Genomic DNA, 72,089 nt, shown 5'->3' with positions numbered 1-72,089 from the left:
CTCCTGGCCAGCCTGGCTGCATTGTGGTGGTGGGGCAGGGATCCTGGGTGTCTCCTGGGATGTGGCAGGAGTGGGGGTGGTGGTTGGCCCAGTTGTACCTGACGCAGGTGCTGCAGGTGGTTGGACACCAGAGGGGCCAGGTTGGTCGGGGTCGGGTTCGTCCACAGAGTGGTGAGAGTCGTCGCTGCCGGTGGGTCCGTCATCCCGCAGAGCCGGGTCCTGTGAGTCTTCCCCCCCAGTGTTGGGGGGTGATCCACGACATTGACCTGTGTGTGAGAGAGACAATGTTAATTTTTTTCCATGCAACATCCATGTTTCATTCGTTTCTAAGTTGGCACATTTCCTCTGGGAATTTGGATAGTCTTGCATTCCACTCTGTTAGACGGACCGGGAGGGTCGGCCGAGGACAGGGGGAGAGGTCTCCGGGGAGAGCCGTCTCCAGCGATCGTACAGACAAATAACTTCCCCCCCACAGACAGATACCACACAAGGAGAAGATTTAGCGTTCTTTATAAGCACTTCTTAAGGTACGATGGAATGGTACAAGGAGGTCTGGACTCAGGGGTCCCCTCGATTCAAGTCTCTCAAGGTAGGGAAAGGGGGTAGCGGGACAGTCTGGTTACCAGTCTGGTAGTTGAGATGGTCTGGTGGATAGCTCACAATCCTGGAGCTTGGTGGTTTAGCTGGTACGGGCCGCGGCAGCGCCAGCAGGTCCCGGTAGAGATGGTCGATACACGGTCCGCGGCAGCGCCAGCAGGTCCCGGTGAAGATGGTCGATGTACGGTCCGCGGCAGCGCCAGCAGGTCCCGGTGAAGATGGTAGTTGCAACGGGCCGCGGCAGCGCCAGCAGGTCCCGACGAGGATGGATGTTGCAGAAGGCCGCGGCAGCGCCAGCAGGCAGGACGATAGTTCACAAGATAGGGCTACGGCAGCGCCAGTAGTCCGTCAAGGCTGAGTTCTCTCGGTGTCTCTCGACTCCAGGATACAACTGCCTTCCTGCTCCGGAGCTGCTCCAGTTATAGGGCAGGCGCCCTTTGATGTCCGGACCCTCGCACTTGGAGGTCGGAGGGTCCGGGATGAAGGTGTCCAGACACCCAGCAGGGGGTGGAGCCAGCGCCTGGGGGAGCTGGAGGCGATCGGCACCTGGCGGGGGAGAGCCCTTGACGCTTCGTTCCCCCATTGACCTGCCAAGTGGTCCGCTCACCTCCTGGGTGGATGGTGGTGCCGGGATGTCGGGGCCGGCCAGGCCCAGGGTTAGGGTTGGGTGAAGGCCACGCGGCCTCGTGGCGCAGGGCCCAAGATGGCGGCTTGATCCGGCCGGGGGAGCCGGAGGTGGCTGGGGCCCGTGATACATGGAGGTCCGAGGGCCGGAGTTCCGTCGGGAGACGGGGTGCGGGTGATCTTCGTGGGTCACGCCTTGCGGGCCGGGGCTGGGGCCCTGTCATGCGGGGAGGGAGCAAGCCCTTCGTGTGGCCTGTCCAACATGCGTCCCCCCCAGCTGAAGGCGGGGAGAGTCACCCATCTTCTTGGGGACTCTCCTCGCCGAGGCGGAAAAAGCGTGACAGGCCATCTGCGTTGGCGTGGTCTTGGCCCGGTCGGTGCTCCACGGTGAAGTCCATTCCCTGCAGGGAAATGGACCAGCGCAATAGTTTTGGGTTCTCCCCCCGCATCTGCATCAGCCACTGCAGGGGTCGATGGTCGGTTTGTACCCGGAAGTGGGTACCGAAGAGATAGGGCCGGAGCTTTTTGAGGGCCCACACCACTGCGAAGGCCTCCCTCTCAATTGTGCTCCAGCGCTGTTCTCGGGCCAGGAGACGTCGGCTGATGAAGGCCACTGGCTGGTCATGACCTTCGGGGTTCAATTGGGAAAGAACCGCTCCGATGCCGTGGTCGGAGGCGTCTGTCTGTACCACGAATTCCCGACTGTAATCGGGGGCCTGGAGCACAGGGGCGGTGCACAGGGCGGCCTTCAGCTTCTCGAAGGCCGCTTGACAATCGGGGGTCCAGTTAATCCGCTTTGGTTGGTTTTTGGACATGAGACCCGTGAGGGGCCCCACGATGCTGCCGTAGTCCTTCACGAACCGCCGGTAGTAGCCGGTGAGCCCCAAGAAGGCTCGGACCTCGGTCTGGGTGACGGGGGGCTGCCAGGACTGGATGGCAGCAATCTTAAGTTGCAGCGGGGCCACCAGCCCGCTTCCCACCTGGTGCCCAAGGTAGGTCACGGACCCTTGACCAATTTGGCATTTGCCGGCCTTAATCGTGAGGCCGGCCCGCTGGAGGGCCTGTAGGACCTCTTGGAGGTGGAGGAGGTGGTCGGACCAGTGGCGGCTGTATACAGCGATATCGTCCAGGTAGGCAGCGCTGAACTCTTCGAGCCCCGCCAAGACCTGGTTCACAAGGCGTTGAAACGTGGCGGGGGCGTTCTTCATGCCGAAGGGCATGACCTTGAATTGGTAGTGGCCATCGGGGGTAGAGAAGGCTGACCGTTCCTGAGCCCGGGGTGTGAGACCGATCTGCCAGTAGCCCGCTGTTAGGTCGAAGATACTGAGGTAGCGGGCGGCCCCCAGCCGGTCGATCAATTCGTCCGCTCGGGGGATAGGATGGGCGTCGGTCCGGGTGACAGCGTTCAAGCCCCGGTAGTCGACGCAGAATCTCAGTTCCGGTGTGGTGCCGGGAGCAGCGGCTATGGGGACTAATACAACCGGGCTGGCCCAGGGACTGTCCGAGGGCTCGATGACCCCGATCGTGAGCATTCTGGCCACTTCCTCTTGTATGCAGGCCCGTACCCGATCTGGTACGCGGTAGGCCCGGTGTCGGATAGGGGGACTGTCCCCGGTGTCCACGTCGTGCAAACACCAGGGGGTGACCCCGGGGGTGAGGGAGAACAGTGTAGCGAACCGCAGCAGGAGGTCCCGGCAGCCCTGGCGTTGCTCCGGGGTGAGGGCATCAGAGAGCCGGACCCCGTCCACGGAACCGTCCTTCTCCTGAGTCTTCAGGAGATCCGGGAGGGGTTCGGAGTCTTCCTCTGCGCCACTGTCCGTAGCCATCAGGAGGCTGAGTTCTGAGCGCACAAAGTGTGGTTTGAGTCTGTTGGTGTGGAGGACCCGAAGGGGGTTCCGGGGGGTCCCCATGTCGATGAGGTAAGTGACGGGGCTTTTGCGCTCGACCACTTTGAAGGGCCCTGTCCACTTATCTTGCAAGGCACATGGTTCGGTGGGGGACATCACCCACACTTGCTGACCAGGCTCGAACTCGACAGAGGAGGCATTGTGATCATACCACCTCTTCATGTCTTCCTGGCTGGCCTCGAGGTTCGCCTTGGCCATCTCCCTGAAGCGCCGGGTCTGATTGCGTAGGGCCAGGAGGTACTTGAAGACGTCTGGAGGGGTCTTTAGGGGGGCCATCTCCCAACCTTCTTTGACTAGGCTGAGGGGCCCTCGCACAGGGTGCCCGTACAGGAGTTCGAAAGGGCTAAAACCGAGGGACTTCTGGGGAACTTCTCGGTAGGCGAAGAGGAGGCACGGGAGTAGTACATCCCACTGGCGACGGAGGGGCTCTTCCAATCCCCCAATCATCCCCTTGAGAGTGCGGTTGAATCGCTCCACTAGTCCGTTCCCTTGGGGGTGATAGGGGGTCGTGAATCTGTAGGTGACCCCGCATTGTTGCCAGAGGGACTTCATGTATTTGGAGATGAAGTTCGTGCCTCGGTCGCTGACGACTTCTCGGGGGAAGCCCACCCGGGAGAAGATCCCCATCAGGGCCCGGCCAACCACCGGAGCTGTCACAGTTCGTAGGGGCACCGCCTCGGGGTAGCGGGTGGCGTGGTCCACCAGTACCAGGATGAACCTGTGTCCTTGTGCCGTGCGGGGGTCCAGGGGCCCCACAATGTCTATTCCTACCCTCTCGAACGGGGTGGTGACCACTGGGAAGGGTTGCAGAGGGGCTTTCAGCTTACGGCCACTCTTCCCGCTGGCTTGGCACGTGGGGCAGGACCGGCAGTGGTTCAGGACGTCGTTCCTCATCTTCGGCCAGAAAAAGTGGGTCACTAGGCGACTGTAAGTTTTGTCCTGGCCCAGATGTCCAGCCAGGGGGACATCGTGGGCCAGGTTGAGCAGGAAGTCTCTGAAGCGGAGAGGTACCACCAGCACTCGACCGGCCCCTAGCTCCGCGATTCTTTGTTCGCTGTATAGCAGGTCGTTATCCCAGTAGACCCAGTGAGATCCGGTGGAGTCCCCTGCGCTCTGGGCGCTGGCTTGTTGGCGGAGTCCCTCGAGGGAGGGGCAGGTCTTTTGTTCCTGGCGGAACTGTTCTTGGGTGGGCCCCCCTTCTTGACGCCACTGAGCCAGGCCGGGAAAGTCCGGGGGTGGCGCGTCCCCTTCGGTCGTCGGTTCCGTGGGGTTGGCCTCGTCGTTGTCTCCTACTGGGGCGACCGGGGGTGGAGGTGCTGGCCATTCCGGTTCTTCTGATCGGGGGACGGCCCGGGCGGCCATGGACCGGGTGGTTATGCAGGCCCAGTCCGGGAGGCCCAGCATCCCCAGGTGCTCTCTTCTCTCTACGGTGGCCCACGGGGAACTCTCGAGGTCATTCCCCAGGAGGCAGTCCACGGGGGCATCATCCCGGACCGTCACTTTCAACAGGCCGGAGACCCCTCCCCATTCGAATGGGACGCAGGCCATTTGACACAGACTTTCAGAATTGTCGGCTGAGCGGACGGGGCAGAGAATGTTCGGCAGGATCTGCTCGGGCTTCACCAGGTGACAGCGGACGGCCGTCACACTGGCGCCTGTGTCACGCAAGGCCTCGGCCCGATGTCCATTAATGGTCACCCACTGACCGTATTTCCTGGTGTTAGCGGGTAGGGGAGCCCGCGGGACCATGTCTTTTCCCCCTAGGCACGCCAGAACCATGGCGGCCGGTTCCCACTCTTGCTGGGCCGGCTCATACTCTTCCTGTTCCTCTGATAGTCGCTCTTCCCCCAGGGCGGCGGCAGCTACCTGGCGGGGCTTGGGCGTTTGGTTCTGCGGGCAGCTCGGGTCATTGGCGTAATGGGCGACTCGCTGGCATCGGTGGCACGTGACGTTGGCTCGGTACCCAGGACGCATCGGGGGGTCGCCCCGGCCGGCCGGAGGCGGGGTGCTGGCCACGGGTGCTGCCGGTAGGGCGTCTCTCCCTCGCCCCTGGCCTCCTCCTCCTCCCCGAGGACGGTGCTGGCCTTGGTTGCTTCGGTTTTGCTCGTGTGGCCCTCTCCGGCCCACTCGGGTGCTTTCCCATCGGTCAGCTTCGGCGGCGAGCTGCCGGGGGTCAGTCAATTTACTGTCGAGGAGGTGCTGCCTGAGCTCGACGAAACAGTTGTTCGACAGGTGTTCCCATACCATAAGGTTAAAGAGTTGTTCGTAGGTCGTGACATGGCTCCCCTTGATCCAACCCTCGAAGGCTCGGCTGAAATAGTTAACGTACTCCACCCAAGTTGTACCCGGGATCCGGGTGCAATCTCTGAACCTCTGGCGGTACATCTCGGGTGTGAGGCCGTAGCGGGTGAGGAGGGCAGCCTTCATGTGGTCGTAGGACGACATTTGGTGATCGGGGAGCTGCAACAGGGCATCGCGACCTTCGTTGACGAACCTCCCCCATAGTCCGGCTCCCCAATCACTCCGGTCGATCCGGTGGGAGGTCATGGCGATCTCGTAGGCTTTGAACCACTGTTGTATGTCGTCTTCTCGGACATACTCTCGGACAACATCCTTGGGGATGTGGACTTTTTTCTCGGTTGGCCCCGGGGTGTGCGGTCGCTCAGGCACCCCCGGGTCTTTATTCTGTTTCCGAAGTTCTATTTCCGCCACTTTGCGCTCGTGTTCGAGTGTTATTCTTTTTTCCTCAAGCTCTCTCTGTCTCTGCTTTTCTTCTCGTTCTTCTCGGAGCCGCATATGCTCTAGATTTAGTTTCTGCTCGGCTAACTTTAGTTCACCGTCCATCTTGAGTCGTGCCATTTCCAACTCGTGCAATCTGGTTCTTTCTCTTTCTTGGATCTCCTCCTGCGAGAGGCCCGTTCCCCGCTCCTCGGGAGCCGTGGCGTTCCCCTCTGGTGCGACACTGTTTTGGTCGGAGGATCCGGTGATCCCAGTTTCTGCCCACGACTCAAGGGCGCGCTTCAAATCGTCTTTGGTACTCAGGCCGGTGGTAGCAATGCCTAGTTCCATACAGAATTGTTTAAGTTCGCGGTGGCTATATTCTTCCAACTTATCCATTTGGAACTTTTCAGTGGAACCGCTATCTTTGGCTGACATCGTGGTTATGTTGTGGGGTGAGCTACTCTCTGTACGATTACGCGTTGATTCGGATCGCGCCGCTGGCCACCAATGTTAGACGGACCGGGAGGGTCGGCCGAGGAAAGGGGGAGAGGTCTCCGGGGAGAGCCGTCTCCAGCGATCGTACAGACAAATAACTTCCCCCCCACAGACAGATACCACACAAGGAGAAGATTTAGCGTTCTTTATAAGCACTTCTTAAGGTACGATGGAATGGTACAAGGAGGTCTGGACTCAGGGGTCCCCTCGATTCAAGTCTCTCAAGGTAGGGAAAGGGGGTAGCGGGACAGTCTGGTTACCAGTCTGGTAGTTGAGATGGTCTGGTGGATAGCTCACAATCCTCGAGCTTGGTGGTTTAGCTGGTACGGGCCGCGGCAGCGCCAGCAGGTCCCGGTAGAGATGGTCGATACACGGTCCGCGGCAGCGCCAGCAGGTCCCGGTGAAGATGGTCGATGTACGGTCCGCGGCAGCGCCAGCAGGTCCCGGTGAAGATGGTAGTTGCAACGGGCCGCGGCAGCGCCAGCAGGTCCCGACGAGGATGGATGTTGCAGAAGGCCGCGGCAGCGCCAGCAGGCAGGACGATAGTTCACAAGATAGGGCTATGGCAGCGCCAGTAGTCCGTCAAGGCTGAGTTCTCTCGGTGTCTCTCGACTCCAGGATACAACTGCCTTCCTGCTCCGGAGCTGCTCCAGTTATAGGGCAGGCGCCCTTTGATGTCCGGACCCTCGCACTTGGAGGTCGGAGGGTCCGGGATGAAGGTGTCCAGACACCCAGCAGGGGGTGGAGCCAGCGCCTGGGGGAGCTGGAGGCGATCGGCACCTGGCGGGGGAGAGCCCTTGACGCTTCGTTCCCCCATTGACCTGCCAAGTGGTCCGCTCACCTCCTGGGTGGATGGTGGTGCCGGGATGTCGGGGCCGGCCAGGCCCAGGGTTAGGGTCAGGTGAAGGCCACGCGGCCTCGTGGCGCAGGGCCCAAGATGGCGGCTTGATCCGGCCGGGGGAGCCGAAGGTGGCTGGGGCCCGTGATACATGGAGGTCCGAGGGCCGGAGTTCCGTCGGGAGACGGGGTGCGGGTGATCTTCGTGGGTCACGCCTTGCGGGCCGGGGCTGGGGCCCTGTCATGCAGGGAGGGAGCAAGCCCTTCGTGTGGCCTGTCCAACACACTCACAGTGCACTTGTGCATGGGTATGTCCCTTGGCCACAGCTTTTGCGACTTTACCTATGTGTGGCACAGTCTTACTTGCTGCGTCAATTGTGACTGCAGTCAGCAGTGGAGTGAGCAGGTGTGGCGAGCCATGCATTGGCGCCTTCCGCGTTGCACTGTATGTGGGCACATGGAGTTGTTCCACACACTTAGATAATGCAGGTAGCTGGCGTTGTGCTCGTGCACAGGTTGAGACATGGCCCTGTGTTTTGCCATGGAGAAGAGAGGGGGATTCAGGCACTGGCCACCCTTGTCTACATGCACGCAGTCCACCTGCTGACGAGCAGACATTCCCACGCCCCCCAAGGCTGAATTGGTCTCCTTGTGTGTCCCTTTCTCACTCCCTCTCTGTCCCCCTCTCCCTCCCTCTGTGTGTGTCAGCCTCCTCCCTCTGTCCGTCTCCCTGTGTCTCCCTCCCTCTCTCTCCCCCTCTCCCTCCCTCTGTGTGTCACCCTCTGTCACCTCAGCCCAGCTTCCTAGGCACACACTTTTGGCAGATCTTTGAATGGCCCTTGGCTTGTTGATGTGAGTTTGTGTCTGATCTCCAGGCACCCATTGGGTGTAGTGTCTGCGCTGCTGCAGTGGTGGTGTGTGCTGCCACTCTTTCACAGTGTTGGCTGTTCATTAGCTGCTGTCATGTGCAAAAACGTGCCGTCACCCCCATGTGTTGATGCAAGGCGTGCGCCATTTGCTGGCAAGTCTTTCCTGTGTGGAGACACACTGTCTGCCTGTGACCTAGGCCAAATGGGCAGGGGGCATTGTTGTCTGCTTCTGAGTTGCACTATGTGATTTTTGGGGCCCACACTCCCGCCATCCGGCTTACCGTGTCTTGTGTTGGTGTATTCTGTGGCCTGTGACTTTGCATTGTCCAGCTGGGAGCATGGGGCATGGTGGCGCCAGTGGCATGTGCATGTTCATGGAGTGTGGTTGAGTCATGCGATAGCTTGGGGTGGTTGTGTGCCTGTTTGTGAGTTTGGTTGTGGATGGCGTTCCCCCCATGTGAGGTGAGTTGTTTGTGTACTCACCCGGGTCTCGGAGTCCTTCTAATCCGTCCACTGACACCACCGGCAGTATGGCCATCACCCTCTCCTCCCAGGGATGGTAGTGTACGGGTCTGCGGGGCGGCCCTCCTCCAGTGACGTTGGCCTGGTTGTGGTCGTCGGTCATTTTGGCTCGGACCCTCCTCCGCAGATCGTACCACCTGGCTTGGCATTCATGCCTGGTCCTTCTGGTGGCCGCAACAGCATTGACAGCATCGACAATCCTCTGCCACATGGCTGTTTTATCGGAAATGCTGGTCTGTCTGACCAATGTTCCAAAGAGGTGTGGCTCGACTCTGAGGATTTCGTCGACAAGGACCTCCAACTCTTGGCTAGTGAACTTTGGATTCTTGTTAGTGGGCATGGTGAGGGGCGTGGGTGTGGATGGTTGTGGGGGGTGTGGGTGTGGATGGTTGTGGGTGTGTGGGTGTGGGTGTGCAGGTGTGTGTGTGAATGTGATGAGGGGGTGTTTGTGAAGGTGTATGTGTGAAGGTCTGCAAGTGTAAGGTGTAGTAAAGGTTCAAGTTTTTATTGGTCCATTGGTGGGTGTGGCTGTGTTTAATCTTTGGGTGGGTGTGTTATAAGGAGTGATTGTGTTTTGGGCCTCTGTTTTGGATTTTGGCAGTTGCAGGTCAGTGAATGTGTTGTTTTTGTGCTTGTTGGACATGTTTTGTGGCTTTGTGCCATTCGAATGGTGTATTCTTGTGTTGTTTTGCTTTGTCCTGGTTGTGTACGTGCGTTTTTAGCGTGTGTACGGTGTGTACTTGGGGAATTTTGTTGTACAGTGCTGTCCTTGTGTCTGGCTTGGTACGACTCGTACATGCGCGATAATGGGTGAAGGTGCTGGTGTTGGGGCCTGGGGTGCGCTCCGTACTTGGAATGTTGGGGTGGGGGTACGCTCCATTCGTATGCGGGTGAGGGTACGTGTCGTACATACACGGTTGGGGTGGGGGTACGGTCCGTACATACACGGTTGGGGTGGGGGTGCGCTCCATACGTACGCGGGTGAGGGTACATGTCATACATACACGGTTGGGGTGGGGGTACGGTCCGTACATACACGGTTGGGGTGGGGGTGCGCTCCATACGTACGCGGGTGAGGGTACGTGTCGCACATACACGGTTGGGATGGGGGTACAGTCCGTACATACACAGTTGGGGCAGGGGTACGCTCCATTCGTACGCGGGTGAGGGTACGGGTCGTACATACACGGTTGGGGTGGGGGTGCGCTCCATACGTACGCAGGTGAGGGTACGTGTCGTACATACACGGTTGGGGTGGGGGTACGGTCCGTACATACACGGTTGGGGTGGGGGTGCGCTCCATACGTACGCGGGTGAGGGTACGGGTCGTACATACACGGTTGGGGTGGGGGTGCGCTCCATACGTACGCGGGTGAGGGTACGGGTCGTACATACACGGTTGGGGTGGGGGTACGGTCCGTACATACACGGTTGGGGTGGGGGTGCGCTCCATACGTATGCGGGTGAGGGTACGGGTCGTACATACACGGTTGGGGTGGGGGTACGGTCCGTACATACACGGTTGGGGTGGGGGTGCGCTCCATACGTACGCGGGTGAGGGTACGGGTCGTACATACACAATTGGGGTGGGGGTACGGTCCGTACATACACGGTTGGGGTGGGGGTGCGCTCCATACGTACGTGGGTGAGGGTACGGGTTGTACATACACGGTTGGGGTGGGGGTACGGTCTGTACATACACGGTTGGGGTGGGGGTGCACTCCATACATACGCGGGTGAGGGTACGGGTTGTACATACACGGTCGGGGTGGGGGTACGGTCCGTACATACACGGTTGGGGTGGGGGTGCGCTCCATACATACGCGGGTGAGGGTACGGGTCGTACATACACGGTTGGGGTGGGGGTACGGTCCGTACATACACGGTTGGGGTGGGGGTGCGCTCCATACGTACGCGGGTGAGGGTACGGTCTGTACATACACGGTTGGGGTGGGGGTGCCCTCAAAACGTACGCGGGTGAGGGTATGGGTCGTACTTACACTGTTGGGGTGGGGGTATGCTCCATACATTCACGGTTGGGGTGGGGGTACGCTCCATGCATACGCGGGTGAGGGTACATGTCATACATACACAGTTGGGGTGGGGGTACGCTCCATACATTCACGGGTGGGGGTACGTCTCGTACATACAAGGGTGTACATACACAGGTGGGGTGGGGGTACGGTCCGTACATACACGGTTGGGGTGGGGGTGCGCTCCATACGTACGCGGGTGTTAGACGGACCGGGAGGGTCGGCCAAGGACAGGGGGAGAGGTCTCCGGGGAGAGCCATCTCCAGCGATCGTACAGACAAATAACTTCCCCCCCACAGACAGATACCACACAAGGAGAAGATTTAGCGTTCTTTATAAGCACTTCTTAAGGTACGATGGAATGGTACAATGAGGTCTGGACTCAGGGGTCCCCTCGGTTCAAGTCTCTCAAGGTAGGGAAAGGGGGTAGCGGGACAGTCTGTTTACCAGTCTGGTAGTTGAGATGGTCTGGTGGATAGCTCACAATCCTCGAGCTTGGTGGTTTAGCTGGTACGGGCCGCGGCAGCGCCAGCAGGTCCCGGTAGAGTTGGTCGATACACGGTCCGCGGCAGCGCCAGCAGGTCCCGGTGAAGATGGTCGATGTACGGTCCGCGGCAGCGCCAGCAGGTCCCGGTGAAGATGGTCGATGTACGGTCCGCGGCAGCGCCAGCAGGTCCCGGTGAAGATGGTCGTTGCAACGGGCCGCGGCAGCGCCAGCAGGTCCCGACGAGGATGGATGTTGCAGAAGGCCGCGGCAGCGCCAGCAGGCAGGACGATGGTTCGCAAGATAGGGCTACGGCAGCGCCAGTAGTCCGTCAAGGCTGAGTTCTCTCGGTGTCTCTCGACTCCAGGATACAACTGCCTTCCTGCTCCGGAGCTGCTCCAGTTATAGGGCAGGTGCCCTTTGATGTCCGGACCCTCGCACTTGGAGGTCGGAGGGTCCGGGATGAAGGTGTCCAGACACCCAGCAGGGGGTGGAGCCAGCGCCTGGGGGAGCTGGAGGCGATCGGCACCTGGCGGGGGAGAGCCCTTGACGCTTCGTTCTCCCATTGACCTGCCAAGTGGTCCGCTCACCTCCTGGGTGGATGGTGGTGCCGGGATGTCGGGGCCGGTCAGGCCCAGGGTTAGGGTCGGGTGAAGGCCACGCGGCCTCGTGGCGCAGGGTCCAAGATGGCGGCTTGATCCGGCCGGGGGAGCCGGAGGTGGCTGGGGCCCGTGATACATGGAGGTCCGAGGGCAGGAGTTCCGTCGGGAGACGGGGTGCGGGTGATCTTCGTGGGTCACGCCTGGCGGGCCGGGGCTTGGGCCCTGTCATGCGGGGAGGGAGCAAGCCCTTCGTGTGGCCTGTCCAACAGCGGGTGAGGGTACGGGTCGTACATACACAATTGGGGTGGGGGTACGGTCCGTGCATACACGGTTGGGGTGGGGGTGCGCTCCATACGTACGCGGGTGAGGGTACGGGTTGTACATACACGGTTGGGGTGGGGGTACGGTCTGTACATACACGGTTGGGGTGGGGGTGCGCTCCATACATACGCGGGTGAGGGTACGGGTCGTACATACACGGTCGGGGTGGGGGTACGGTCTGTACATACACGGTTGGGGTGGGGGTGCGCTCCATACATACGCGGGTGAGGGTACGGGTCGTACATACACGGTTGGGGTGGGGGTACGGTCCGTACATACACGGTTGGGGTGGGGGTGCACTCCATACGTACGCGGGTGAGGGTACGGGTCGTACATACACGGTTGGGGTGGGGTTACGGTCCGTACATATACGGTTGGGGTGGGGGTGCACTCCATACGTACGCGGGTGAGGGTACGGGTCGTACTTACACTGTTGGGGTGGGGGTATGCTCCATACATTCACGGTTGGGGTGGGGGTACGCTCCATGTATACGCGGGTGAGGGTACATGTCGTACATACACGGTTGGGGTGGGGGTACGCTCCATACATTCACGGGTGGGGGTACGTCTCGTACATACAAGGGTGTACATACACGGGTGGGGATTCGACTCGTACATGCGGGGGCTGGGGGGTGTGTTGGGCTCGTATGCGGGCACATGTCTCCAAGGTTGCTATGGGAGTTCGGTGCGGACGGTGTTTTTTCCATACGGTTGTGACATCGGACGCACGGGATGGATCGTACTTCCGCGGTCGGACTTCACTATTCACATTTGTACGGTAAATCGTCCGAGGACGTGTCGACGCCTTTTCCGACCCGAGGACGTGTGGGGAATAATTTCCAATGCGATTCGTATGGACTTTTTCCCATGCGAATCGTACTTGGCAGTTTGTACGGCACTTGTACGATTCGTACGGTAAAAAGACCGGATACGAGTCGGACGGGGAAATTTTTTACCGGATCGTAAGTGGCACCTATGTCTTTAATCTGAGTTGTTCTTCCTGCGGTGTTTAGATTTTCAATATCCTTTTCAGAAAAATCGACTCTGTATGGTTTTTGTAAAGCTTTTACTCTTTCGAAGTCTATACTCATTTCATTTGCTACTTCTTCTAGTCTCTCATGTAGATTTCTTGCTCTTCAGGTTATACTTTTGCATAAAAATAGTAATTCTTCATCCTGATAGGCTTTTAACTTCTCCGTGGGGATAGTCCTTACTATTAATTCTTCCAAAACAATCTTCAGCTTGGCCACATCTATAGATTGGGATTCTTTATCTTTCTGCTGTAAACTCCTTAGCCATTCACTTAATTCTTCTGAAGTAGGCCCTACACTATCTTTCTCAGTATTTTGTTGTGCCAATCTCTCTGGTGATCCTGGAACTGATTCTGTCGTCATTATTATTCTATCCACTAAACTTTGATTTACTGTAAAAAATTTAGGTGTACTTTGTTCTGAAATACTTGTTGTTTGTCTCCATGGGTTCTTGTCTATATTCTTTTCTGGCTTCTCAGTTTGTTTATTACTGTTATAAGGAATCGTCAGACAATGCTCACTATCCTTCTGTTTATCAAAAATAGGCATTACAGGTCCTATGGTTACAGGAACAGTTACGGCTTCCAAATTTTTAGTTAATTCCCTAATCTTTTCAGTTAATTCTAAAGTGGTTTTCGCTAGTTCAGCTGAATTTTCATTACCCGTTTTACCATGCTGTGTTTGCTCTATTTCTCTAAAAGGATAGTTTCTTCCTGTTTCTTGTGATACTGATTCAAATTTTATATTTCGTGGAGTCTCTCTCATTGGGGCACTTGGTGTCAATAATGTGGAATCTGACTGATAAGGGGGTGGATTTTTATAAAACATGTCGTCAAGAACATCATCCTCCGATTCATGCACACCATACCCTTTTGACTCGATATTATTTCTCTTTTCCATACATTTTCTATTGCTAATTTCTCCAGCATTTCTCACAGGAAACAAACCCTCAGTCATATTTGCGCTTCGCCATCTCCTCATTCTATCATCATGATTCTCCTGTCCACATGATCTACCAAACATATATTTGTACCTTCCGCCACTCCTCTGTCGTTCTCTGTCATGCATCTCATCTTCCCATTCTGTCAATGCCTCAAACTGTGTTGGTCTAGGTCTCGGTTCTAGATTCATCATTCTCTCTCTCAAATTTCTCAAAACCGCTAAATTAAATGAACCATGTTCCGGAAATGCTAAAACTCCATCATCTTTTGTATACTTTGCCCAATTGTCCAACCAAATACATGTATGATATCCGTATTTCGCAACCATAAAGGATGCGGGCGATTTTGGTGGGGGAAGCAACTGTCCCTCTCTACTCACAATCAGTTTGTCCTTTTTTAATAAACTCTTGATCTTTCCAAACCAGGTATTTTTCTCTTTTTCTGGTGGATCGTAATACATAATTTTGTCTTCCGTGTTTCGCTAGATTTTTCCTACGACTATTCGGTTGTTTCAACCAATTGTAGCGCGACTCACACTAACGCACCAATCAGGAATGTCTACGTCACCCTGTAATTCTCCACTCTCAGTGCGGTATACACTAACGCACCAATCAGGAGCATCTATGTTTCTTACTGACTGGCCTATCCCAGCGCGGTCTTTCTGACGTCTGCTTTTCTCGCTACTCCTGCTTCTGCTGACCCCTCCTTTACAAAATTCATTGGCAAACTTTCTTACGTTCTTTCTGACACAAATCTGTTAGTAACGACATAAAAACGCCACCATTATCTGTTTCGCTAACAAAAGAATAGTTAATTACTTTTTTTACAAGAATTCCGTCTTTCCCGAGAGCAGAGCTTACCTCTGCCCTACTACGGAATCGTTACTTCCGTTGATAAAATAGCACATCCCTCTACCTTACCCTTCTAACAAGCATCAGCTAACCGTTGCTCCAGAATTAAGACACCTAGTTGGAGACGCTCTGCTCCTGAGAAATAAAACCAGAGTTTCACAATTAACCTGAATGCTATTTCATTCACGCACTTTCATACAGAAAATGTAGTTCATGCACACAGAATTCTGTCTTTCCCGAGAACATCGAACAGTCTGTCCTACTACAGAATTATGACACACGTCAATAAAGTAGCACTTCTCTCTACTTTATCCTTCTAGCAAGCTTAGGGAACACCTATTACCTTTCCAGTGATAAGCATAATCAGAGTGCCTTTTGGACTCCTGGTACCTAAGACCAAAATTTCACAGGTGACCTTCGCTACCATACATTTCTCACATACAGAAAATGTCCCTAGCAGTAACACACGACGATGTGACCAAATCGAACCCAGACAATGCGTCGTGCAACTCCAGTCGTCACACGTTTTCCCGGTGTATCTACAGGGCAACAACAATTCCGTCTTTCCCGAGAGCAGCACTTACCTCTGTTCTACTACGGAACCGTTACAAACTTCCGACTTCCTACATCCCAGAAGCCGTCAAACAACATAAAACTCGACGCAACTCAACATAGAGGTGCCGATTACGATCCTGTAAAAACCGGGTACGAGCCGTCGGATGGAGCATATTCTCCGTCCGACGCGTACCCGGTCGTAACAATATACAAACATGGAAGTACGATTCGCACGGAAACACTATTTCCGTACGAATCGTACAAAACCCCGACTGACGAAAATAAACATACAAATGTGATCCGGGAAAGCGCCGACGTGACGTCGGGACGCACGCAGCCTGCCATTCACGAACCAGGAAGTACGATTCGCACCGACGTCATCCCGCACGGAGAATATTTTCCGGCAGCCAAAAACTGCCGGGAAATCAGGACGACGCGAACAAGGAGTACCTGCACGCGACGGACAGACATGGACCCGAACCTACGTGTCATCCCGGCCCTCATAGCAGTCGACCTCCTCTACAGGTTACGACGCAGACGCCGCAGAAGGTCAGAACAACAAAGGGAGGGGGGAAAGTGGGGGGGGCAGGAGCAGGGGCAGGCCACAAAACCCCCACCAAAGTCACACAGCACACATGCCCTGGACATACCTGACCCCCAGGCCCTGGTCACTACGAGGGGGTGGGAGCGTGTCCAGCAAAGCCAGCGTCCGCCACAGCGGAAGTAGTTGACGACGCGAACCGGCAACACAACAATACAGGTATGTCCCGTACCCACGCCTTAAGAGCGTGGGTACGAGTAGTACCACACCCACACCTACGTCACCCCAACAATGGCGGGACGGCTATACCCACGTGGCAAAGGCCTGGGTACGGCCCGCACAAGCATTCCACAGCGTGGGTACGGATATGTACGGACCGTACCCCCACCCCGTATGCATGGAGCGTACCCCCACCTAAACCGTGTATGTACGACCCGTACCCCCACCCCGTATGCATGGAGCGTACCCCCACCCCAACCATGTATGTACGACCCGTACCCTCACCCGCGTATGCATGGAGCGTACCCCCACCTCAACCGTGTATGTACGACCCGTACCCTCACCCGCGTATGCATGGAGCGTACCCCCACCTCAACCGTGTATGTACGAACCGGACCCTCACCCGCGTATGCATGGAGCGTACCCCCACCTCAACCGTGTATGTACGACCCGTACCCTCACCCGCGTACGTATGGAGCGTACCCCCCACCCCAACCGTGTATGTACGACCCGTACCCTCACCCGCGTATGTATGGAGCGTACCCCCATGCCAACAGTGTATGTACGGACCATACCCCCACCCCAACCGTGTATGTACGACCCGTACCCTCACCCGCGTATGCATGGAGCGTACCCCCACCTCAACCGTGTATGTACGACCCGTACCCTCACCCGCGTATGCATGGAGCGTACCCCCACCTCAACCGTGTATGTACGAACCGGACCCTCACCCGCGTATGCATGGAGCGTACCCCCACCTCAACCGTGTATGTACGACCCGTACCCTCACCCGCGTACGTATGGAGCGTACCCCACACCCCAACCGTGTATGTACGACCCGTACCCTCACCCGCGTATGTATGGAGCGTACCCCCCATGCCAACAGTGTATGTACGGACCATACCCCCACCCCAACCGTGTATGTACGACCCATACCCTCACCCGCGTATGCATGGAGCGTACCCCCACCCCAACCGTGTATGTATGACCCATACTCTCACCCGCGTATGCATGGAGCGTACCCCCACCCCAACCGTGTATGTACGGACCGTACCCCCACCCCAACGTGTATGTACGACCCGTACCCTCACCCGCGTATGCATGGAGCGTAACCCCACCTCAACCGTGTATGTACGACCCGTACCCTCACCCGCGTATGCATCGAGCGTACCCCCACCTCAACCGTGTATGTACGACCCGTACCCCCACCCGCGTATGCATGGAGCGAACCCACACACGTGTATGTTCTAAGCGTACATATCATGAAATAGGAGGGTTGGATGCAGAGTCCTCCCAGCAGTGCCCAGTCATAAGAGGGGTGTGTGCAGAGTCCTCCCAGCAGTGCCCAGACACAGGAGGGGTGGGTGCCTAACACTCCCAGCAGTGCCCAGACACAGGAGGGGTGTGTGCAGAGGCCTCCCAGCAGTGCCCAATCACAAGAGGGGTGTGTGCAGAGTCCTCCCAGCAGTGCCCAGACACAGGAGGGGTGGGTGCCTAACACTCCCAGCAGTGCCCAGACACAAGAGGGGTGGGTGCAGAGTCCTCCCAGCAGTGCCCAGACACAGGAGGGGTGGGTGCCTAACACTCCCAGCAGTGCCCAGACACAGGAGGGGTGTGTGCAGAGTCCTCCCAGCAGTGCCCAGACACAGGAGGGGTGGGTGCCTAACACTCCCAGCAGTGCCCAGACACAAGAGGGGTGGGTGCAGAGTCCTCCCAGCAGTGCCCAGACACAATGGCGGGACGGCTGTACCCACGTGGCAAAGGCCTGGGTACGGCCCGCACAAGCATTCCACAGCATGGGTACGGATATGTACGGACCGTACCCCCACCCCGTATGCATGGAGCGTACCCCCACCTCAACCGTGTATGTATGACCCGTACCCCCACCCCGTATGCATGGAGCGTACCCCCACCCCAACCATGTATGTACGACCCGTACCCTCACCCGCGTATGCATGGAGCGTACCCCCACCTCAACCGTGTATGTACGACCCGTACCCTCACCCGCGTATGCATGGAGCGTACCCCCACCTCAACCGTGTATGGGGTGGGTGCCTAACACTCCCAGCAGTGCCCAGACACAGGAGGGGTGGGTGCAGAGTCCTCCCAGGAGTGCCCAGACACAGGAGGGGTGGGTGCAGAGGCCTCCCAGCAGTGCCCAGTCACAAGAGGGGTGTGTGCAGAGTCCTCCCAGCAGTGCCCAGACACAGGAGGGGTGGGTGCCTAACACTCCCAGCAGTGCCCAGACACAGGAGGGGTGTGTGCAGAGTCCTCCCAGCAGTGCCCAGACACAGGAGGGGTGGGTGCCTAACACTCCCAATAGTGCCCAGACACAGGAGGGGTGGGTGCAGAGTCCTCCCAGCAGTGCCCAGACACAGGAGGGGTGGGTGCCTAACACTCCCAGCAGTGCCTAGACACAGGAGGGGTGTGTGCAGAGTCCTCCCAGCAGTGCCCAGACACAGGAGGGGTGGGTGCCTAACACTCCCAGCAGTGCCCAGACACAAGAGGGGTGGGTGCAGAGTCCTCCCAGCAGTGCCCAGACACAGGAGGGGTGGGTGCCTAACACTCCCAGCAGTGCCCAGACACAGGAGGGGTGTGTGCAGAGGCCTCCCAGCAGTGCCCAGTCACAAGAGGGGTGTGTGCAGAGTCCTCCCAGCAGTGCCCAGACACAGGAGGGGTGGGTGCCTAACACTCCAAGCAGTGCCCAGTCACAAGAGGGGTGTGTGCAGAGTCCTCCCAGCAGTGCCCAGACACAGGAGGGGTGGGTGCCTAACACTCCCAGCAGTGCCCAGACACAGGAGGGGTGGGTGCAGAGTCCTCCCAGCAGTGCCCAGACACAGGAGGGGTGGGTGCCTTACACTCCCAGCAGTGCCCAGACACAGGAGGGGTGGGTGCAGAGTCCTCCCAGGAGTGCCCAGACACAGGAGGGGTGGGTGCAGAGGCCTCCCAGCAGTGCCCCGTCACAAGAGGGGTGTGTGCAGAGTCCTCCCAGCAGTGCCCAGACACAGGAGGGGTGGGTGCCTAACACTCCCAGCAGTGCCCAGACACAGGAGGGGTGTGTGCAGAGTCCCCCCAGCAGTGCCCAGACACAGGAGGGGTGGGTGCCTAACACTCCCAGTAGTGCCCAGACACAGGAGGGGTGGGTGCAGAGTCCTCCCAGCAGTGCCCAGACACAGGAGGGGTGGGTGCCTAACACTCCCAGCAGTGCCCAGACACAGGAGGGGTGGGTGCAGAGTCCTCCCAGGAGTGCCCAGACACAGGAGGGGTGGGTGCCTAACACTCCCAGCAGTGCCCAGACACAGGAGGGGTGGGTGCAGAGTCCTCCCAGCAGTGCCCAGACACAGGAGGGGTGGGTGCCTTACACTCCCAGCAGTGCCCAGACACAGGAGGGGTGGGTGCAGAGTCCTCCCAGGAGTGCCCAGACACAGGAGGGGTGGGTGCAGAGGCCTCCCAGCAGTGCCCCGTCACAAGAGGGGTGTGTGCAGAGTCCTCCCAGCAGTGCCCAGACACAGGAGGGGTGGGTGCCTAACACTCCCAGCAGTGCCCAGACACAGGAGGGGTGTGTGCAGAGTCCTCCCAGCAGTGCCCAGACACAGGAGGGGTGGGTGCCTAACACTCCCAGCAGTGCCCAGACACAGGAGGGGTGGGTGCCTAACACTCCCAGCAGTGCCCAGACACAAGAGGGGTGGGTGCAGAGTCCTCCCAGCAGTGCCCAGACACAGGAGGGGTGGGTGCCTAACACTCCCAGCAGTGCCCAGACACAGGAGGGGTGTGTGCAGAGTCCTCCCAGCAGTGCCCAGACACAGGAGGGGTGGGTGCCTAACACTCCCAGCAGTGCCCAGACACAAGAGGGGTGGGTGCAGAGTCCTCCCAGCAGTGCCCAGACACAGGAGGGGTGGGTGCCTAACACTCCCAGCAGTGCCCAGTCACAAGAGGGGTGTGTGCAGAGTCCTCCCAGCAGTGCCCAGACACAGGAGGGGTGGGTGCCTAACACTCCCAGCAGTGCCCAGTCACAAGAGGGGCGTGTGCAGAGTCCTCCCAGCAGTGCACAGACACAGGAGGGGTGGGTGCCTAACACTCCCAGCAGTGCCCAGACACACGAGGGGTGGGTGCAGAGTCCTCCCAGCAGTGCCCAGACATAGGAGGGGTGGGTGCCTAACACTCCCAGCAGTGCCCAGACACAGGAGGGGTGGGTGCAGAGTCCTCCCAGCAGTGCCCAGACACAGGAGGGGTGGGTGCAGAGGCCTCCCAGCAGTGCCCAGTCACAAGAGGAGTGTGTGCAGAGTCCTCCCTGCAGTGCCCAGACACAGGAGGGGTGGGTGCCTAACACTCCCAGCAGTGCCCAGACACAGGAGAGGTGTGTGCAGAGTCCTCCCAGCAGTGCCCAGATACAGGAGGGGTGGGTGCCTAACACTCACAGCAGTGCCCAGACACAGGAGGGGTGTGTGCAGAGTCCTCCCAGCAGTGCCCAGACACAGAAGGGGTGGGTGCCTAACACTCACAGCAGTGCCCCTGCAAAGAAAAGGGTGGAGTACCCACAGATCCAATGCCCACAAATGTCAGTCAGGTGCACAAAGATCCTGCAGTACATGTACCACATGTGTGCGAGGCTGGGAGTATACACATGCATTGCGCCGAAAAGAAAACATGTCCACATGAAGTCATGACAACAGTCTACATACACAAGTACAGTGACTACCAAGGACGCTACGAATGATGCAGGTGGAGACATCGCTCAGCATACCAGGATCCACCCTATGACCAGCACAAGACTACAATTCCCACACACCCAACACATAATCACCACATAAAACAATGGGGCAGGTCCACCAACAGCAATACCAGGCAGACAGTAGTGTACTAAGGAAAAATAAATTGCTTTATTCAGCATCCAAAAATCTGTTTGTCCCTTGAAAGTTCAAAATGTACAATGCCCATAGGGCAATCCAAAGTTCAAATCCAGGTGGGGGACACAGTGGGACGCGTGTCCCCTAGCTTGCCTGCACAGTCAGACTCCTTCGTCTTCCAGAGGTGGGAGGGCATCATGTGGGGGGGAACGACCAGGCACCGCTGGGACATGAGGGCAAAGGGTAGGCGTCATGGGTGCAGGGATGGAGGACTCCACCGCAGGGGGTGGGTCAGGGCCAAAGGTGGAGGCCAGGATGGCGCTGCACACCTTTGCAAGGTCCTCCTGCACCCGAAGGAACCACAGGCCCCAAGGGGGGGGGGGTCAGAGGGATGGGTCGCAGCGCCACTGGGGGAGGGTGTGGACAGGGGGGGACTCAACCACCCTGACCGGGCACTCCCTTGACCGCTTGCGGGGTGGTGTCACTGTGGGGCTCAGGGACAGAGCAGCCATGAAGGAGTCTTTGCCGGATATGTGGCCAGGAGAGCTGAGGGGAGGGGATTTGGAGGGAGAGGATTTGGTGGAATGCGGACTCCCACTCTGGCTGCGTGTCTTACGTTTGCTCCCCGACCCAGTGGGTGTGCCTACTTCACCCTGTGTGTGCGTGCCAGGAGGTGTGCGTTTGACCTTCCCTGCTGGTGTGGTGCCTGTGTCTGTTGTGGTGGGTGCATGCTGACGTCTGGGTGTACGTGGGACAGGCATGGGAGTGGGAAGTGTGGATGGGTCAGGGGTAGGGGGTTGGATGAAGCGCTGCAGGAGACCCACTGCTGCAGTCAGTGTCGAGTCAATGGACATCAGCAAGTTGCGTTGGTCAGCCTGCGATGAGAAAATGCCCTCCAAGTGGCCATGGAGGACATTAAGCATCGCAGCCTGACCAACCTGCAACTGCCGCTGGATGTCCACAGACTCGGCATTGGCGGCAGCAGTGGAGACAGGGGCAGGGGGTGCGGTGCCTGGCAGGAAGGAGACATGTGGTGACTGGGCATGCTGGGAAGGGACACGAGCAAGTGGGAGGCGGCTGATGGCAATGGAGGGGGCGGGGAGTGATGTTGTGCCGCTGTCAGCTGCTGGTGCAGCCTCCGCCCACTCGGAGAGATCATCCTCGGACCCGTCAGCTTCATATTCTGTCGTGCCAGTGGACAGGTCCTCGGCCTCACTCTCCTCCGCCTCAGTTCCACTCGATGTGCCAGCCACGATGTCACCGCTGGCACTGGTGCTCGGTCCCTCCGCTCCGTCTGTGCTGATGTCTCCCTCCGTGTCCCCCGACGATGCTGTGGGCAAGGTGAAGAGACAGCAATTAATCATACACCTGTATACATATGTCACATGAGTCCAATCTACATCGGTTACAGTGCATAGCCTGAAAAGAAAGATGAGTAACATCTACAAAACAAGGTACAGATGTAGGGCATGCAACACACAGTTGGTTGACCCACCATCCCACTGAAAAACTATGGAGAGCATGACACAATAGCAAATGACATGAAATGGATTTTGACAGAGGAGCCAGGCCCTGGGGACAATCCAGCACTGCATCTGCACCACACAGCGTTGCCGAAAATAGGGATGAGCAGGGACCATATCCATGAACTTGAGGCACATGCTGCATAGGTAATACTGAAAACATGCCCACCATGACTGGCTCACTGCACCTTGAGTGTATGTCCAAACAAACATCACACACTGGCCAGACCTAGCAAGGAGATATTAGGTTTTGACATGTAGGCTTTGCCCGCACCAACCACCCCCTACATGAGACAATTTGTTGAGACACAGGAAGCACTTACATCTCTTAGTCTGGGTGAAATACACATGGGCTGGATAAATGCAAGATTGGACACAAAATACCCAAGGTGCGCCTGTCCAAATAATCATGTACAAATGGTCATCATCAGATGATTGTAACAAGACACACAGGCACTGGCCACCGTGAGTATGAACAAGGAAAATCAGGTCAGGCTGTACAGTGGACACTTGTACTACATTTTACGTCAATATACATGGTGCCAGGGGACAATGGCACAGAGCACAGCATATGCTGTAGACACTGAGAGTGGCCACATTTTGTGATGACACACATGACACCTCGGAAAATATGCCCCAGGGGACAGTAGAGGCCACACAACTCCATGGTCCTGAATGGGAATGACTGCAACACACGCCACCATCCCTGCACTATGCGTATCGCACACTCATGCACATCATGTCACAGGCCACAACATAGGACATGCGTGCTGTAAGGCATGACACTTGAGAGACTAACTCTCATGTCTGGACTCAGCATCAGTGCCAACTGACATGGAACCCACAAGTACTGAACTGGACAGGGCACAGGCAAGGTCCCAAAACCTGTTACACACCACCCCCACACATGATGCTACAGGCATTGTTCACGTGGATAAAGTGCCAGCCTACATAACCTTGTGAAGGAGTGACTACACACAGACCAGGGAACACATTGCAAGGAGGGGAAGGGAGGCAGGAGAGCACCGCTATACTGTGGGTAACAGGATCTGCACAGCACCTTTAAACCCTGGCAGTGTATCCATGCAACTGCGCACTTACAAATGCTGGTGACACACAACAAACACACATGTACCTACCCCCTTCCTGCTGCTGCTTCTCCTGTAAGCGCCTGTCCAAGTCTGGAAAGACCACCGCCAGCACACGCTTGTGGATGTGGGTCAGACGGCGGCGCCCACGGTTCTTATGGGTCTCAGGTGAGTCCCCCAGCAGGACCCGTGCGATCCTCCGCGTCCAGCACCGGATATCCTGCCAGCGTTTTCTCACCTGGGCCAGGTGCCGCTTGCGGCCCTCCGTCCTCCTCACGGCACTGACGGCGTTCATCCAGATCTGCTTCTTGGCAGAGGCGCCTACCTGTGAGGATGAACAAGTGACACCACATCAATACACCTGGCACATGTCACAGAGACACATATTAGAACAAATTTGCTGTTTACGACAAGGCATAGTATGCATCCAACGCATTGCACCTTTGTCATAGGGACATGATCCTCTGGGGAAGGGCAAAAGCAGTACGTGCCATTGAAAGTGCACAGGTGGAATGAGGGCAACGACACAATCAATGATCCAGGCTCACACTGTGCATCACAAGCTACACCAGGATCATGTGCAGCACCTCAAAGCAGTCACATGCCACAGGCCACTGACGCTACCTCAGCAGAGTACACAGACACACACAGGCACAGGACATTCACCTGCCATTGCCAAATGCAGCTACAAACCTCACTCTGCACATGTGCCACTAGACGGGGGGGGGCTCACAGGTGTGGGGCTGGCTCTGCACGTCAGACACACAGCACTGCTCCCTGCTCACATCACATGGGCAGGGTATATCCATCCCTCATGCAGCTTGGGTGCTACACTCCACATATGCACCCACCCACATGACAGGGGACTTACACACACACCGATGTCCCGGGTACGAACACATCATGTGGACACTCTCAGCACAGGTACACAGAACTAACACACATCTGTGGGTACAGTCACCTGTCACACTGGGCTGACCACATAATCAGATGAGGACTGTAGAGGCTACATTCCCAGGAGGATAAGACAGGCAGAATGTGGCATGCACCATGCAGTGATTGTCACAGTAAACACAATGCAAGTGAGGACGGCAGACATGCACCACAGCATGCTCTGGCTGGGAGACATCAGGCATTCCCCCCCCTGGGACCCCCCTACAGTACATTGCATGTTTGTCACACCTGGACACAATGGCAGAAGTCACAGTCACAAAAAAGGGACTCAGTCTGTGCTAGTGGACTCTGCACTCACCTGATACCCTGGTCGCCCATACAGAAGGGGGTACTGTGGGAGGATCACATCCAGCAATGCCAGGTTCTCCTCCAGGGTGAAAGGCTGTGCCCTCTCCACAGACCTTGACATGGTTCCAGGGAATCAGGAGCAGCAGCTGGGTCGTAGAATCCAAAGATGTGCAGGCAAGTGCTCTCTCATGGGACCTGGCTGCCTTATATCTGCCTTGCTGGCCTGTTTCATGCACAGGAGTACAGAGTGATTGGTCACTCACATTTGCATCCTATGTGTCCTCCAATCCCTTCAAACCTAGCACAGTCAGTGGGTTTTAATTGTTTTTTGTCTTGAGCATGATGTCAACTCCAGAACCACATTGCAACAAAGTAGATTCATTCAAACTGTCTTTTGCTCTGCACCTGCAGAAAAAAATTCATACTTTAAACTTGGTCTCCATGACAACCAGCATGCATGTAGGCCTTTATACTTGTCCCTCATGTGTCCCCTATGTAATTTGGAGATTCACACACAGGTACGGTGCGTTCCGGGGCCCTAGGGCACCCCAAATGCATAGCAACGGCCCGTACAGGCTTGTGTACGGTCCGTATCACTATGGGTACGCATACGCGAGCACACCCATAGTGATAGTGAGCGTACGCGCGTGTGTACGGTCCGTATCACTATGGGTGTGCTGGCGTATGCGTACCCATAGTGATACGGACCGTACAGGCGCCTGTATGCTCACTATCACTATGGGTGTGCTGGCGTATGCATACCCATAGTGATACGGACCGTACAGGCGCCTGTACGCTCACTATCACTATGGGTGTGCTCGCGCATGCGTACCCATAGTGATACGGACCGTACAGGCGCCTGTACGCTCACTATCACTATGGGTGTGCTCGCGTATGCGTACCCATAGTGATACGGACCTACACGCGCCTGTACGCTCACTATCACTATGCGTGTGCTCGCGTATGCGTACCCATAGTGATACGGACCGTACACGCGCCTGTACGCTCACTATCACTATGGGTGTGCTCGCGTATGCCATGGCTGATCACACCGCTCCGCAACCCCATCACGCGTATGGGTGTGCTCCCAACATGCCATGGCTGATCACACCGCTCCGCAACCCCATCACGCCGGCCCAGCTCTGCTACAACACCGCCCATGGCCGGAGAAGGCGAGTGTTAGAGAGGACATTTGGCCTCCTGAAGAGCCGATTCAGATGCCTCCTCAAGACCGGCGGCGCCCTCCCATATGCCCCGGCGAAGGTCTACAAAATCTTCATGGTCTGCTGCATGCTGCACAACATTGCAGTTGAGAAAGCTGTGCCACTCATCCTGGATCAAGATGATCAGGACCATCCACCCGTGGAGGACGAAGGGCTTGGCAATGGGGCTAGTGATGTGGAGGATGTGGTTCCGCAAGAGGACATCCGGAGTCGGCTCATACGCGACTTCTTTGCTTAGTGGTGAGTACCAGTGTCTGAGAGTGCACGCATTGGTCCCCGTATGGCATGTGTTGCGATGTGTGCGTCCATCTGCATGTATGCCACGTGAGTCAGAGGTGTGTGTGGATGTGTCACTGGAGTGATGGTGCCAGTGATGAGTGTATTTCCGCAGTCATAATTGTGACCTAGCATGTTGTCATCCTTACATGTGTCGAGTACATGCACATGCAAGTGGCTGTGTTTTTTGTGGCTGACTTCTTGTGTGTCTCTCATCCCCAGGTACCAGCGCATGCCGTATGCTGGTTGCATTGTTGTGGCACTGCTATTCCTCATGGACACGTCATCGTGTGCTGACTCAGCGTTACACGCACGGACAAGTTTGGAAGTCTCCTTAGGGTTAGGGATGCATTAGGGGTGTATTGGGTGTGGCTGTTGTTTCCGATGTGTGCACACTGCCCCTGTCGATGTTTGGTTCCTCTGCAGACATGTCGCATCACCATGGGACACATGACATGTAGCTGGGTACACCTGAATAGATGGGCAGACTTGTTGACTGTCATCTGTAATGGGATAGTGGATTGTGATGATGGCATCAATGTGTGTAACACTGCCCTCGGACACATACGGTTTGCATTGGCTTGACATGGTGTGGGACTTCCACATTAGAGGATCAATGGTGTATGGCAGCCTCTCCGTGAGCAGCAGGGGGTGTTTAGCTGTTAGCCGACACTTGTGTGCCAGTTCCATGGCTATCACGCATTTGTGCTGCAGAAGGGGGGTTCCAGTGTTGGACCCACATGTTACTCCACATGCCCTGTTTATGTGTACTCCGAGTTGCCTCTGCATTCCCGAATACATGAATAATAAAGGTGTCCCTATGCCTCCAAGGTGCCTATTCTCAGTCAATGCTGGTGTGTTGCCACGGTGCATACGGCATGTCTGGCATGGTTTTCCGTGATAGTGGCTATGTGTCTATGTGTCGAGTAGCAAGATGCAAGCTGTTTGTGTGGGATTAGACTGTGTATTGTGCATGATGTCCATGACTGTGTGGGTATTGTGACATGTGCCATCCCCATGCATCCAACGTTGGCCAGGCCACCATTCTCTGCATCCACCTGACTCAAGCTTGCAGGACATGGTTCTGCCACCTGTCCACACATACCTGGGTGCCCCCCAGGACACTCCACATGATCCCTGACCTCTGCGCATGGCTGTCGCTGTACTCAATATGTCTGTCGGCACGGTTGTGCGGCCACCCCCTCAGCTGGTTGGGCCCATCATGGGTGTGTATGGTGCTCCATGTCTGTCTTGCCTAATACATTGTGACCCATGTGTGTCCTGTGCCAGACTCAGGCCCCAGGGTTTGGATGGTTGAAGTCATATGAGAACTCAGGCATGGTTAGACTTAACAAGACACATGTAAGGTAATAATGCAAAATGTAGGCATCATCTCTTTATCGTGTAACTTTTCATTTTTGTTGGGGTACGTGGGGGGGGGGGGTATGACATGAGGGGCTTTCCGGGTGTGTGGAATTCAAAGTTCACTAGGGGAGTTGGTGTCTTTGCCATTGGAAATCCTCAGAGTCTATGCCACAGTCTTTGTCAACATTGGTCAGACAGTGACCAGCAAGTCCATGTGGCAGAGAATGACTTTTGCTAATGTGCTGCTGTTGGTCCAGTGGGCCAGGTGCCAGGCCAGGTGTCCTGGGAGATGGTGCTGTTGCGCCGACCCTCACGGTCTTTTCCGTGGACGACCCGCCCTCCTGCGGGAACCCTCAGAAGCAGGCCGTGACGATGTTTGGGATGCTCCGTCGGATGTCTCCTCCTCCTCCTGATCCCTCCCTGTGGGTGGTGATGTTCTACGCCTGGTGGCTCAGGGAGGGTTGCCCATGTTGTCGGCTATCCAACGGAGTGTACTGTGAATTCCCGTGAACACCGTCACGAGCTCAGCCTGTCTGTCCTCCATCCGCCCTTGGTGTCGCAGTAGACAGGCATGTTGCTCCGCATGTTGCTGGGCCTGCTGGGTCTTGATCTCCTCGAGGATGGACACAACCTGGGCCATGCCCGTGGTGTCCTGCCGGTATGTGTCCAGGATGTTTCTGACATGGGAATATAGCGGTTCCGCAGCCAACTGGTCAGGCTCGCACCTCCGCCGTCCTCCACTCCCACCACCCCTGCCCACTTGCACCTGGCCTGCCCTTGTGGGCACATCGGGTCTCCGGGACCCCTGAGGGGTGGCATTAGTGTTGTTGCCTGCCTCCTCCTGAGTGCCCGGTACACCGTGTCCCTCCTGGTGAGCCTGGCTGCATTGTGGTGGTGGGGCAGGGATCCTGGGTGTCTCCTGGGATGTGGCAGGAGTGGGGGTGGTGGTTGGCCCAGTTGTACCTGATGCAGGTGCTGTAGATGGTTGGACACCAGAGGGGCCAGGTCGGTCGGGGTCGTCCACAGAGTGGTGAGAGTCATCGCTGCCGGTGGGATCGGCATCCCGCAGAGCCGGGTCCTGTGAGTCTTCCCCCCCAGTGTTGGGGGGTGATCCACGACGTTGACCTGTGTGTGAGAGAGACAATGTTATTTATGTTCCATGCAACATCCATGTTTCATTCGTTTCAAAGTTGGCACATTTCCTCTGGGAATTTGGATATGTCTTGCATTCCACTCACAGTGCACTTGTGCATGTCCCTTGGCCACAGCTTTTGAGACTTTACCTATGTGTGGCACAGTCTTACTTGCTGCGTCAATTGGGACTGCAGTCAGCAATGGAGTGAGCAGGTGTGGCGAGCCATGCATTGGCGCCTTCCGTGTTGCACTGTACGTGGGCACATGGAGTTGTTCCACACACTTATATAATGCAGGTAGCTGGCGTTGTGCTCGTGCACAGGTTGAGACATGGCCCTGTGTTTTGCCATGGAGAATAGAGGGGTATTCAGGCACTGGCCACCCTTGTCTACATGCACGCAGTCCACCTGCTGACGAGCAGACATTCCCACACCCCACAAGGCTGAATTGGTCTCCCTGTGTGTCCCTTTCTCACTCCCTCTCTGTCCCCCTCTCCCTCCCTCCCTGTGTCAGCCTCCTCCCTCTGTCCGTCTCCCTGTGTCTCCCTCCCTCTCTCTCCCCCTCTCACACACTTTTAGCAGATCTTTGAATGTCCCTTGGCTTGTTGATGTGAGTTTGTTTCTGATCTCCAGGCACCCATTGGGTGTAGTGTCTGTGTCTGCGCTGCTGCTGTGGTGGTGTATGCTGCCACTCTTTCACAGTGTTGGCTGTTCATTAGCTGCTGTCATGTGCAAAAACGTGCCTTCACCCCCATGTCTTAATGCAAGGCGTCCGCCATTTGCTGGCAAGTCTTTCCTGTGTGGGGATACACTGTTTGTCTGGCTGTGACCTAGGCCATATGGGCAGAGGGCATTGTTGTCTGCTTCTGAGTTGCATTATGTGATTTTTGGGGCCCACACTCCCGCCATCCGGCTTACCGTGTCTTGTGTTGGTGTTTTCTGTGGCCTGTGACTTGGCATTGTCCAGCTGGGTGCATGGGGCATGGTGGCGCTAGTGGCATGTGCGTGTTCATGGAGTGTGGTTGAGTCATGCGATAGCTTGGGGTGGTTGCGTGACTGATTGTGAGTTTGGTTGTGGATGACGTTCCCTCCATGTGAGGTGAGTTGTTTGTGTACTCACCCGGGTCTCGGAGTCCTTCTAATCCGTCCACTGCCACCACCGGCAGTATGGCCCTCACCCTCTCCTCCCAGGGATGGTATTGTACGGGTCTGCGGGGCGGCCCTCCTCCAGTGATGTTGGCCTGGTTGTGGTCGTCGGTCATTTTGGCTCGGACCCTCCTCCGCAGATCGTACCACCTGGCTTGGCATTCATGCCTGGTCCTTCTGGTGGACGCAACAGCATTCACAGCATCGACAATCCTCTGCCACATGGCTGTTTTTTCGGAAATGCTGGTCTGCCTGACCAATGTTCCAAAGAGGTGTGGCTCGACTCTGAGGATTTCGTCGACAAGGACCTCCAACTCTTGGCTAGTGAACTTTGGATTCTTGTTAGTGGGCATGGTGAGGGGCGTGGGTGTGGATGGTTGTGGGGGGTGTGGGTGTGGATGGTTGTGGGTGTGTGGGTGTGGGTGTGCAGGTGTGTGTGTGAATGTGATGAGGGGGTGTTTGTGAAGGTGTGTGTGTGAAGGTCTGCAAGTGTAAGGTGTAGTAAAGGTTCAAGTATGGTGCTGTAGGTTGTCTGTGGGGTCTGGCAGCAGTGAGTCTGTTGCAAAGGCTCATGGTTTGTGTCTGTGGGCCCTTTTTATTGGTCCATTGGTGGGTGTGGCTGTGTTTGAAGTTTGGGTGGGTGTGTTATAAGGAGTGGTTGTGTGTTGGGCCTCTGTTTGGGATTTTGGCAGTTGCAGGTCAGTGAATGTGTTGTATTTGTGCTTGTTGGACATGTTTTGTGGCTTTGTGTCATTCGAATAGTGTATTCTTGTGTTGTTGTGCTTTGTCCTGGTTGTGTACGTGCGTTTTTAGCGTGTGTACGGTGTGTACTTCGGCAATTTTGTTGTACAGTGCTGTCCTTGTGTCTGGCTTGGTACGACTCGTACATGCGCGATGTTGGGTGAAGGTGCTGGTGTTGGGGCCTGGGGTGCGCTCCGTACTTAGAATGTTGGGGTGGGGGTATGCTCCATACATACGCGGGTGAGGGTATGGGTCATACATACACGGTTGGGGTGGGGGTACGGTCCGTACATACACGGTTGGGGTGGGGGTACGCTCCATGCATACGCGGGTGAGGGTACGGGTCGTACATACACGGTGGGGTGGGGGTACGGTCCGTACATACACGGTTGGGGTGGGGGACGCTTCATGCATATGCGGGTGAGGGTACGGGTCGTACATACACGGTTGGGGTGTGGGTACGCTCCATGCATACACGGGTGGGGGTACGGTCCGTACATACACAGTTGGGGTGGGGGTACGCTCCATACATACGCGGGTGAGGGTACGGGCCGTACATACACGGTTGGGGTGGGGGTACGCTCCATACGTACGCGGGTGTGGGTATGCTCCATGCATACACGGGTGGGGGTACGGTCCGTACATACACTGTTGGGGTGGGGGTACGCTCCATGCATACGCGGGTGAGGGTACGGGTCGTACATACACGATTGGGGTGAGGGTACGGTCCGTACATACACAGTTGGGGTGGGGGTACACTCCATGCATACGCGGGTGAGGGTACGGGTCGTACATACACGGTTGGGGTGGGGGTACGGTCCGTACATACATGGTTGGGGTGGTGGTACGCTCCATGCATACACGGGTGAGGGTACGGGTCGTACATACACGGTTGGGGTGGGGGTACGGTCCGTACATACACGGTTGGGGTGGGGGTACGCTCCATACATACACGGGTGAGGGTATGGGTCGTACATACACGGTTGGGGTGGGGGTACGCTCCATACATACGCGGGTGTGGGTACGGGCCGTACCTACATGGTTGGGGTGGGGGTACGCTCCATACGTACGCAAGTGTGGGTACGCTCCATGCATACACGGGTGGGGATACGGTCCGTACATACACGGTTGGGGTGGGGGTACGCTCCATGCGTACGCAGGTGTGGGTACGCTCCATGCATACACGGGTGGGGGTACGGTCCGTACATACACGGTTGGGGTGGGGGTACGCTCCATACATACGCGGGTGAGGGTACGGGCCGTACAAACACAGTTGGGGTAGGGGTACGCTCCATGCGTACGCGGGTGGGGGTACGGGCCGTACGTACGGGGGTGTACATACACGGGTGGGGGTACGTCTCGTACATACGCGGGTGTATATACACGGGTGTACATACACGGGTGTACATTCACGGGTGGGGGTACGTCTCGTACATACACGGGTGTACATAAATGGGTGGGGATTCGACTCGTACATAGGAGGGCTGGGGGGAGTGTTGGCCGCGTATGCGGGCACATGTCTCCATGGTTGCTATGGGAGTTCGGTGCGGACGGTGTTTTTTCCATCCGGTTGTAACATCGGACGCATGGGATGGATCGTACTAGCGCGGTTGGACTTCACTTTTCACATTTGTATGGTAAATCGTCCGAGGATGTGTCGGACACATTTTCCGACCCGAGGACGTGTGGGGAATAATTCCCAATGCGATTCGTATGGACTTTTTCCTATGCGAATCGTACTTGGCAGTTTGTACGGCACTTGTACGATTCGTACGGTAAAAAGATTGGATACGAGTCGTACGGGGAATTTGTTTACAGGATTGTAATTGGCACCAGAGTGTTAATACATAAACCAATACTTATCCACAGTCATTAATCAATAATCAATAATCAATTTACAAGCAATAATCACCAAACCAAAACAATAAAAACCATAACTCTGCTACCAGAAAAACTGATCCAGCGCGAGACTGGGAAATGGGAAATAACATTTACCGATACCCTCCCTGCATCGCAGACCTAACGTCACACTAACTCATTTACACACGCAGTCATTGGTGGGGCCCATAACACCAACACTCAAACGTCTCTCTCACGAGTCTGCACACACAGGAGGGATGAGTATTTCAAGCGCTGGACATGTGGGGGGAACACCTTATACCCTATAGGGAGAGAAAAGTAACATCCTTCACCTATAGATCCCTAATCCCAAACATCAAGACACTCCACCCACTTGGTCAATGGACCAATTTAGTTGGATTAGTTGATGGTGATTTAGAACCAGCTAAAACACATTCTAAGATTCAGAATCCTTAACTTTCTTAATGAAAAACCACAAACTCATTCTTCTTGTTAATCAATATTTGTTTATCTAAATTTTCATAATGACTTATATTTGCATTTGTCTCGTCAAAGTTTAGAATTTCTAGATCAATCCAAGTAAATCACGGAACATTATATTTACCTAATCTGGCTATTTGGAGTCCTCTAATTCATTGGCTCTGCAAAACCAAATTTTGTTGTAAATTGTCCGAAAAGCAGGCCAAAGCTCAAAGTTCTCTGCTCAGCACGTTACAGTCCCCAAACCATCAAAGGACCAGAAATCGTGCAAGCATCTATCATAGCCCGTGGATTTAGAAAAAGTTTGCAGTCATCAAGTGGTCGGGCATCATCTGGATCATCAGGAAAGGCGTCACAACGAACGTAGGCTGGAAAAATAATGAAAAAGCGAGCTCTCTCCTCCCTATTCTACTACTCTTTTTTATAATAAAATCAAGTTAAAGAAGATACAATTTTAAGCTCTCGGACAGTCGTGATTGGCTGGTTGGGATCGTCCGATTCATATTCCCAGATTTTCAGTACAGTTCGAGGGGTGATGTCATTTGTTAGCGAAGTGTCGGCTTGTTACGGCTTACTGTAAGGTTGATTGTTCCCCTTTCTTGGCGAACGTCCCGTTCCATCTCCTTGACCGGGGACACGATGCGCAAAGGTCGCCAAGAGGTTCAGGATACATACTCGCACAAGCGCAATTGATTCCGCGCCTCACGAGACAGTGGCCACTTCTGCGGGCGATGTTAGCGGCCATATTGGATTTAGGCCCTGATGTCAACTTAAGCGAAACAAACACAAAAGAATAATTTAATACAAAGAAATGGTGATTCTAAGGTTAACCCCTTACTAATCCCTCTATGTGTTTGTATTTATCTAGCATATAGCGACATTTAAAGCCATTATATTCATCTTTTTCGATCCTCCTGGAGGATGCAACATCACAAAGCAACATATATCATGCAGTATTCTATTACCACATATATTATTATTAATATGCGTACAGATTTTAGTTATAAAGCTTATTTAGCCATGCAAAATGCAAATCCCACATGTACTTTAAGTATTAATAATGTTGATTAGTATACATGCAACACTTGTTTAATAATATTATAGTTAATAGATTATATCATTAGTATTTTCATGCAAGAATAGAGGAGGTATACAAAACTTTGCACTACCTGCTCCATCACTGACACACACGGCTTTCACTATTGTGTGTCGATTTAAAGATTCTCCTTCATGAATCCACTTCTCTACACACACAGCTTTGGTGATTTTGTTTTTCGTGCTGACACACACAGCACTTACCATTGTGTGTCTTCTCCTCAGTGTTCCTCGAGGCTTCAAGCAAAGGCATTTCTTACTCCCAGAAGGCACCTCACCTATATTCTTGCCTTCTACTTCCTGCCTTTTTCCCATTGGTTTGATGGGAATTACAAGTTTCTCTGCTTCAATACTATTCAATGCTACCATCTAGTGACCAAGTTTAAGGTCAACACTTGATGTGGAATTTTTGCAGTGTGTTACATCTGTGATACACACACACATTTTTTCATTTATTTAAAAAAAAATTGTATTCACTCCTAAATTTGAGAGGTTAAGCTTTGTTTCTCTTCTGTGCAAAACAAGGCATCATTTTCTCATTCTCCGCTCTCTTGCAGAAGTAGTGAATTTTCATTGTATTTTTCCTTTCTTTTTCTCTTCTCTTTTTCTTCTTTTCCTGTTCTCATTCTACTTTCTTCTTCTTAACCATTTTGATTCCACAGGTACCCTACTAACATGCAGAGTGTTACTGTACCAGCGCCTTCTTTACAAGAGCTCGGAGAACCGCCATTAGAATGGAAGTTATGGTTTCAATCTTTCAAAGCGTACTTAGGTGCTATTGATGGTCAAAGATACAGACCTGAGAGGAAAAAGAATCTCATGTATTACCATCAAGGGGTTGAAGGACAGAATGTTTTTGACCATCTACCCCCGTATGATCCGGCCGAAGGTGAAGACCCCGACGAGTTTGAACTAGCTGTAGCACAATTGGATAAGTACTTTACTAAAACAAAGAAAATTATAGTACATATATACAAGTTTTTTACAAGGCTGCAGAAACCCGACGAAAGCATAGATACTTTTATCATAGCTTTAAAAGTTTTAGCTTCAAAATGTGAGTTCGGTAATTTTACTTCTCACTTGGTGAGAGATCAACTGGTCGCACGATGCTATTGTAAAAAAATACAAGAGAGACTACTTACCTGCAAGGATCCTAACCTAGACAAAGCTGTTGACATTGCCAAAAGTATTGAAAGATAAATGGATGGTGCAAAACAGTTTGAAACTGCTCTATCTAACTCTACCATCTCAGGTGCTGTCTCCAACAAGCATCCAGGTGCTACCTTTACCAAGCCTCCCACTCCCATACATGACAATGCCTTTCGTGACAATACCATTCGAGACAATAGTAGAAGACCGAGCATGCCTAGGGGTATGTATCATCTTTCAAAAATTGTCCAGCCATCAACCAACAGTGTGGGCAATGTGGTAAAATGGGCCACTTTGCCAAAGTTTGCATGAGTGACAGAAGAAGAAATGTAAGATGTGTAATTAATAAGAACGACAATTTCTACGATGAGGATGTCACGAATCAGGAATATGTTGTGGTGATTAAAAACTGCAATAAGAAACAACTACTACATATTCCTGACTCAGAAGTTGATGTTACTATCGAAACGAATCAGATTCAACTTCTGGTGGATACAGGGAATCGCATTACGATTGTGTCGCAAGACAAGTATCTTAGATTTTGGTCTCAAAAAAGTTTATTACAACCTGATGTTCTCACTGTCGCCTTTGAAGGTAGTAGAATCAAGTTGTTGGGGTATTTCAGGGCTGCCATTAGTGTTCTGGGAGAAACCATCAAAGGCAAAGTGTACATTGCTAGAAGAGGGATCGATGTTCTTGGTCTTCTTCATCAAGCTGAGTTTGGGTTGACTATCAAACCTGGTTTGGAAAACCCTGTTTTTATTGACAAACAACTTGGGCAAAATCACATCAATTCCACTAAAGATATCTATTCTCTTTCTAGCACCCAAACGCCCAATGATTGGGAACTCAAATTCAGCAAAGTCTTTGAAAACCGTCTTGGCAAAATTACTAATTTTCAACACTTCATGAAAGTTAAAGAGAATGCTAATCCTGTCAAACACAGGTTACGCAATGTTCCCTTAAGCATTAGAGACGATCTTTCAAAACATTTACAAACATTGCGTGACCAAGGTATAATTGAAAAGGTTGAGTCCACCCTCTGGCTTTCACCCATTGTTTTGTGCACGAAAAAGTCTGGGGACTTGAGAATGTGTGTCGACTTGAGAATCCCCAATGAAGCCATCTGGGTCAATGGTTTTCCGCTCCCACGTATTGAGGATCTTATTGCTAAAGTAGGGTCATCTTCATGGTTTACCAAATTGGACCTCAAAGCCGCATATCAAGTCGACTTCGTCCCGACACCTTACAGCATTTGTTAACCCTGATGGCGTTTTTCAGTTCTGCTGGCTTCCTTTTGGTCTGGTCTCTGTGGCCGCTGTTTTTTAGAGACTAATGACCGAAATGTTTCATCACAATCCTCATGTTGTAGTTTTTCAAGACGATATTCTTATCTTCACTAAAACTGAAGCCGAACATGATTTAGTTATTGATCAAGTCTTTAGTGTGTTAGAGAGCAGAGGGGTGACTTTACAGAAAAGCATGTGGACCTTCAAGGTAAAAGAAATTGAATACCTAGGTCATATCATCTCGGAACATGGCATCAAACCTAGACCAGGTTTAATCAAGAGTATTATAGAGGCACCAGCACCCCAGAACAAGGAACAACTTATGTCTTTCCTTGGCCTTTGTCAGTTTTATGCAAAGTTCATGAAGGATTTTGCTAAAACTACAGAGTGTTTTAGAGCACTACTTAAAAAAGGGGCAACTTTTACATGGTCGGAAGAATGTGAGAAAGGTTTTCAATCCATCAAAGATCACATTGTTAAAGCTCCTGCTCTGCAAGCCTTCGTGGAAGGTAGGCAATCTGTTGTCACAGCTGATGCCTGCGAGTACGGTCTGGGTGCTGTTCTGTCGCAATATGCTGAAGGAAGAGAGTACACGGTGGGATTTGCCTCCAGGACTCTTCGTCCTGTTGAACCGAAGTACTCCGTCATTGAAAAAAGAGCTACTGGCTTGTGTCTGGAGTGTTGAGAAATTCAAGTCATGCGTATGGGGCAGGTCTTTTGTTCTCAAAACCGATCATTGACCTTTGGTCGATATCCTGTCTGGGAGAAATGTTAAGCACACTACTGCTCAGTTGGCCAGGTTGTCAACAAAATTACTGGAGTACACATTCAATGTAAAATACATTCCTGGAGGAAAGAAAAGCAGGGCAGACTGCTTATCTAGGCTCCCCATTCCTGAAACAGATGAACAAGATTGGGAAACTGAAGTAGAGGAATGTTTTGTAGCTTGTATCAATCAAACATCCCCTCCTTTGCAGAAGATTGGGTGACTGAAATTAATAAAGATGTTGTGCTCAGGGAAGTTGCTTTGTTGATCAAAAAAGGTTGGACTAAAGAGAACTTTCTTTTTCCAGATCTTCAAATGTTCTGGAAAGTCAACAATGAGCTTTCGCTTGAAGGTGGAAAAGTTAGCAGAGGTGACAAACTTGTGCCTCCCATGTGTTACAGGGAGAAAATTATTTTAACTGCTCATTCTGGTCATCTGGGTGCAACCATTACTAAGAGAAAGGTCAGAGCTGATTTTTGGTAGCCGAGGATGGACATCCAGGTTGATGAGTTGGTTAAACAATGTGTTCGGTGTAATACCAGTGACAAAGTTCTTGTATTAGAGGGTGCTGTTGAATCTACTGTACCTCCTCCTGGGAGAGCCTGGCAGAAGTTAGGTATGGATTTTCCTGGGCCTTTTCATGTTCTTCCTACCAATTCAAGATATCTTTTAGTCCTTGTTGACCATCTGTCCAGATGGGTTGAAGTTGAACCTATTAGTATCCCTAATTCCAAAAGTGTCATCAACTGCTTGAATAAGATTTTTATCAGGGAAAGTTATCCTGAGGAAATTCTTACAATCAATGGTGTCCAATTTGTCTCGCAAGAGATTAATTCTTTTTTGCATTCTTGTGGCATCAAACATACCAGGACACCTCTTTATCATCCACAAAGCAATGGAAAAACTGAGAGATTCATTAGAGTTGTTGTAGAGTGTGTCCAAGCAGCTTTCAGATCCAAGTCTTGTATTTTTCAAGCTGTGAGAGATCTGGTTTGGTCATACCGCACATCGCCTTATGTTGCCACCAATTTCAGTCCGGTTGAACTTATGAGAGGGAGAAAAGCTTCCTCATAGGTTTATCCCTTTTGAATGGTGAAGTCTTTTCACCTTGGTGGTGACATGAAGACCATGTGGAAATCTGACAACAAAAAATCTTCAGAAATGTGTTTGAAAAATGTTGAACCTACTATTGAGAAAGAAATTCACAGGATTCGTGTTGGAGACTGGGTCAGAGAAAAAAACCAGTGAGGAAAGGTCTTTCTAAATTTTTAGATTCTCAGCAGGTTATAGATGTTCACAAGAAGGACCCTTGTTTTGTGAAGATTGACAAAAATGTTTCGGGGGGGATGGTGTTAGGAAGAGTTCCAGGGTCCATGCCAGACCAAGCCGATTACGATATTACGTGTAAATGTATATGTTTGTCATTTACATTGATTTTCTGTTTTTCTTTCCCTTTTTCTTTCTGTACCCTTTTCCCCTTTCTGTTGTTTCAGTTTCTTTTTGTTGAAAGGGGGAGGTGTGGTGATGTGATGCTTGCTGAGATCAGCATGAATAGTGTGATGTCATTCGGAGTGTTTACTAGTATCTTACCCTGAGTGTTCTGTGAGTGGCAGTTACCACTTGTGCATGGGCTGTGCCAGCTGGGACGGCTCTCCGTACCCCTTGAATAGATTATACTTCAACCTTTTTCTCTGTGTCTTCTTCACTTCACATCAGACAGTGTATCTGATCTCACCCCTTGTCATCTGCATGTGTCTCTATGCTGGGATCTCATGGTCTGCCCCGCCTGTGTGCCAGTGATCATGTCCCCCATTTCTCTCCCTCAGAGACATCAATGTGTGTCTGTGCAAAGATGCCTATAGTGGTGCAATACTGGGACTGGATGGACAAAACAAAACAACACCAACTAATCCCAACTCCCTCTTTTCAGGTCGGGATGCCAACTGCCATCTGTCATATAGTCTTATGTATAATCCAGCCTAGAATTGTTTAGATGTTAATAATGTTACCAAATCCTCTCTTGCGTGTCCTTTCTTCCTAGTCATAAATGTCTGTTTTGAAAACGAAGAATGCCCACTTTCCAAGAAGTGACTGGACAGTCATGTCTCTGGAATACTTCAAATATCAGTAATTCCGGTGTTTTGTTCCGTGCTGCTGTTGTAGGTTTGGCTGGATCCATCTAATTCTAGCGTTTTAACTTTCTAAGGTTCTTGGGTATGTAAATTTACATATGTCTTTGTTGAAATCAAAACAATTACTTTTACCTAATATATTTTGCTATGGATTAGAAAGAGACTTCTCTACTAGATCAGTTACCGCCTGTCCATTCATCAACATTTTGAACCTCCTTGCTTCAACTAACTTTTTGACAAGTAAGTCATAGTGAGATGTTCATCAAATTTGATTCCTCTCAGTTCCTGTTGCTAATGGGCCAACAGAAGCAAGGACATTTGATTTACCATGACTGTCAATCAAAGGTTTAGAGTTGTCAAGCATGACTTTCATTATGTCAGTACCAGTGAAACTTATAAAATACATCGTTTAAATCAACTAACTAACAAGTATTGATTGCATCGAAATTCATAGGGCATTTTGTGATATCCGTACGTTCATCTGGAAGATTTCCAAGTTTTTGCTCAAAATAAATCCAGTCTTTAACACATATAATAATGAGTTTATTTAAAATATATCTAATATAAAAGATTCATATATTGTTTCTTGGGTAAAGCACAAGACAATAAAATGGATCAACAACAACATCATTCTATTACCGTTAAAGAACACAGATTAGGTCAAACACTGGAGATGCCACCCATGCTCCAGATGTAGCTGATGACAGCCAGAAGGAGAATAGTTTACTTATATTCGTTCCCTTCAGGAGTTTGAACTTGATTGAACATTTGGGAAGGCCGGGTGTTCCAGAAGTGGATAAAACCAGTCCTCTCCTCCAATGTTCACCTTTCACTCAATGAAGTCTGGACACCAGTGAAGAGGAGGGCAGAGGACAGGGGCATCAGCTGTGGTTGTCTTTCTTTTAGGTTAAGCTGGTGAGATGATACTCAGCTGCTAAATGAACCAGGAGCTAGACGGCCAGGCACGGAGGGGACCTGCCTAAGCAGCCCGAGATTGAGAGTCATTCAGGAAGTCAGAGAAGCTGAAGAGCCTGGACCAGGAATTCTGAACCCCTTGACAGCTGGCCACAGTGCTGCATTGTCAGCCTCGGATGCCGACATACTTCATACCATTCTGAGCCTCTGGATCTTGTGTGCCTGAACCTTGCATTGCGCGTACACTTTTTCAAGAGATTAATGACCTTGCATGGCTCTCATACACAGATTTTCATGCACTACCACATCTTCTCAAGTCACAGTTAAGTGTGTCAAGCCCTTGTGCGCCCTATTGCCACTGTTCACTACTCCCTAGGAGGACCGGCTCAAGGGACATTCTTGTGTACCCAGCATCGCCTTGTAGCCTGGACTGCAGCTCTTGGCAGGCTCAGGTACCTGCTGCTTGAAGTGAGGTCTTCAGGTGTGGACCGTGCTGCCCCTTGAGAACATAAGGAAAGAGAGCGAGAGATAAAGATAAGAGGGGAAGGAAGCGACAAAGCAAGAAACAGGGAAGAGAGTGAGTAAGTGAGTGATAAAAAGGAAGTGATGGAGAGACTCGAAGGAGATGATCTGATGGAGACACACAGGGAGGAGAGTGAGTGATAAAGAGTGAGAGATGAGAGAGACAAAGAGGATAATATATGATGGAGACACAGGGAGGAGAGTGATAAAGAGAGACAACGACAATATTGTCTAATGGAGACACGCACAGAGGAGAGTGAGTGATAGATAATGATTGATGGAGAGAGACAGCGAGGGTATTTTGTGATGGAGACACACAGGAGAGTGAGTGATAGAGAGGAAGTGATGGAGAGACACGAAGGGAATCAGCTAATGGAGACTCATAGAGAGGAGAGTGAGTGATAGAGAATGAGTGATGAGAGAGACAAAGAGGATATTATATGATGGAGATACAGGGAGGAGAGAGAGTGAAGAGAGTGAGTGATAGAGAGGAAGTGATGGAGACAGACACAGAGGAGATTGTTTGATGGTGTCACGCAGGGAGGAGAGTGATTGATAGAACAACAGAGTGATGGAGGGAGAGAGACAATGTGGACTGTGAGAAGTTGGCCTGGCATATGCTGTCCTCTAGTTATAGAGGACACCTTGCACCAGTCTAATTCGACTCTTAAGGTGATAGGTTAAAAGACAACCTTTAAAGAAAGCTATCCTAGTGGTAGCTGTGGAGAGCAGCCTTCAGTCTAGGGTGCCGATCACGATCCGGTAAAAAATATCCCCGTGCGACTCGTATCCGGTCTTTTTACCATACGAATCGTACAAGTGCCGTACGAACTGGCAATCACGATTCGCATGGTAAAAAGTCCATACGAACCGCATTGGGAATCATTCCCCACACGTCCTCGGGTCGAAAAATGTGTCCGACACGTCCTCGTACGATTCACCGTACAAACGTGAAAGGTGAAGTCTGACCGAGGAATCATGATCCATCCCGGGCGTCCGAATGTACAACCGTATGGTTAAAAGACCGTCCGCACCGAACTCCCATAACAACCATGGAGACATCCAAACAGGTGCCCGGTACGTGCCGTACCCCCCCAGCCCCCGCATGTATGTGCCGTACCCCCCCAGCCCCCGTAGGTACACGCCGCCCCCCCCCCAGCCCCCGTAGGTACGCGCCGACCCCCCCTGTGTGTACACCCGTGTACGTGTCGAACCCCCCGTGTACGTTCGAGTCGAACCCCCCCGTGTACGTTCGAGTCGAACCCCCACCCGTGTATGTACGGTGCGTACCCCCCATGTACGTTCGAGTCGAACCCCCCCGTGTACGTTCGAGTCGAACCCCCACCCTTTTTTGTACGGTGCGTACCCCCCGTGTACGTTCGAGTCGAACCCCCCCCGTGTACGTTCGAGTCGAACCCCCACCCGTGTATGTACGGTGCGTACCCCCGTGTACGTTCGAGTCGTACCCCCACCCGTGTATGTACAGTGCGTACCCCCAGCGCGTAGCGCTGGGGGTACGCACCGTACATTCACGGTTGGGGGTACGACTCGAACGTACACGGGGGGTTCGACTCGAATGTACACGGGGGGGTTCGACTCGAACGTACACGGGGGGTACGACTCGAACCTACACGGGGGGGTACGACTCGAACGTACACGGGGGGGGTACGACTCGAACGTACACGGGGGGGTACGACTCGAACGTACACGGGGGGTTCGACTCGAACGTACACGGGGGGGTTCGACTCGAACGTACACGGGGGTACGACTCGAACGTACACGGGGGGTACGACTCGAACGTACACGGGGGGGGTACGACTCGAACGTACATGGGGGGTACGACTCGAACGTGCACGGGGGGTTCGACTCGAACGTACACGGGGGGTACGACTCGAACGTACACGGGGGGTACGACACGTACACGGGTGTACACACAGGGGGGGTCGGCGCGTACCTACGGGGGCTGGGGGGGGGTCGGCGCATACCTACGGGGGCTGGGGGGGGTCGGCGCGTACCTACGGGGGCTGGGGGGGGGTCGGCGCGTACCTACGGGGGCTGAGGGGGGGGTCGGCGCATACCTACGGGGGCTGGGGGGAGTCGGCGCGTACCTACGGGGGCTGGGGGGGGTACGGCACGTACCGGGCCACCTACTCTGGTCATTTCGCGCCGTACTTCGCTTTTGCGGCACTTTTTGGGTGCCGTGAAAATATTGCCGTCCGGACTGCTGTCGGTTCGAATCGTAATTCCTGGGTCGTGAAACGCTGCCTGAAAGCGTCCCGACGTCACGTCGCAGCATTCCTGGATCACATTCGTATGTATATTTTCGTCGGTCGGTGTTTTTTACGATTCGTACGGAAATGGTGTTTCCGTGCGAATCGTAATTCCATGTTTGTAAAGTTTTGCGACCGGGTACGAGTCGGACGGGGAATTCGCTCCGACCGACGGTTCGTACACGGTTTTTACCGGATTGTAATCGGCACCTAAGTCTTGAAGGAGTGTTAAGCTTATTGTTTTACCATAGATAACCTCTTGAATGACCAAATGAAAGAGTAGTCCACACAGGTATATATATAAAATATATGTATTTATTCTAAGAACAATCACACTAGTCTCTTTATGAGGCTGGAGGTAAAGATACAACTCAAACAAGCATTGATAGTTACAATAAATAGCACTGGAATCATAGGGCCCCAGGGGGGGACCAAACCATATATTAAAAAAGTGGTATAAGAACCAAGACAATTCTACAGACAGTGCCTAGGGCACTAAGGGTCGCTGGCCCCTTACGAAACCACCCCAGGTAGTGAGGAAGGGGACCCATGGGAGACGCGTGCAGTGGTATAATCTACTGTCGGGATCTCTATTAAACCCTATGGAGAATGTCGCGGTTGGAAATTACAAGAATTTAAACACTTCTAGCAGGAGTTCAAGTTCAGGAGTTTAAAGTTAAGCTCTTGAAGGGCCCACACCCACGAGAGTACCGAGGTACCCCTGTTACCTGCCCCAGGGAAGCCGGGTGCATAGGTCGTTTTCGGTGTCGGGTCGATGTCTGGTTTTCAATGGAAAAACGTGAAGAACTGCTGCTAGCAAGAAGCGTCGTCGATGTCGTGTAGATTGAAGATGTAGATCTTGAAGGGAGGAACCTGAAAGCAGAGGGGACAGAGTCTGGGTCACGGCACAGTGACCAGGGAGCTCAGGAGAAAGAGCCCTTCAATGTCGGGTGCTTCCAGGTGGAAGGTGGGTAGCTTGGATCAGCAGCCACGGGCTCCTGGAGGCATCAAGGAAGGCCAGCTGCTGGAGGGCAACTGTCCCACAAAGGATGAGGGTCGCTGCAGTGTTAGTGTCCAGATTGGATCCACTAAGCCTTGGCAACCGCAACCCACGCAAGAATCAAGAAACAGCTACTGGTGCAAACCCACGAGGTCTGAGCGAGGTCTCCAGCAAGGAGACTGAAGAGCAGGCCTGGAGCAACCAGGGGAACTCTTTAAAGTGAAGATTGACCTCCGCCAGGGCCCACCAGTCGAGAGACAAGGGACTGCGAGAGACAGCAATTTGGTGTGCGTAAAGATGCGCCCACGGGTCGCCGGAGCGGGCTAGGTCGTCGATCTCTGGCACAGATGATGCTGAGAGCTTGGCTCAATAATGGGCCAAAGCACAATTTCCCCACTTTTCGGGGTCGTGTGCTGTGCAAGAGGTGGCTGGTGTCCTGGGGTATTGGGGATCTCGGCACCCATGGGGTCCACGGTGCTCAGCTTTGCTGTACACACTCACTGCCCTCTGGGATGCTTGGAAACACACCTCAAGGTAGGCAGAAGTCTTCGTTGTCCGTAGGAGCAGTGGAGTTCTAACTGGGTCACTTGCAGTGTTTCAGGTGCCTGCCAAGCAGGGGGGTAACTCCTTTACCCCAAGGGAGATTTCTTCCTTCAGCTGTGCGGCAGCAGGTCAAAGGTTCAAGTCTGTGAAGTCCAAGATTAATCTGAGGCTCTGGGGACCCTGCACCCACCTTTATCCAGAGGTATAGGGGAGTGTCTAAATCAGAGCCCACCAATGAGAGTTCAGGCAAGAAAGGGTGGCTACACCCTCTCCCCTTTGTGTGTTTCCCACCAGGGCAGGGGACAGGGTGGCCCTGAACTGGTTCCAGGCGGTGTATTGCAGAAGTAGGCACTGGAGAAGCCTACGTGCAAGTCTGAAAGGCATCCTATGGTGCACCCACCCAGTTCCAATCCACATAGTCTGTCTGGGGAGGTGGGGACACCTTCCTGCAACAAGATCCCTATTGTCCAGCTGTCGTGGCTGGAGTTCTGCCCAGCAACAGGCAGCCAGAATCGTCTGGGTGGCGGGTAGCATCCATTTTGTACTACGTGTGCTCTTTTAAATTGGTGTCTAAAATCTGCCGCTTTTACCATATCACCCCTCTAGCAGGGGGGAATCATGCCCTCACTCCCATGGCTGGATTGGGGGTATGATTCCAACATGTTTGACAACAAACACGACATGGTTCTGTGCAGCCACTCTCAAGTTATCACGCTATGTTGTTTACTTATAATGCGGTTAAAAGTATATGGTATGGCTGCACTACAAACAACCTCGCAGTAGTTTCAACGAAAGTTGCAGAGGGGCCCTACTAAGGTAGGGGTTCCCCCTCACATATATCTCAGCACCCTGCCTTGTAGGATTAGCAAGGCCTGCTTTAGGGGCGACCTATGAGGGTATATGTGTTGTACTTAAGTGGGATACAGGGTACCTATATCCCTGTAAGGGGTGCAAGCACCACCTTACCCAGACTACAGTAGTGGTCTGGTGGTGTCAGTTTGTATGGCTGTCCCAGGGGTGGCACAATAAGTGCTGCAGCCCCTGGTAGGCCTCTGAGGGACCCATGCCCTGGGTACCTAGGGTACCATATACAAGGGGCTGATAGGGTGTCCTCAGTATCCAATTGGTATGTACCTAGGGGAAGGGTATGCTCAGACGTGAGTCCCTTGCTCTCCATGCCACTGGAATCAGGCTATCCTGGCTGACGAGGGCTGAAAGCCCGAAACCGGTCCTAGGATGCTTGTTTCCATTCCAGGGAGGACTTGGCTTGGCAGTTCGGGCTGGACTGTTCCCATTGGGCACAGGGTCAAGACTGATTTGCATATGGCTGGGTTCAAACTGGAATGGCATGGTGAGCAAAAAAACGATGGATTTAGGCCCAGATCTCTGTACTGGGGTGAATGTATGACATTGTTCTGCATTCTGTCCATCAATTGTTGTTTTTGCATTTGTCACCCCGAGTGGGAAGGGTATGCTCAGACGTGAGTCCCTTGCTCTCCATGCCACTGGAATCAGGCTATCCTGGCTGACGAGGGCTGAAATCCCGAAACCGGTCCTAGGATGCTTGTTTCCAGTCCAGGGAGGACTTGGCTTGGCAGTTCGGGCTGGACTGTTCCCATGGGGCACAGGGTCAAGACTGATTTGCAGATGGCTGGGTTCAAACTGGAATGGCATGGTGAGCAAAAAAACGATGGATTTAGGCCCAGATCTCTGTACTGGGGTGAATGTATGACATTGTTCTGCATTCTGTCCATCAATTGTTGTTTTTGCATTTGTCACCCCGAGTGGGAAGGGTATGCTCAGACGTGAGTCCCTTGCTCTCCATGCCACTGGAATCAGGCTATCCTGGCTGACGAGGGCTGAAAGCCCGAAACCGGTCCTAGGATGCTTGTTTCCAGTCCAGGGAGGACTTGGCTTGGCAGTTCGGGCTGGACTGTTCCCATGGGGCACAGGGTCAAGACTGATTTGCATATGGCTAGGTTCAAACTGGAATGGCATGGTGAGCAAAAAAACGATGGATTTAGGCCCAGATCTCTGTACTGGGGTGAATGTATGACATTGTTCTGCATTCTGTCCATCAATTGTTGTTTTTGCATTCAACTAACTTTTTGACAAGTAAGTCATAGTGAGATGTTCATCAAATTTGATTCCTCTTAGTTCCTGTTGCTAATGGGCCAACAGAAGCAAGGACATTTGATTTACCATGACTGTCAATCAAAGGTTTAGAGTTGTCAAGCATGACTTTCATTATGTCAATACCAGTGAAACTTATAAAATACATCGTTTAAATCAACTAACTAACAAGTATTGATTGCATCAAAATTCATAGGGCATTTTGTGATATCCGTACGTTCATCTGGAAGATTTCCAAGTTTTTGCTCAAAATAAATCCAGTCTTTAACACATATAATAATGAGTTTATTAAAAATATATCTAATATAAAAGATTCATATATTGTTTCTTGGGTAAAGCACAAGACAATAAAATGGATCAACAACAACATCATTCTATTACCGTTAAAGAACACAGATTAGGTCAAACACTGGAGATGCCACCCATGCTCCAGATGTAGCTGATGACAGCCAGAAGGAGAATAGTTTACTTATATTCGTTCCCTTCAGGAGTTTGAACTTGATTGAACATTTGGGAAGGCCGGGTGTTCCAGAAGTGGATAAAACCAGTCCTCTCCTCCAATGTTCACCTTTCACTCAATGAAGTCTGGACACCAGTGAAGAGGAGGGCAGAGGACAGGGGCATCAGCTGTGGTTGTCTTTCTTTTAGGTTAAGCTGGTGAGATGATACTCAGCTGCTAAATGAACCAGGAGCTAGACGGCCAGGCACGGAGGGGACCTGCCTAAGCAGCCCGAGATTGAGAGTCATTCAGGAAGTCAGAGAAGCTGAAGAGCCTGGACCAGGAATTCTGAACCCCTTGACAGCTGGCCACAGTGCTGCATTGTCAGCCTCGGATGCCGACATACTTTATACCATTCTGAGCCTCTGGATCTTGTGTGCCTGAACCTTGCATTGCGCGTACACTTTTTCAAGAGATTAATGACCTTGCATGGCTCTCATACACAGATTTTCATGCACTACCACATCTTCTCAAGTCACAGTTAAGTGTGTCAAGCCCTTGTGCGCCCTATTGCCACTGTTCACTACTCCCTAGGAGGACCGGCTCAAGGGACATTCTTGTGTACCCAGCATCGCCTTGTAGCCTGGACTGCAGCTCTTGGCAGGCTCAGGTACCTGCTGCTTGAAGTGAGGTCTTCAGGTGTGGACCGTGCTGCCCCTTGAGAACGTAAGGAAAGAGAGCGAGAGATAAAGATAAGAGGGGAAGGAAGCGAAAAAGCAAGAAACAGGGAAGAGAGTGAGTAAGTGAGTGATAAAAAGGAAGTGATGGAGAGACTCGAAGGAGATGATCTGATGGAGACACACAGGGAGGAGAGTGAGTGATAAAGAGTGAGAGATGAGAGAGACAAAGAGGATAATATATGATGGAGACACAGGGAGGAGAGTGATAAAGAGAGACAACGACAATATTGTCTAATGGAGACACGCACAGAGGAGAGTGAGTGATAGATAATGATTGATGGAGAGAGACAGCGAGGGTATTTTGTGATGGAGACACACAGGAGAGTGAGTGATAGAGAGGAAGTGATGGAGAGACTCGAAGGGAATCATCTAATGGAGACTCATAGAGAGGAGAGTGAGTGATAGAGAATGAGTGATGAGAGAGACAAAGAGGATATTATATGATGGAGATACAGGGAGGAGAGAGAGTGAAGAGAGTGAGTGATAGAGAGGAAGTGATGGAGACAGACACAGAGGAGATTGTTTGATGGTGTCACGCAGGGAGGAGAGTGAGTGATAGAACAACAGAGTGATGGAGGGAGAGAGACAATGTGGACTGTGAGTAGTTGGCCTGGCATATGCTGTCCTCTAGTTATAGGGGACACCTTGCACCAGTCTAATTCGACTCTTAAGGTGATAGGTTAAAAGACAACCTTTAAAGAAAGCTATCCTAGTGGTAGCTGTGGAGAGCAGCCTTCAGTCTAAGTCTTGAAGGAGTGTTAAGCTTATTGTTTTACCATAGATAACCTCTTGAATGACCAAATGAAAGAGTAGTCCACACAGGTATATATATAAAATATATGTATTTATTCTAAGAACAATCCCACTAGTCTCTTTATGAGGCTGGAGGTAAAGATACAACTCAAACAAGCATTGATAGTTACAATAAATAGCACTGGAATCATAGGGCCCCAGGGGGGGACCAAACCATATATTAAAAAAGTGGTATAAGAACCAAGACAATTCTACAGACAGTGGCTAGGGCACTAAGGGTCGCTGGCCCCTTACGAAACCACCCCAGGTAGTGAGGAAGGGGACCCATGGGAGACGCGTGCAGTGGTATAATCTACTGTCGGGATCTCTATTAAACCCTATGGAGAATGTCGCGGTTGGAAATTACAAGAATTTAAACACTTCTAGCAGGAGTTCAAGTTCAGGAGTTTAAAGTTAAGCTCTTGGAGGGCCCACACCCACGAGAGTACCGAGGTACCCCTGTTACCTGCCCCAGGGAAGCCGGGTGCATAGGTCGTTTTCGGTGTCGGGTCGATGTCTGGTTTTCAATGGAAAAACGTGAAGAAATGCTGCTAGCAAGAAGCGTCGTCGATGTCGTGTAGATTGAAGATGTAGATCTTGAAGGGAGGAACCTGAAAGCAGAGGGGACAGAGTCTGGGTCACGGCACAGTGACCAGGGAGCTCAGGAGAAAGAGCCCTTCAATGTCGGGTGCTTCCAGGTGGAAGATGGGTAGCTTGGATCAGCAGCCACGGGCTCCAGGAGGCATCAAGGAAGGCCAGCTGCTGGAAGGCAACTGTCCCACAAAGGATGAGGGTCGCTGCGGTGTTAGTGTCCAGATTGGATCCACTAAGCTTTGGCAACCGCAACCCACGCAAGAATCAAGAAACAGCTACTGGTGCAAACCCATGAGGTCTGAGCGAGGTCTCCAGCAAGGAGACTGAAGAGCAGGCCTGGAGCAACCAGGGGAACTCTTTAAAGTGAAGATTGACCTCCGCCAGGGCCCACCAGTCGAGAGACAAGGGACCGCGGGAGACAGCAATTTGGTGTGCGTAAAGATGCGCCCACGGGTCGCCGGAGCGGGCTAGGGCGTCGATCTCTGGCACAGATGATGCTGAGAGCTTGGCTCAATAATGGGCCAAAGCACAATTTCCCCACTTTTCGGGGTCGTGTGCTGTGCAAGAGGTGGCTGGTGTCCTGGGGTATTGGGGATCGCGGCACCCATGGGGTCCACGGTGCTCAGCTTTGCTGTGCACACTCACTGCCCTCTGGGATGCTTGGAAACACACCTCAAGGTAGGCAGAAGTCTTCGTTGTCCGTAGGAGCAGTGGAGTTCTAACTGGGTCACTTGCAGTGTTTCAGGTGCCTGCCAAGCAGGGGGTAACTCCTTTACCCCAAGGGAGATTTCTTCCTTCAGCTGTGCGGCAGCAGGTCAAAGGTTCAAGTCTGTGAAGTCCAAGATTAATCTGAGGCTCTGGGGACCCTGCACCCACCTTTATCCAGAGGTATAGGGGAGTGTCTAAATCAGAGCCCACCAATGAGAGTTCAGGCAAGAAAGGGTGGCTACACCCTCTCCCCTTTGTGTGTTTCCCGCCAGGGCAGTGGACAGGGTGGCCCTGAACTGGTTCCAGGCGGTGTATGCAGAAGTAGGCACTGGAGAAGCCTACGTGCAAGTCTGAAAGGCATCCTATGGTGCACCCACCCAGTTCCAATCCACATAGTCTGTCTGGGGAGGTGGGGACACCTTCCTGCAACAAGATCCCTATTGTCCAGCTGTCGTGGCTGGAGTTCTGCCCAGCAACAGGCAGCCAGAATCGTCTGGGTGGCGGGTAGCATCCATTTTGTATTACGTGTGCTCTTTTAAATTGGTGTCTAAAATCTGCCGCTTTTACCATATCACCCCTCTAGCAGGGGGGAATCATGCCCTCACTCCCATGGCTGGATTGGGGGTATGATTCCAACATGTTTGACAACAAACACGACATGGTTCTGTGCAGCCACTCTCCAGTTATCACGCTATGTCGTTTACTTATAATGCGGTTAAAAGTATATGGTATGGCTGCACTACAAACAACCTCGCAGTAGTTTCAACGAAAGTTGCAGAGGGGCCCTACTAAGGTAGGGGTTCCCCCTCACACATATCTCAGCACCCTGCCTTGTAGGATTAGCAAGGCCTGCTTTAGGGGTGACCTATGAGGGTATATGTGTTGTACTTAAGTGGGATACAGGGTACCTATATCCCTGTAAGGGGTGCAAGCACCACCTTACCCAGACTACAGTAGTGGTCTGGTGGTGTCAGTTTGTATGGCTGTCCCAGGGGTGGCACAATAAGTGCTGCAGCCCCTGGTAGGCCTCTGAGGGACCCATGCCCTGGGTACCTAGGGTACCATATACAAGGGGCTGATAGGGTGTCCTCAGTATCCAATTGGTATGTACCTAGGGTACTCACATCGGTTTAGAGAGGAAGCAGATAGGCTGGGGTCCTGGATAGCAGGGCCACAGCCGACGGTAGCGGGACAGTCTATTTACCAATCAGGTAGTTCGGATGAGATGATGATGAGCTCACAATCCTCGAGCTTGGTAGTTAGGTGGTATGGGCCGCGGCAGCGCCAGCAGGTCCCGGTGTGGATGGTCGATACAACGGGCCGCGGCAGCGCCAGCAGGTCCCCGGAAGATATACGGTCCGCGGCAGCGCCAGCAGGTCCCGGTGAGGATGGTCGTTACAACGGGCCGCGGCAGCGCCAGCAGGTCCCAGGAAGATGACTGTTGCAGAAGGCCGCGGCAGCGCCAGCAGGTCCCGGTGAGGATGGTCGTTACAACGGGCCGCGGCAGCGCCAGCAGGTCCCAGGAAGATGAAGGTTGCAGAAGGCCGCGGCAGCGCCAGCAGGCAGGACGATGGTTCACAAGAGCGGGCTACGGCAGCGCCAGTAGACCGTCAGGGTTGAGTTCACTCGGTGTCTCTCGACTCCAGGATACAACTGCCTTCCTGCTCCGGAGCTGCCTCAGTTATAGGGCTGGTGCCCTTTGATGTCCGGACCCTCGCACTTGGAGGTCGGAGGGTCCGGGATGAAGGTGTCCAGACACCCAGCAGGGGGTGGAGCCAGTGCCTGGGGGAGCTGGGGGCGATCGGCACCTGGCGGGGGAGAGCCCTTGACACTTCGTTCTCCCATTGACCTGCCAAGTGGTCCGCTCACCTCCTGGGTGGATGGTGGTGCCGGGATGTCGGGGCCGGCCAGGCCCGGGGTTAGGGTCGAGGGGAGGCCATGCGGCCGCGTGGTGCAGGGCCCAAGATGGCGGCTTGACCCGGCCGGGAAAGCCGGTGGGGCTGGACCCCGTGATGAGTAGGGGTCCGAGGGCAGAGGGTCCGTCGGGAGACGGAGTACAGGTGCTTGTTGCGGGGATATGCCAGGTGGGCCGGAGTTCGGGCCCTGTCGAGCGGGGAGGGAGCAAGCCGTCTGTGAGGCCTGTCCAACATGCGTCCCCCCCAGCTGAAGGCGGGGAGAGTCACCCATCTCCTTGGGGACTCTCTTCGTCGAGGCGGAAAAAGCGGGACAGGCCATCTGCGTTGGCGTGGTCTTGGCCTGGTCGGTGCTCCACGGTGAAGTCCATTCCCTGCAGGGAAATGGACCAGCGCAAGAGTTTTGGGTTCTCCCCCCGCATCTGCATCAGCCATTGCAGGGGTCGATGGTCGGTTTGTACCCGGAAGTGGGTACCGAAGAGATAGGGTCGGAGCTTTTTGAGGGCCCACACTACTGCAAATGCCTCCCTCTCGATGGTGCTCCAACGCTGTTCTCGGGCCAGGAGGCGTCGGCTGATGAAGGCCACCGGCTGGTCATGACCTTCGGGGTTCAACTGAGAGAGGACGGCCCCGATGCCGTGGTCGGAGGCGTCGGTCTGCACCACAAATTCCCGACTGTAATCGGGGGCCTGGAGCACCGGGGCGGTGCACAGGGCGGCCTTCAGCTCCTCGAAGGCCGCTTGACAATCAGGAGTCCAGTTGACCCGCTTCGGCTGGTTCTTGGATGTGAGACCCGTGAGGGGCCCCACGATGCTGCCGTAGTCCTTCACGAACCGCCGGTAGTAGCCGGTGAGCCCCAAGAAGGCTCGGACCTCGGTCTGGGTGACGGGGGGCTGCCAGGACTGGATGGCAGCAATCTTAAGTTGTAGTGGGGCCACCAGCCCGCTTCCCACTTGGTGCCCAAGGTAGGTCACAGACCCTTGGCCAATCTGGCACTTGCCGGCCTTAATGGTGAGGCCGGCCCGCTGGAGGGCTTGTAGGACCTCTTGGAGGTGACGGAGGTGGTCGGACCAGTGGCGGCTGTATACAGCGATATCGTCCAGGTAGGCAGCGCTGAATTCTTCAAGCCCTGCCAAGACCTGGTTCACAAGGCGCTGGAATGTGGCGGGGGCATTCTTCATGCCAAAGGGCATGACCTTAAATTGATAGTGGCCATCGGGGGTAGAGAAGGCTGACCGTTCCTGAGCCCTGGGTGTGAGGCCGATCTGCCAGTAGCCCGCCGTTAGGTCGAAGATACTAAGGTAGCGGGCGGCCCCCAGCCGGTCGATCAGCTCGTCTGCTCGGGGGATGGGATGAGCGTCGGTCCGGGTGACAGCGTTCAAGCCCCGGTAGTCGACGCAGAATCTCAGTTCAGGGGCGGAGCCGGGGGCAGCGGCCTTGGGAACTAATACGACCGGACTGGCCCAGGGACTGTCCGAGGGCTCGATGACCCCGATCGTGAGCATCTTGGCCACTTCCTCCTGTATGCAGGCCCGTACCCGATCTGGTACGCGGTAGGCCCGGTGCCGGACAGGGGGACTGTCCCCGGTGTCTACGTCGTGCAAACACCAGGGGGTGACCCCGGGGGTGAGGGAGAACAGGGCAGCGAACCGCAGCAGGAGGTTCCGGCAGTCCTGGCGTTGCTCCGAAGTGAGGGCGTCAGAGAGCCGGACCCCGTCCACAGAGCCGTCCTTCTCCTGAGTCTTCAGGAGATCCGGGAGGGGCTCAGAGTCTTCTTCTGTGCCACTGTCTGTAGCCATCAAGAGGCTTAGTTCGGAGCGCACAAAGTGCGGTTTGAGCCGGTTGGTGTGGAGGACCCGAAGGGGGTTCCGGGAGGACCCCATGTCGATGAGGTAAGTGACGGGGCTTTTGCGCTCGACCACTTTGAAGGGCCCCGTCCACTTATCTTGCAGGGCACATGGTTCGGAGGGGGACATCACCCATACTTGCTGCCCAGGCTCGAATTCAACGGAGGAGGCATTGTGATCATACCACCTCTTCATGTCCTCCTGGCTGGCCTCGAGGTTCGCCTTGGCCATCTCCCTGAAGCGCCGGGTCTGGTTTCGTAAGGCCAGGATGTATTTGAAGACGTCTGGAGGGGTCGTTAGGGGGGCCATCTCCCAACCTTCCTTGACTAGGCTGAGGGGCCCTCGCACAGGGTGTCCGTATAGGAGTTCAAAGGGGCTAAAACCGAGGGACTTCTGGGGAACTTCCCGGTAGGCGAAGAGGAGGCACGGGAGCAGTACATCCCACTGGCGACGGAGAGGTTCTTCCAATCCCCCAATCATCCCTTTGAGAGTGCGGTTAAAACGCTCCACTAGTCCGTTCCCTTGGGGGTGATAGGGGGTCGTGAATCTGTAGGTGACCCCGCATTGTTGCCAGAGGGACTTCATGTATTTTGATATGAAATTCGTGCCTCGGTCGCTGACGACTTCTCGGGGGAAGCCTACCCGGGAGAAGATCCCCATCAGGGCCCGGCCAACCACTGGAGCGGTCACTGTCCGTAGAGGCACCGCCTCGGGGTAGCGGGTGGCATGGTCCACTAGTACCAAGATGAACCTGTGTCCTTGTGCCGTGCGGGGGTCCAGAGGTCCCACAATGTCTATCCCCACCCTCTCGAACGGGGTGGTGACCACCGGGAAGGGTTGTAGAGGGGCCTTCAGCTTCCGGCCACTCTTCCCGCTGGCTTGGCATGTGGGGCACGATCGGCAGTGGTTCAGGACGTCATTCCTCATTTTCGGCCCAAAAAAATGGGTCACCAGGCGACTGTACGTTTTGTCCTGGCCCAGGTGTCCAGCCAGGGGGACATCGTGGGCTAGGTTGAGCAGAAAGTCTCGGAAGCGGAGCGGTACCACCAGAACTCGACCGGCCCCCAGCTCGGCGATTCTTTGCTCGCTGTAGAGCAGGTCGTTATCCCAGTAGACCCAGTGGGTTCCGGTGGTGTCCCCGGCGGTTTGGGTGCTGGCTTGTTGGCGGAGTCCCTCGAGGGAGGGACAGGTCTTTTGTTCCTGGCGGAACTGTTCTTGGGTGGGCCCCCCTTCTTGCCGCCACTGAGCCAGATCCGGAAGGTCCTGGTGTTGCGCGTCTTCTTCGGTAGTCGGGTCCGGGAGGTCGGACTCGCCGTTGTCCTCTACGGGGGCAACCGGGGGCGGAGGTGCTGGCCATTCGGTTTCTTCTGATCGGGGGGCGGCACGGGCGGCCATGGATCGGGTGGTTATGCAGGCCCAGTCCGGGAGGCCCAGCATCCCCAAGTGCTCTCTCCTCTCGACGGTGGCCCACGGGGAACTCTCGAGGTCATTCCCCAGGAGGCAGTCCACGGGGGCATCGTCCCGGACCGTCACCTTCAGTAGGCCGGAGACCCCTCCCCATTCAAACGGGACGCAGGCCATCTTACACATGCTCTCAGAGTTATCTGCCGAGCGGACGGGGCAGAGAATGTTCGGCAGGATCTGCTCGGGCTTCACCAGGTGACAGCGGACGGCCGTCACGCTGGCGCCGGTGTCACGCAAGGCCTTGGCTCTCTGTCCATTAATGGTCACCCACTGACCGTATTTTCTGGTGTTGGCGGGTAGGGGAGCCCACGGAACCATGTCCCTTCCCCCTAAGCATGCCAGGACCATGGCGGCCGGTTCCCACCCTTGCTGGTCCGGCTCATACTCCTCGGGTCCCTCCGATGATTGCTCTTCCCCCAGGGCAGCGGCAGCTACCTGGCGGGGCTTGGGTGGTTGGTTTAGCGGGCAGTTCGGATCGTTGGCGTAGTGGCCTAGTCGCTGGCACCGGTGGCACGTGACGTTGGCTCGGTACCCAGGCCGCAACGGGGGGTTGCCCCGGCCGGCCGGAGGTGGGGTGCTGGCCACGGGGGTTGCTGGTAAGGCGTCTCTCCCTCGCCCCTGGCCCCCTCCTCCTCCCCGAGGACGGTGCTGGCCTTGGTTGCTTCTGTTCTGGTCGTGTGGCCCTTTCCGGCCCACTCGGGTGCTTTCCCACCGGTCAGCTTCGGCGGCGAGCTGCCGGGGGTCAGTCAGCTTACTGTCGAGTAGGTGCTGCCTGAGCTCGACGAAACAGTTGTTTGACAGGTGCTCCCATACCATAAGGTTGAAGAGTTGTTCGTAGGTGGTGACCTGATTTCCCTTGATCCAACCCTCGAAGGCCCGGCTGAAATAGTTCACGTATTCCACCCAAGTTGTACCTGGGATCCGGGTGCAATCTCTGAACCTCTGGCGGTACATCTCGGGCGTGAGGCCGTAGCGGGTGAGGAGGGCAGCCTTCATGTGGTCGTAGGACGACATTTGGTGATCGGGGAGCTGCAGCAGGGCATCGCGACCCTCGTTGATGAATCTCCCCCACATTCCGGCTACCCAATCACTCCGGTCGATCCGGTGGGAGGTCATTGCGATCTCATAGGCTTTAAACCACTGTTGTATGTCGTCTTCTCGGACATACTCGCGGACCACATCCTTGGGGATGTGAACTTTTTTCTCAATAGGCCCCGGGGTGTGTGGTCGCTCAGGCACCCCCAGTTCCTTATTCTGTTTGCGCAGTTCTATTTCCGCCAGTCGGCGCTCGTGCTCGAGCGTTATTTTTTTCTCTTCCAGCTCTCTTTGTCTCTGCTTTTCTTCTCGTTCCTCTCGAAGCCGCATATGCTCGAGGTTGATTTTCTGTTCAGCTAACTTAAGTTCCCCATCCATCTTGAGTCGTGCCATCTCTAATTCGTGTAATCTGACTCTGTCTCTTTCTCGTATCTCCTCCTGTGAGAGGCCCGTTCCCCGCTCCTCGGGAGTCGTGGCGTTCCCCTCTGGTGTGATGCTGTTTTGGTCTGGTGTGACGCTGCTTTGGTCGGAGGGTCCTGCGACCCCAGTTTCTGTCCATGACTCAAGAGCGCGCTTTAGATCATTCTTGGTACTCAGGCCGGTGGTAGCAATGCCAAGTTCTATGCAAAATTGTCTCAGTTCGCGGTGGTTGTATTCTTCTAATTTCTCCATTTGGAACTTCTCGGTGGAGCTGCTATCTTTGGTCGACATCGTGCTTTGTCGTGGGGTGAGCTACTCTCTGTACGATTACGCGTTGATTCGGATCGCGCCGCTGGCCACCAATGTTAGAAAAGGTAGATGGACCGGGAGGGCCGGCCGGGGTCAGGAGGAGAGGTCTCCGGGGAGAGCCGTCTCCAGCGATCGTACAGACAAGTAACTTCCCCCCCACAGACAGATATCACACACGGATAAGGTTCAGTGTTCTTTATAAGCACTTATTTAAGGTACGGTTAAATGGTACAAGGAGGTCTGGACTGGATTAGAGTCTCGCAAGGTAGGGAAGGGGGTAGCGGGACAGTCTATTTACCAATCAGGTAGTTCGGATGAGATGATGATGAGCTCACAATCCTCGAGCTTGGTAGTTAGGTGGTATGGGCCGCGGCAGCGCCAGCAGGTCCCGGTGTGGATGGTCGATACAACGGGCCGCGGCAGCGCCAGCAGGTCCCCGGAAGATATACGGTCCGCGGCAGCGCCAGCAGGTCCCGGTGAGGATGGTCGTTACAACGGGCCGCGGCAGCGCCAGCAGGTCCCAGGAAGATGACTGTTGCAGAAGGCCGCGGCAGCGCCAGCAGGTCCCGGTGAGGATGGTCGTTACAACGGGCCGCGGCAGCGCCAGCAGGTCCCAGGAAGATGAAGGTTGCAGAAGGCCGCGGCAGCGCCAGCAGGCAGGACGATGGTTCACAAGAGCGGGCTACGGCAGCGCCAGTAGACCGTCAGGGTTGAGTTCACTCGGTGTCTCTCGACTCCAGGATACAACTGCCTTCCTGCTCCGGAGCTGCCTCAGTTATAGGGCTGGTGCCCTTTGATGTCCGGACCCTCGCACTTGGAGGTCGGAGGGTCCGGGATGAAGGTGTCCAGACACCCAGCAGGGGGTGGAGCCAGTGCCTGGGGGAGCTGGGGGCGATCGGTACCTGGCGGGGGAGAGCCCTTGACACTTCGTTCTCCCATTGACCTGCCAAGTGGTCCGCTCACCTCCTGGGTGGATGGTGGTGCCGGGATGTCGGGGCCGGCCAGGCCCGGGGTTAGGGTCGAGGGGAGGCCATGCGGCCGCGTGGTGCAGGGCCCAAGATGGCGGCTTGACCCGGCCGGGAAAGCCGGTGGGGCTGGACCCCGTGATGAGTAGGGGTCCGAGGGCAGAGGGTCCGTCGGGAGACGGAGTACAGGTGCTTGTTGCGGGGATATGCCAGGTGGGCCGGAGTTCGGGCCCTGTCGAGCGGGGAGGGAGCAAGCCGTCTGTGAGGCCTGTCCAACAATCATCAGCATTGTTGAGGAAGTCGATATCATGTGTGCAGGTAGCGCTGGCCAGAGGTGTTATATATGTGTTGAAGAGGGTCCAGTTTAGGGACGATCCTTGTGGTTCTAGTCCTGTTATTACCCGGATCAGACATAGGCCTCTGTGCATGCTAGATCATGAGACCACAGCCAAAATAAAATTCAGGATACCAGGATTTCCGTGAAGTCGGGAACTCAAGGCAAGGGTACAAGCCTATTTACTATGCAGTGGACATTACCACTCCAACACACACCCCCCTCCGCCCGCCGAGACTGCACCAGGGGCGGAGACCCCATCTCGAGCCCAGAAACTAAGAGCTCACAGGACACCCCAGCATAGCCAAATGGCGCAGACCCTGATGAACCGCCCTCCCCCCCCCAGTGACACTGTGGATACAGAAAGTATGCGACTGAGGTGCGGTGGGCCGGCGGGGTGCGGTGAGACGGGCACTGCAGACGTGCAGAAGAGGTTGGAACGGCCCAGTGCTGAGGTAGGTTGCTGCGCACAAACAGCCTGTGGGAAATAACACCAGTGGAGGCACCTAGTTGTGCACTGAGGAGGGAGCGAAGGCAGTCACACTCGTGGTGCATGGTATGCGGAACCTGAGCAAGACTAATCAGGCGGGCAGCTGCATTAATCGCAGGATCCACGAAGACGACAAAGCGAGGCGATGTAGGAGGAAGCCTGCACGAGTTGGCCACTAGTAAATGAACGTTGGCCAGGGGTCCCTGTCGATGCTGCGGTAGCAACTACAGGACGCAGTTAGGGAACGTGTTGGGGGCGCTGCATGTGCGCAAAGCTGCGGGGCCCCACACTCTCGCGCACCGGGGACCCCCACTGCTGGAGACGTCAGAACCCGTGCGGACAGTCACCCCTGGGGAACTTGGCATTACCTGCACCGCCTTGAAACCGCGTGGATTAACAGTTTCGTACTCAGACACACGTACATTGCCGTGGCCTAAAGCTTGGCTATCACTGGACAGCGAGGAGAATTGCCCTAGCAGTGCATAACCGACGCGGAGTTGGTACACGGAGCCCATACGTCAGTACAAGCACCCTGCAAGCAGATAGTGGGGAGAAGCGGGGCTACCACAAACCACACCGCCTGACCAAACCTCCTGTGCAGCCCATGCGAGAACGGAACTCTTCAAAAGTAACATTGCCGCTGGGACATCACCCCTTCTGGTGCCAGTCCGCGAATGCCCACGGCGCAGCAACTTGTAATGGGAGCCAATGAGAGCCAAGATGCAGCAAGGTCCATTGCGAGCGAGTAGCTTGGACCCCGTAAATATGGGCGCTGGAGGGGTGACAGAACCTATGACCAGACCCTGGCAGACAAAATGGACTCAGTACTTGCAGCAGTGGAAAAGATAGGTGATGCGCTGGAGCACACCAGGACCTCTTTGGAAACCAGGATAGACAAGGTCATATCGGACTGTACCCTTCTCCACGCAGACCACCGTAAGCTGGCAGAAAAAGTCACTGCGCAAGGCCAAACACTGAAGGAGCTCCAACCTATCACGCAGCCATAGGTGCGGTGGGCCGGCGGGGTGCTGGTGAGACGGGCACTGCAGACGTGCAGAAGAGGTTGGAACGGCCCAGTGCTGAGGTAGGTTGCTGCGCACAAACAGCCTGTGGGAAATAACACCAGTGGAGGCACCGAGTTGTGCACTGAGGAGGGAGCGAAGGCAGTCACACTCGTGGTGCATGGTATGCGGAACCTGAGCAAGACTAATCAGGCGGGCAGCTGCATTAATCGCAGGATCCACGAAGACGACAAAGCGAGGCGATGTAGGAGGAAGCCTGCACGAGTTGGCCACTAGTAAATGAACGTTGGCCAGGGGTCCCTGTCGATGCTGCGGTAGCAACTACAGGACGCAGTTAGGGAACGTGTTGGGGGCGCTGCATGTGCGCAAAGCTGCGGGCCCCACACTCTCGCGCACCGGGGACCCCTACTGCTGGAGACGTCAGAACCCGTGCGGACAGTCACCCCTGGGGAACTTGGCATTACCTGCACCGCCTTGAAACCGCGTGGATTAACAGTTTCGTACTCAGACACACGTACATTGCCGTGGCCTAAAGCTTGGCTATCACTGAACAGCGAGGAGAATTGCCCTAGCAGCGCTTAACCGACGCGGAGTTGGTACACGGAGCCCATAGGTCGGTACAAGCACCCTGCAAGCAGATAGTGGGGAGAAGCGGGGCTACCACAAACCACACCGCCTGACCAAACCTCCTGTGCAGCCCGTGCGAGAACGGAACTCTTCAAAAGTAACATTGCCGCTGGGACATCACCCCTTCTGGTGCCAGTCCGCGAATGCCCACGGCGCAGCAACTTGTAATGGGCCGGATGAGAGCCAAGATGCAGCAAGGTCCATTGCGAGCGAGTAGCTTGGACCCCGTAAATATGGGCGCTGGAGGGGTGACAGAACCTATGACCAGACCCTGGCAGCCAAAATGGACTCAGTACTTGCAGCAGTGAAAAAGATAGGTGATGTGCTGGAGCACACCAGGACCTCTTTGGAAACCAGGATAGACAAGGTCATATCGGACTGTACCCTTCTCCACGCAGACCACCGTGAGCTGGCAGAAAAAGTCACTGCGCAAGGCCAAACACTGAAGGAGCTCCAACCTATCACGCAGCCATAGGTGCGGTGGGCCGGCGGGGTGCTGGTGAGACGGGCACTGCAGACGTGCAGAAGAGGTTGGAACGGCCCAGTGCTGAGGTAGGTTGCTGCGCACAAACAGCCTGTGGGAAATAACACCAGTGGAGGCACCGAGTTGTGCACTGAGGAGGGAGCGAAGGCAGTCACACTCGTGGTGCATGGTATGCGGAACCTGAGCAAGACTAATCAGGCTGGCAGCTGCATTAATCGCAGGATCCACGAAGACGACAAAGCGAGGCGATGTAGGAGGAAGCCTGCACGAGTTGGCCACTAGTAAATGAACGTTGGCCAGGGGTCCCTGTCGATGCTGCGGTAGCAACTACAGGACGCAGTTAGGGAACGTGTTGGGGGTGCTGCATGTGCGCAAAGCTGCGGGGCCCCACACTCTCGCGCACCGGGGACCCCTACTGCTGGAGACGTCAGAACCCGTGCGGACAGTCACCCCTGGGGAACTTGGCATTACCTGCACCGCCTTGAAACCGCGTGGATTAACAGTTTTGTACTCAGACACACGTACATTGCCGTGGCCTAAAGCTTGGCTATCACTGAACAGCGAGGAGAATTGCCCTAGCAGCGCATAACCGACGCGGAGTTGGTACACGGAGCCCATAGGTCGGTACAAGCACCCTGCAAGCAGATAGTGGGGAGAAGCGGGGCTACCACAAACCACACCGCCTGACCAAACCTCCTGTGCAGCCCGTGCGAGAACGGAACTCTTCAAAAGTAACATTGCCGCTGGGACATCACCCCTTCTGGTGCCAGTCCGCGAATGCCCACGGCGCAGCAACTTGTAATGGGCCGGATGAGAGCCAAGATGCAGCAAGGTCCATTGCGAGCGAGTAGCTTGGACCCCGTAAATATGGGCGCTGGAGGGGTGACAGAACCTATGACCAGACCCTGGCAGCCAAAATGGGCTCAGTACTTGCAGCAGTGAAAAAGATAGGTGATGCGCTGGAGCACACCAGGACCTCTTTGGAAACCAGGATAGACAAGGTCATATCGGACTGTACCCTTCTCCACGCAGACCACCGTGAGCTGGCAGAAAAAGTCACTGCGCAAGGCCAAACACTGAAGGAGCTCCAACCTATCACGCAGCCATAGGTGCGGTGGGCCGGCGGGGTGCTGGTGAGACGGGCACTGCAGACGTGCAGAAGAGGTTGGAACGGCCCAGTGCTGAGGTAGGTTGCTGCGCACAAACAGCCTGTGGGAAATAACACCAGTGGAGGCACCGAGTTGTGCACTGAGGAGGGAGCGAAGGCAGTCACACTCGTGGTGCATGGTATGCGGAACCTGAGCAAGACTAATCAGGCTGGCAGCTGCATTAATCGCAGGATCCACGAAGACGACAAAGCGAGGCGATGTAGGAGGAAGCCTGCACGAGTTGGCCACTAGTAAATGAACGTTGGCCAGGGGTCCCTGTCGATGCTGCGGTAGCAACTACAGGACGCAGTTAGGGAACGTGTTGGGGGCGCTGCATGTGCGCAAAGCTGCGGGGCCCCACACTCTCGCGCACCGGGGACCCCTACTGCTGGAGACGTCAGAACCCGTGCGGACAGTCACCCCTGGGGAACTTGGCATTACCTGCACCGCCTTGAAACCGCGTGGATTAACAGTTTCGTACTCAGACACACGTACATTGCCGTGGCCTAAAGCTTGGCTATCACTGAACAGCGAGGAGAATTGCCCTAGCAGCGCATAACCGACGCGGAGTTGGTACACGGAGCCCATAGGTCGGTACAAGCACCCTGCAAGCAGATAGTGGGGAGAAGCGGGGCTACCACAAACCACACCGCCTGACCAAACCTCCTGTGCAGCCCGTGCGAGAACGGAACTCTTCAAAAGTAACATTGCCGCTGGGACATCACCCCTTCTGGTGCCAGTCCGCGAATGCCCACGGCGCAGCAACTTGTAATGGGCCGGGTGAGAGCCAAGATGCAGCAAGGTCCATTGCGAGCGAGTAGCTTGGACCCCGTAAATATGGGCGCTGGAGGGGTGACAGAACCTATGACCAGACCCTGGCAGCCAAAATGGACTCAGTACTTGCAGCAGTGAAAAAGATAGGTGATGCGCTGGAGCACACCAGGACCTCTTTGGAAACCAGGATAGACAAGGTCATATCGGACTGTACCCTTCTCCACGCAGACCACCGTGAGCTGGCAGAAAAAGTCACTGCGCAAGGCCAAACACTGAAGGAGCTCCAACCTATCACGCAGCCATAGGTGCGGTGGGCCGGCGGGGTGCTGGTGAGACGGGCACTGCAGACGTGCAGAAGAGGTTGGAACGGCCCAGTGCTGAGGTAGGTTGCTGCGCACAAACAGCCTGTGGGAAATAACACCAGTGGAGGCACCGAGTTGTGCACTGAGGAGGGAGCGAAGGCAGTCACACTCGTGGTGCATGGTATGCGGAACCTGAGCAAGACTAATCAGGCGGGCAGCTGCATTAATCGCAGGATCCACGAAGACGACAAAGCGAGGCGATGTAGGAGGAAGCCTGCACGAGTTGGCCACTAGTAAATGAACGTTGGCCAGGGGTCCCTGTCGATGCTGCGGTAGCAACTACAGGACGCAGTTAGGGAACGTGTTGGGGGCGCTGCATGTGCGCAAAGCTGCGGGGCCCCACACTCTCGCGCACCGGGGACCCCCACTGCTGGAGACGTCAGAACCCGTGCGGACAGTCACCCCTGGGGAACTTGGCATTACCTGCACCGCCTTGAAACCGCGTGGATTAACAGTTTTGTACTCAGACACACGTACATTGCCGTGGCCTAAAGCTTGGCTATCACTGAACAGCGAGGAGAATTGCCCTAGCAGCGCATAACCGGCGCGGAGTTGGTACGCGGAGCCTATAGGTCGGTACAAGCACCCTGCAAGCAGATAGTGGGGAGAAGCGGGGCTACCACAAACCACACCGCCTGACCAAACCTCCTGTGCAGCCCGTGCGAGAACGGAACTCTTCAAAAGTAACATTGCCGCTGGGACATCACCCCTTCTGGTGCCAGTCCGCGAATGCCCACGGCGCAGCAACTTGTAATGGGCCGGATGAGAGCCAAGATGCAGCAAGGTCCATTGCGAGCGAGTAGCTTGGATGCGGATGGCATCATATGAACTAGTAGCATTGAGCTGGACTCTGCTTGATAGACCGCGTCCACGACCTGGAAGACAGAGCAGAAGACGCGGATGGCCGCTCCCACTGCAACAGTATCCGCATGGTGGGCCTGCCGGAAGGCGAAGAGGGAAGAAACTCGGAGCAATTCATGGAGCGATGGCTGCGCGATCTCCTGCCCCAGGGAACCTTGTCAATGCAATTTGCGGTTGAAAGATCCCACCGCATACCGGCACAGAAACCCCAACCAGGAGCCAGACCACGACCGTTCCTTTTTAAGTTACTCAACTACAGGGACAGGGACGCGGTGCTCCGTGAAACACGCAAGATGAACAACCTGAAGGTGGGCGGCAGCCAAGTTATGCTCTTCCCCGACTACACTGCTCTAGTACAGAGACGTAGAAGCAATTACACGGCGGTGAAACGTCAGCTCAGAATCCTGGAATTGCCTTACTCGCTGTTGTTCCCAGCCCGACTACGAGTGGTCATGAAGAGGGGACCCGCTTCTTTGACTCACCTGAGGAGGCGTGGGACTGGCTGGAGGAGTCGGGACTGTGGTCGGGTGTGAGGTCCTCGGGCTCAGATGGCGACAACTCAGCGGGCAGAAGAAACAGACGAAGACGACGACGGGGGACTATGAAGAACGCAAAACCTGGGAAAACAGCCCCTAGCCCGGAGAACATGAGGAGGGAAAGGCAGGAAGCCTTAGAAGCAGTCACAACTCTCAGATCACCACACCCCAAAGAACGTCTGGACTCCTACGCACCTGACAAGTTAATACCCAGTGGCTCCTCATCGCCATCAATGGAGGTATCTGAAGACTTCGGCTTGCCAGTGGTAACCCCACAAACTGCGGATGGCATCATGTGAACTAGTAGCATTGAGCTGGACTCTGCCATGGACAGCTTACGCAAGTAGAACTCTATTTGTTAATGTTCACGCTCTTGCTTGTGGCTGGGTGGAGGGGTGGGCCTACTGGGTTGAATGAAATGCCCGACTTGCACAGGGACAGTACAGTAGCAACACGCCAGTCATTGGTCACATTATGAATATCACCAGGAACGAGAAGGGGGGAACCACTCACCTGATTTGCCGGCTAGGCCAACATATTGCTGGTCCCAAGCAATAACACAGGTGTTTATATGGATGTCATATCATACATATAGGAAATGGGGGGATGGCCATAGCACAGCATCATTAGTGCGCGCACCCCATAGGCAACATACTGACCTAGTTCACACTACTTAACAGTTACATAGGTTTGGACAGATATCACGAAATGTCCGCCTCAGATGTTACGATGTTCTTAGTTCTTCTATGGTTTTTGTTGCAGCACACCGACACACCTACACCTCTCCCTGAACTCCGTACCCTATGGCACGGCCGGCCCTGGCTTTCCTGTCGACTCGACTCATTAGAGATGACATGAGCTGACATAATCACGTGGAACATACGTGGCATGTACACACCTATGCGTCGCTACTCCGTATTCGCATACCTCCAGAGACATTCGGCTACAATTGCTTTTCTGCAGGAAACGCGCATGACACAACCAGAACTAGACAAGCTGGGCAAGCGCTGGAGGGGCCAGGTGTACGGCACAACATACTCGGCGCACGCGAGGGGCACATTAATCTGGGTGAGGGCGGGCACCCCGTTCATATGCACAGACACAGTGCGGACCCAGACGGCAGGTACACTCTAGTGCAGGGGACACTCAATGGCCAACAAATATTGTTGGGCTCCATATACACTTCAAACAATGACCAATCCTCATTTCTGGCACAGTTGTCCACAAAGCTGATCCCCTACGTTGGGCTCCCCTGGTTGTTGGGTGGGGATTTCAATTCGGTGTTGGATGTGTACACGGACAGATCCTTCCCACCCCTTCGAAAGACAACAGCCGTATCAAACGCGCAGGCGCTCACAAACTGGCTATCACACTGGGCTTTGCTAGATCTGTGGCGTGCCCTGCATCCTACTGACCGTATCTACTCAAACTACTCTGCAGTACATGACCTGCATGTGCGGATGGACAGGGCGGTGGGCTCCCAATCACTAATCCCGCTGGTCAAGGGAGCAGAATACCTAGGGCGGACACACTGACCACAATCCTATGGGGCTACAGCTAAACTGGGAACCTGATCGCCCTCCCATACCCACCTGGCGATGCCAACCGGCTGCACTGGAAGACCCGGAATTCCATGCATCCCTGTAGACGGCTATTGTGGAGTATTTTGAGCTTAACGAGGGGACGGCGAGTAACACACTAATAGAATGGGATGCCCACAAAATAGCTGTCAGGGGTCATTGTCTCGGTGCCACATGGAACATACGAAAGCAACTAACATTATCGCTCACTCGCATTGAGTCACAACTACTCCAATATGAACAGGAGGGCGTGAGTGGAGGCCGTCACTCAGACCGCCTGGAGGACCTTAGGGCGCAACATGCGGAGCTCATGGAGTGACTAAGATGCCACAAATATGCAGCCCACACGGCTCGTACCCATGCTAAAGCAGATAGGACAGCCGGCTACTAGCCTGGCTACTAAAACAGGAAAATAGCCATTCCCCCATCGGAACCATACGCACACCTGAGGGAGTCCTGGTACACACGCAGCGAGAGATACACAAGGTGATGTCTGACCATTACACGCAGTTGTTCCGATCCAAAGGGCGCTGCTCCATCCCAGATCTGGAGAGGTTTTTGGAGCCTACCCACCAACCCACGATCTCGGAAGCAGACCAAGAGGAGCTAGATGGTCCCCTCCCTTTGGAGGAGATCGGGGAGGTGATTGGGTCCATGGCGTCTGGGAAAACGCCGGGGCCGGACGGCCTCCCTGCCGAATACTATAAGGCCTACCGGGAGACGCTAGTGCAGCGACTGCATACTCTTTATTCCACAGCCTTGGAAGAGCACACGCTGCCCCCATCGATGAGCGAGGCCTACCTGGTGTCCCTGCTCAAACCAAATAGGGACCCTGAAAGCCTGGGATCAAACAGGCCCCTGTCACTCCTCAATGTGGACTATAAAATATTTGCCAAGGTGTTGGCGGAACGCCTGGCGCCAGTGATGCCTGAGTTAGTCCATAGCGACTAAAATGGCTTTGTTCCTAACCACAGTACATCACTAAATTTGCGGAGGTTCTTTAGAGTGGCATCGGATAGCACACAGGAGTGGCCCAGGGCAGGATGCCTTGTGCTGGATCTCGAGAAGGCCTTCGACTGTCTGGAGTGGAGCTACCTCGTGGCGGCACTGATGCGGTACGGGCTGAGCTTGGGATTCCTCCAGATGGTTGACCTATTATACAAGAATCCCACAGGGCCATACATCTCTGATGCCATACCAATCTGCAGGGGCACCAGGCAGGGATGCCCGCTTTCACCCCTCCTGTTTGCTCTAGCAATCAAGCTCCTGGCAGTAGCACTAAGAGCGGCGCTGGGAGATGGAATACCCCTGGGGGATGCGACACATCAGGTGACGTTGTACGCGGATGACCTCTTGGACGACCTCTTGGTCTTCATGAGGAACGTGGGAAATATTCCAACTCAGCTGGCGCACACATTAAGTGATTTCGCCTCTCTTTCGAAACTTAAGGTAAGTGCCAACAAGTCCTGCCTTTACGCATTCCGAGGGGACACTCAAGACCCGGGCTACATCTTTGACGGTACAAGGGTGCAGTGGAAAGCTGATACATTCCGCTATCTAGGAATCCAGAGATATCATCAACCGGTGGACCTTATTGATGGAAATCTGGGACGTGCCGTGACAGCCATCAAATCGCAAGTACACTTCTGGAAAATGCTCCCACTAACAGTCACTGGCAGGGTAGCATTATCCAAGATGGTGACCCTTCCCCGCCTTCTGTAGTATTTTGTTAACCGTTCCAATATATATCCCGGCGGCCCTCTTTACCACGCTCACTAAACTACTTAGGGACTTCCTCTGGGGCAACACACGTCATAGGATAGCACTAACTAAGTTGTACTTACCCACTGATCAGGGAGTTCTTGCTGTGCATTGCTTTGAGCACTACTATTTGGCCGCACTATCACAGTGGATAGCTCGCTGGCTAGCGGACAGAGGACGTGAAGACACTGCGACCATAACCCCTCCCCACCCTCTCGACTATATTGCTAAACTCTTTCACCCAGCTGCTAGGGCCTCAACGCCGACACCGCTCCTTATGGCGGTGGCTTATAAATGCTACCATCGTAGTTTATACCTCACCAGAGCGCTAGTCCCCTACGCACCGGCCATACCGCTGGAAGGTTCCCCCAGCGGGTCTGGGGTGCTTACACCCCTCAAACTTGCGGAATGGTGTGAAGCTGACATACAGACCTTGGGAGATCTGTACCGCTCATACCATATGAATCTCTGGTTGAAGAGACGGGGCTGCCACCGGGGCTATTCTTGCATCACCAATCCCTGATCGCGAAACTGACCTCTAAGTGGGGGGATATGATGGAGGAACCGACCCAACACCTCACCATGCAATATCTTCACCTTATGGGGCGTGGCAAGCACTTGATCCGATGGTTTGCAGCTTCCTTGCGTACGCACGCAGTGATAAGTCTGGAACCACTGTGCCGAAAATGGGAAACAAACCTGAGCGACCACTGGAGGATAGGGAACGGGATAAGATACTGAAGCCCAGCACGCATACCCAGAAACATGAGGTTCCACCAAATACAACTGTTTATAGTCCACAGAGCATACCTCACACCCAAGAAGATAAATAGGGACTTTCATCGTACAGATGTGGTGTGTCCTCGCTGCACAGAATTGGGGGTTTGATTGGTACACATGCTGTGGAGCTGTCACAAGCTATATCCCTACTGGTGGGCTGTCGGGGAGGCGCTTCGCGCATGTACAGGCTGCATCATTCCCTTTGAATGGCCTACTTACCTGCTACACCATTTTCGCAGAACCCCGGCCACAAAAGCGACTACTGACTAAGAGGTGGAAAGCACAGGACCCGCCGCACATACAAGCATGGAGGTATTCACTCTAGCATGGGCCAAAGCAGAGGGAATAGCCGTTCTGAGAGAGGAAACATTGGGACTCCGGAAGACACCTATTGCGACACAATGGGAGGGACTACTCCGGGCCTTGACACAGATTGTGGGGGACAGTCCAGAGAGGCGTCCTGAGCATGAGGGAGGCGCCCTTAAGGAGAGCGAGGGATACCCCGCCAGTGGACATTAGCAATGCCATATAAACACGTGTACATTATCTGACGCCCAGGGTGGACACCATTGCGGTCTCTGGGTGGCAGGGTGGACCTGTGGAGAGCCACAGGATGGCGGGGGGGGAGGTGGGAGGGACAAGGTGAGGAGAACACTTCCAAAAGTCGGACTATGCTGCTGTTACTAGTTTTGAGTTTTGAGTTTAGTTCTCGAATTTTATCTATAACATCTGTACACTTACCTATGCTGTAGGACCTGAGAGGACTCTGTATGCCATGCTAAATGAACCATGTCCCTAATGTATGATGGCTTTTATCCGGTTGAGGCGCAGCTTGTAATAAGGTCAATGTCATTGACATGTACGTGTGTTCTACTGCTGGGGCGGGTAATGCAAAATTTTGTATACCCTCCCCATTTGCATGTCTATACTAATTAGAATAATCAATTAATTATAACCGTATTAAGAGTTTGAAGTGAAAAATCAATCAATTTTACTAATATATGAATTACACAGGGGATTTGCATTTGCATGGCCTAAATAATATGTAAATTAAATTATGGTCGCATACTAATATTAGAAAATTAGAATGTTGCATGTTATATGTTGCTTTTGTGACGTAATTGTAAGTCACATTCAATAGTAAGTATAACTGCTTTGAATGTTGCTATCATGCTAGATAATTACATACACATAGGAGAATTAGTGAGGGTTTAAAATTTTATTAGTCATTTCTATGTATTAATTACATTTTGTGTTTGTTTTGCTTAAGTTGACCATTCAGGCCTGCTAAAACATGGCCGACTTTCCACTCGACGCATTCGATAACCCTTCACGAGGTTTTGGGTGAAGTGCGCCTGCGCCAACGCCAATGGCCTCGTCTTGACCCTAGCCAAACTGTACCCACCAAGGACATCCTGGGAAAGTTGGCAGGACCCTGAGAACAATGGACTGTCTTTAAAAAACCGGAACCAGCTGTGGTACTTTAAAATTTGGGACCGCGTAGGAGGCAGGGCCCTACCCCTGTCTATCCCGGTATTAGCGAACCGCGAATGGTCAATGCGGTATGTACAAGTGCCTCGTGTAACGTTTTAGCTATGAATGCACTATGTATACGTTATTATACATTGACTCCGTGGGTTCCATCTTGGAGCGGTGGCCATCTTATAGTTGCCCTCACATAGGCTACACCTTTAAGAACAAATACAGGCCTCTAGAACACATGTGCCTTCCTTTGACTTCTCTATGACCTGGGCAGCTTGGCTCTGCTGCCCCAGGTCAGTCCGGTCTCACGAGTTCCCCGTCCTCTGGCCACCTGTGATTAGCATCAGGGCTTGACACACCATAAAGCCTTTACATTAAACACGAGCCTCCAGCTAATCTCTTTCACACCTGACTGTTCCTGCTTTATGGCTTGTTTCCCAAACAGGAGATGCTCATGTTTATTGGGGCCTATCGATATCTGATGTGGGATCTGAGCCTCGCTGGGTAAATAATTGTGGGCTGGTTGAACAGGAATGTGGGATTGTCACCATGACTCTGCCTTTTCTTTGAAGCCAAAATATGTGAATGACCACTTGTAAAACAGGGGCGGTGTTGCCCAAAGCGTAATATTCTGTATAAAATAGAAGACTGGTTTTTGTTCTGCAGACTGCCTCATTCAGTTGCTAAGGCTTCTGTGCGACGTAGTCTCACTCATTTAATGTTTAATAAAGATGTCTCTATTTCAGCTTCTTCTGCCAGTTTCTTTGTTACATTACCATGAGAGCGTCTTTTATAATACTACAGCAACAGGATAACCCAAAGTCATAGGGTGCTATCCCTGGCACCGCTGGGGTCCTAAAATCCCCGGTACTTCACAGCAAGCGTGATGACTTAATGGACTAAGCTATGCAGGACGATCCTAAATCCTCCAATCAGGATGGCCGAAAACCAATAATTGTAACTTTTTGACAGTGATTTTATTATAAAAAGATGATAGAATAGTGAGCTTGAGATTCTCTCTTTTGATTCCTGACGTTATGCTGACGGAGAGGACGGTGACGCTGCAGGACAGCTGTTTCCCAGAATCTTTGACGGACTGAATTACTGCCCAATTTTCCTGATGAACTTTTCCAGATGAACTTTCTAATTAAATGGGCATAGATTGACGGGTACGCGCTTATGGTCTCAACCCAATCTATGGGACTGTAGCGTGCTGCAGGACAACCGGATTGACTTAGAGGACGACATTTAGCCAGAATAGGTAAATATGGTGATGTGCAGTCTGAATAACAAATGGTTTAACTTGCATTTAATTAAGATAAAGATTTGATATTGATTAATTACAAAATGAGTTGGGTTGTTTATTTATAGGGAATGTAGTAATTCAAAAGTAAAATAGAGAATTAGAAAATCACCCTATCAGCAACTAACAGATCCATCGAAGCCATATGAAAGGAATATCTAAAGTTGGATTTAGGATGAATAAGATGAATCGGGTTATGTAGATTTATTGCTCTTTAGGTTAAAGGTATTTCCTTTCATGTCAGCGTTTGGAACCATCATCTCTCAGAAAGACAGATCGATGAAGTGTGAATGTTGGTGTTATGGGCCCCACCAGTGAATGTATTGATTGAATGTGTTAGTGAAATCTTTGGTCTGTGACGTAGAGAGGATTTTGGATTCCGCGCTGCATCACTACTCCTATATAGCCGGAATGTTTATTTGAAATTACTC

This window comes from Triturus cristatus, chromosome 9 (assembly GCF_964204655.1).
Source record: "Triturus cristatus chromosome 9, aTriCri1.1, whole genome shotgun sequence".
In the NCBI taxonomy this organism is placed as follows: domain Eukaryota; kingdom Metazoa; phylum Chordata; class Amphibia; order Caudata; family Salamandridae; genus Triturus; species Triturus cristatus.
The sequence above is the reverse complement of the archived record's forward strand: the minus strand, read 5'-3'. Positions refer to the sequence as shown.